Source organism: Oncorhynchus kisutch, linkage group LG2 (genome assembly GCF_002021735.2).
Source record: "Oncorhynchus kisutch isolate 150728-3 linkage group LG2, Okis_V2, whole genome shotgun sequence".
NCBI classification, from domain to species: Eukaryota; Metazoa; Chordata; class Actinopteri; order Salmoniformes; family Salmonidae; genus Oncorhynchus; species Oncorhynchus kisutch.
This window is the reverse complement of record NC_034175.2, coordinates 6927800-6986577: the sequence shown is the minus strand read 5'-3', so window position 1 is coordinate 6986577 and position 58778 is coordinate 6927800. Positions and strand designations below refer to the sequence as shown.

The 58778-nt window shown below is 45.3% G+C and overlaps 3 protein-coding genes across 5 annotated transcripts; 1 reads left to right on the top strand and 2 right to left on the bottom strand.

The window, feature by feature from the left end:
• Positions 1-5245: 5245 nt before the first annotated feature.
• LOC109878888 (zinc finger protein 658B) lies at positions 5246-29257 on the bottom strand. 3 transcript variants are annotated; one of them, XM_031786382.1, is made up of 10 exons: positions 28927-29257; positions 26385-26566; positions 20343-21936; positions 19929-20164; positions 19499-19678; positions 18880-18977; positions 16787-16881; positions 14376-14524; positions 8729-9016; positions 5246-6325 (listed from the first exon to the last, which is right to left on the bottom strand). In XM_031786382.1, the coding sequence occupies exons 2-10, from the start codon at positions 26538-26540 to the stop codon at positions 5729-5731; spliced, it is 3393 nt and encodes a 1130-aa protein (XP_031642242.1). In that variant the 5' UTR covers positions 26541-26566; positions 28927-29257; the 3' UTR covers positions 5246-5728. The 3 variants fall into 3 exon arrangements, with proteins under 3 accessions (XP_031642242.1, XP_031642245.1, XP_031642238.1); XM_031786385.1 differs by having other exon boundaries at positions 20343-21933; positions 26385-26542; XM_031786378.1 differs by having other exon boundaries at positions 26385-26542; positions 28927-29256.
• A 2399-nt stretch (positions 29258-31656) lies between these two features.
• Positions 31657-50677, bottom strand: LOC109878893 (glycogen synthase kinase-3 beta-like). Its single transcript, XM_031786372.1, has 10 exons — positions 50235-50677; positions 44710-44897; positions 41553-41636; positions 41293-41403; positions 37889-38019; positions 37390-37594; positions 35211-35306; positions 34877-35063; positions 34388-34465; positions 31657-34157 (listed from the first exon to the last, which is right to left on the bottom strand). Exons 1-10 carry the CDS (start codon positions 50407-50409, stop codon positions 34093-34095), a joined length of 1320 nt encoding a protein of 439 aa, XP_031642232.1. The 5' UTR covers positions 50410-50677; the 3' UTR covers positions 31657-34092.
• A 1123-nt stretch (positions 50678-51800) lies between these two features.
• LOC109878892 (zinc finger protein 574) lies at positions 51801-58448 on the top strand. Its single transcript, XM_020471094.2, has 8 exons — positions 51801-52059; positions 53347-53939; positions 54111-54277; positions 54424-54519; positions 54611-55404; positions 55611-55743; positions 55923-57470; positions 57599-58448. The coding sequence occupies exons 2-8, from the start codon at positions 53639-53641 to the stop codon at positions 57770-57772; spliced, it is 3213 nt and encodes a 1070-aa protein (XP_020326683.2). The 5' UTR covers positions 51801-52059; positions 53347-53638; the 3' UTR covers positions 57773-58448.
• Positions 58449-58778: the final 330 nt, after the last annotated feature.

Below are 58778 nucleotides of genomic sequence, written 5' to 3'. Positions count from 1 at the left end.
GGTGCCTCACTGTGAGTTTGTGTGTCTGTGTCTGTGTGTGTGTTCATGCATCAGTGTCTGATAAGTCCAGCCCTGAACAGTACATACTGTTTGCTGTAGTTAAGAGTGTTTTTTGCATATACACCTGACCAAAATATTTCATGCTCTCTTTCTCCCCTGCCTTTCTCTGATGTCTACTCCGAGCTGTCCTCTCTACCTCTCCCTCCCTCTTTCCCTCTATCTCTCACTCCCCCCTCCCTCCCAACATCTCTCCCTCGAACAACAATATGCATTCAACAGCTGCTCTCTCTCTGATCTCTAGCCCAAACCCCACCCCCTCGTTCACACATTTATACACACTGTTTTTACCGAACAAATACGTACAACACACATGCACACTCGTACATTCCTCGAGGGTTAGAGCGGATGGAGCACAGATACACAGTCATTCAGAGACAAATGAAACACACACACATCGTTCCACACTGCTGCAGCAGGTGAGGATTGGCCAGAGGGGTATGTGGGTGTTCCCCTGCCATGTTCCTTTCCTCCCTGCACTATGTGGTTCCCATGTTAACCATTGCCTGGACAGCATGCAACAGGGAAGGGAGAATGAATGGATGGAGAAAGGGTGAGAAATAGAGGAGGAACAGAGAGAGGGAGGGAGGCAGAGAATTGACATTCAGACGGAGCACTGCGCATCACTCGTGGAATAATAATTAGCTGCTCAGTATTCTAGTCACATATCCACCGCTATCAATGAGAGAGAGAGAGGGAGGAGAGAGGGGGGAGAGGAGAGAGGAGAGAGGGGGAGGAGAGAGAGGAGAGAGTGGGAGGAGAGAGAGGAGAGAGGGGGAGGAGAGAGAGGAGAGAGTGGGAGGAGAGAGAGGAGAGAGGGGGAGGAGAGAGAGGAGAGAGGGGGGAGAGGGAGAGGAGAGAGGGAGGAGAGAGGGGAGAGAGGAGAGAGGAGAGAGGGGGAGGAGAGAGAGGAGAGAGGGGGAGGAGAGAGAGGAGAGAGTGGGAGGAGAGAGAGGAGAGAGGGGGAGGAGAAAGTGGGAGGAGAGAGAGGAGAGAGTGGAGGAGAGAGAGGAGAGAGGGGGAGGAGAGAGAGGAGAGAGGGGGAGAGGGAGGAGAGAGGGGAGAGGGAGGAGAGAGGAGAGAGAGGAGAGAGGGGGAGGAGAGAGAGGAGAGAGGGGAGAGGGAGGAGAGAGGGGAGAGGGAGGAGAGAGGAGAGAGGGGGGAGAGAGGAGAGAGAGGAGAGAGGGGGAGGGCAGAGGGTGAGATACAGAGGGAGGGAGAAGAAACAGACACAGGGAGAAACAAGGTGAACAAAAGGGGGAGGGATGAAAGGGGAAGAGAAGAGGAGAGGATATGGAGGACGAAAAAGAGAAGCATGGTGTCACGAGCTGGAGAGGCAGATGCTCGTAACCTGCACAACACACACACACACAGTGCAGTCACGCATACAAATACACACACATACAGGGCATAGACACACTCAAGTCTGAGAAAAACACATTAAACACTATTTTTTTACTCACACAAGCTTCCTAGTCAGACAGAGGGTGAATATGAACACACATACAAACACACACACACTACACACGAGGAGACTACTTGTCAAAGTCACAGCAGGTACCGCCACCTCAGCAAAGAGAGAGACAGGGAGAATAGAGAAAGACAAATACAAGAGGAGAGGGAGAAAGATAAGGGGAGAGAAAGAGAGGGGGAGAGAGAAGGATAGGGGGAGAGAAAGAGAGGGGGAGAGAGAAAGAGGGAGAGAGAAAGAGAGAGAAAGAGAGCAGGAGAAAAGGAAGGAGAGCATGACAGATAGAAAACAGAGGTAAATGCAGAAAAGGAAGCATGTCAGATGATAAATGTGTATAACATTAGTTAAATAGGTCAATTATAATAAGATATTTCATAATAAAGGACCAGAGAAAACAGATGAATCAGGAAACACTGTGCGGTGTGTGTAGTCACCCAAAAATACTAAGGACTGCAGGCAGCATGTTGACAGAAATATGAGTTTCTACCCAGACTTAGGCATTAGGGAGTAATGAGAACTATACTGTAGTTATTACTACAGCATATGAACTCATCACCAACAGGCCAAGAGCTCATACTTTATTCATCAGTCTATACTTGACTGAATGGAATTCTAATTATAGACTATTCAACTCATTGGCAGAATCCTGTTCTAATTCAAATTCTGATCTTATAATGTGTTCTATTTCACTCTGTGATTGATTGATTAATGATATCATTCTAATGTCGTGCGTAAACTTCATTTATCTTAGTGACGTTAATTTATCATCATGACACTCATTAACGCCATTCACAGTCAGGAACTCATGAGGAAACCCAAGATAATTAAATAAAAAGGGTTTTAAAACATTCTCAGTTGTAAAATCACTACAGCAATATTCTAGATGTGATACACTGGCTCTACAGTACAGCATATGGGATAATACATAATCATGTCAATGTCTTCAATGCAATGACAGCAAAGATGGCGACAATGATGCACTTACGTCCTTAACAAAGATAACACCACGTCACCTAACTAGAGGCTACCTCATCTCTATTTACCCAGGGTGAATACTATGTTAAATATCTGTTCCCAGTGTTAAACCCCAAACCCAGGGGCTGCTCCTCTCACCCTCCACCTGTAATGTCAGCAGGTTCAGGCCCAGCGCTGAATAGGCACATTATTTCTGAGGGTCAGGTATCTCCAGTGTTTATGGATGAAACATAGCTGAGAATTCCAGGGATGTCCAGGGACAGATACTCAATAGGTGCTGTCACATTCACTCCTCACAAGGACAACAGTATCCCTTTCCTGCAATCAATGACCAAAGCACCCTCTTTGTCCTCATGGGCGGAATTCTCTTAATATGTTTCATAATTTCATAATTAATAAAGATTCCTTTTTTATAAATCACGTAAATCTGGTGTTTCTATATCAAACAGTGTTGTTATATTTCAGTATACTGTGATGTATATAAAGTGTCATATTAGCATGTAAACTCAAAATGGAATACATTTCAACTATATCTGACATGGTACAGGTGTCTTCTTTTTTTAAGCCAATACCCATGTGTGTGAGGTGTATACTTCTATTTCAAAGTAGATTTGTTTAAGACCAAGACATACTCTGTGTGACCCTGATTTAACCCACTGCAGTAGAAGGTTAAGGATGCTAATAATCTCCCCAAACCAAATGCAGTCCGTCCATTGTTTGTGATGCCCCGAGGCCAAAATGTTGTGTTTCACTTCTCAGTTATGCAATTTCTTGCACTCTGATTTTTTGGCCACCATGATGTTTTAATAAACATCTTCATTCTGCATTCAAGCCTCAGTTTTGGATGAATTCCTTTTTTTCGACAGTGTGCGGGTCTCCAGCTCTTCTACTGTGATATCTAGGTGTAATTTGATTTGACGGTCTGGTTATAATCAAACTATAAACCATTCTCTCAGAGCGCAGTACTCTCATCATTATACCTTCAACATACAGTATAGAACATATGCCAAGAACATCTACCATCTAATAAATGACTACAGACACAGCAGAGATGACCATGCTATGATACAAGGCTACTTAGTCTGCTGGAGATGCATTGATGAAGGGTAATTAATGTACATGTACGTGCATTCATCTATAGTGGAGGTTGGTGGGAAATACAGTGAGGTCCACAAGTATTTGGACAGTGATATGTTTTTTTGTTGTTGAAATGATACAATGACTAGGAGGTTAAAGTGCAGACTGGCGAGTCCCATCTCTTTAGTCAGTGATAGATGTGTGACAACAAATTCTAATGACATTAAGCCCACAATGTTTTTAGCAGTACTCCAGTTGGGCCACATACATTGAGCTCCAAATGTATTGGGACAGTGACATGTTCTGGCTCTGTACTCCATCACTTTGGATTTGAAATGATACAATGCATATGTTAAAGTCCAGACTGTCAGATTTAATTTGAGTGTATTTCATCCATATCAGGTGAACCGTTTAGAAAGAACAGCACTTTTTGTACATAGTCCCCCATTTTAAGGAAGGAAAAGCATTTGGACAAATTGTGTAGCTTGTGACTCTACTGACTTGTTGGATGCATTTGCAGTTTGTTTTGGTTGCGTTTCAGATTATTTTGTGCCCAATAGAAATTAATGGTAAATAATGTGTCATTATCAAGTCAATTTTATTGTAATTAAGAATACATGTTTCTAAACAATTCTTCATGAATGTGTATGCTACCATGATTACAGATAGTCTTGAATGAATAAGAAACAATGATTAATGAGAAAGTTACAGATGCACAAAGATCATATCCCCAAGACATACTAACCTCTCACCAATAACAGACTGCTGGTTCCTTATCTCACCTTAGTGAGGGTCTTACATTTTCACAATAAATTCTCTTCCCATGAAAGCCTGAAAACAACCAATGTTTTCATACTTGGCTCCTATGCTAAAATGAGGCAACTCTCTCTGTCACCCACACAATCAACAGCATTTCTCATTTCATGTCATGAAAACAAATCAAGACAGAGTGTTTGTGTGTGAGAACGCTCCAGTCAGCATTCGCTGGGTGTGCAACAGTCATAAACGGCGCTTTAGATTAGGATTATGAGCTGCTGCAGCACTGGAAAAGTTCTGGCACATCAAGCCTTTTTCCATTTAAACACAAATTAGATCATTAGTTTTGGTATCTAGCTATCCACTATAGCATAATGATACAGCAATATGACGTGTACTTCCTCATTCAGCTGAGATCATCATAAATCCTCTCCTTCCTTATCATACGGTATTACAATATTAACTTCATCTATTCATGTCATAGACATTATATTAACATTACTGTTAGATCTATATACGTAAACACACAGTGAAACAAATATCTTGGGTAATTACATGACTTGTATGGGGATATCTCATATTGCTGCCCTCCTGAGGGTCCCATAAAAGCCATCCTATCTGATGTGTGAGATGACAGTGGGGCCCATAAAAGCCATCCTATCTGATGTGTGAGATTACAGTGGGGCCCATAAAGGCCATCCTATCTGATGTGTGAGATGACAGTGGGGCCCATAAAAGCCATCCTATCTGATGTGTGAGATGACAGTGGGGCCCATAAAAGCCATCCTATCTGATGTGTGAGATTACAGTGGGGCCCATAAAGGCCATCCTATCTGATGTGTGAGATATTTCATGGTGAGGACCACGTGTAATCCTCCTTATAAAATGATAGAAGCGTTGGAGAAATGGTGAAAGCTGAAGCATTTTATTAAAAAGAAAACAGAGGACATTTTATGGGCGACTCAAGTCCAACCCTGATAAAACTCACTCTAAATAATATTAACGGTACACACTCTGGGAATACTTTTACAATCAACTTCTCATTGTAAACAGGATAAATGCTTTACCATACAACTGCTGTTTGCTTCACTGCACGATTTCAACATTTAAAATCAATTCTGCTCTTTCAAGCACCTCTCAAAGCTTAAGGGCCACATATTCGATCCTTCATTAAACTCTGCCAAAATCAATTCATATGTAGATGCGTAGATCATTTAAGTCGATTAAACAATATTTCGGACCATTTAACAAGAATAGTCCCGGCACTGAGGAAACAGCAAAAACTATACCTCTTGATTTAACTCAACACTAACTGAAAATCCTACCCTCTTTCAGTCTGTCTCTAATACATTCTATAACAAACTCTCTCCTTTCTTCCCTCTACAGTCCCCTCTATGAGATGGTCTCCTCTAGGATGAACTCTATGGTGTGTGGTACATCCTGTCCCTCTACCACAGTGACCGAGGGGATCTCATGTCCCTCCATGATGGCTGACAGGGAGGGGACAGAGATGGCCTGACCACCCAAGAACACCACCTGGGAGGACCCAGCCTGCCCAGAAAACATAGCCCCAGAGGAGTGCTCTGAGACGGGCACGGCCGGCACCATCACCCCCTCTGTGGTTCCATCCGTCTGGACGAGCAGAATGGTCTGCACCGCCGACTCCCCCTCGCCACCCAATCCCGTCCCTGTAGACAAGAGCACCCTCGCCCCTTCAGCCTCTACGTCGTTGGCCGTGGTTCCATCCATTCCGTCATCGTGGAGACGGATGTGTTTGTCGAGGTTGGAGCGTGAGCGGAAGGCTGAGGGGCAGCGGTGGCAGGTGTAGGGCGTCTCTCCGCTGTGGATGCGGGCGTGCTCAGTAAGACGGCCGGCCACACTGAAGGCTTTACCACACACCCAGCAGCAGAAGGGCCGCAGGCCGCTGTGGATACGCTCATGGTCCTTGAGGTGGGGCAGCTGGCGGAAACGCTTCCCACATGTAGAACACTGAGAGAGGAGGAGGAGGGGACGTGGGGGGTGGAGAGACAGAGCAGAGAAGAGGAGGAGAGAGACAGAGGGGGAAAGAGTGCAGAAAGGGGAAGAGGCGAGAGAGAGGAGAGGCAGAGAGTGAACAGAAAGAAAGAGGGAGGAGAAGTTGAAGAGGAGAGAGGTGAAAGAAGAGTGGAGGGGAGAAGGATGGGTAGGATTGGAAAACATAACGAGAGAACAAGGACAAGAGAAGAGCGAACATTAAAATTCATATCTTGAAAAGTTATGAAAACATATTTTCTGAAACACTTCTCCAAATTTGTAGACACAGCACTTCTGGCTGAAGAGGCAGAAGAATAGGAGGGGTAGAAAAACAGAGAGAGAGAGAGAGAGAGAGAGCGCGAGAGAGATCCAGGGAGGGCAGAGGACAATGGTAGGTAGAGATAAAGAACAGAAAGGAGGACACAGGGGACCGAACAGAAAAAAAAAGAAGCTGACAGAACAGAGCTGCACTACTACTGCAGGACATTCATCTTTTTCCACACAGCAGTGTTACCTGCCTGTCTGCAATACTGAATGACCACAGAGACAACGCCTACCATTAGTAGAACCAGAGGGAATCGGCAGGGACATTCTCACCAATACCTTTACAGCTTTGACTGCATTTTTTATTGAACTATAGAAGCCTGGGGCTGTTCTGCCACACATTGTGCCACAGTGAGCAGAGGCTGGTTGGTCCTGAGTTTAGGACACTGCCCAATGGAGCTGGGTCCCAGAATAGTAACACAGAGGGGAGATGGTAGGCTCTAACTCAGCCCAACTCATTAATCATAGGAAGTGTAGAGAGGGAGGGAGGACACCAGCATGCATAATACACTGGGGTGACCACAACCACAGCTTGTATTTTTTAGATGAGATGATTAGATTTGTTTATTAGTCACATGCACAGGGTCGCAGATGTCATTTGCAGGGTACAGTGACATTGTTAAGCTTCGAGCTCCAATGGTGCAGGTCAAAAAGAGAAGTGAATAAAACAATAACATATTTACAACTGTAACAATGATCCATTTCCATTGGAGGGTGGGGCAGGGTGAATGTCCATTGGGGGGTGGGGCAGGGTGAATGTCCATTGGGGGGTGGGGCAGGGTGAATGTCCATTGGAGGGTGGGGCAGGGTGAATGTCCATTGGGAGGGTGGGGCAGGGTGAATGTCCATTGGGGGGGTGGGGCAGGGTGAATGTCCATTGGGGGGGTGGGGCAGGGTGAATGTCCATTGGGGGGGTGGGGCAGGGTGAATGTCCATTGGGGGGGTGGGGCAGGGTGAATGTCCATTGGAGGGTGGGGCAGGGTGAATGTCCATTGGAGGGTGGGGCAGGGTGAATGTCCATTGGGGGGTGGGGCAGGGTGAATGTCCATTGGAGGGTGGGGCAGGGTGAATGTCCATTGGAGGGTGGGGCAGGGTGAATGTCCATTGGGGGGTGGGGCAGGGTGAATGTCCATTGGGGGGGTGGGGCAGGGTGAATGTCCATTGGGGGGGTGGGGCAGGGTGAATGTCCATTGGGGGGGTGGGGCAGGGTGAATGTCCATTGGGGGGGTGGGGCAGGGTGAATGTCCATTGGGGGGGTGGGGCAGGGTGAATGTCCATTGGGGGGGTGGGGCAGGGTGAATGTCCATTGGGGGGGTGGGGCAGGGTGAATGTCCATTGGGGGGGTGGGGCAGGGTGAATGTCCATTGGGGGGGTGGGGCAGGGTGAATGTCCATTGGGGGGTGGGGCAGGGTGAATGTCCATTGGGGGGGTGGGGCAGGGTGAATGTCCATTGGGGGGTGGGGCAGGGTGAATGTCCATTGGGGGGGTGGGGCAGGGTGAATGTCCATTGGGGGGGTGGGGCAGGGTGAATGTCCATTGGGGGGGTGGGGCAGGGTGAATGTCCATTGGGGGGGTGGGGCAGGGTGAATGTCCATTGGGGGGTGGGGCAGGGTGAATGTCCATTGGGGGGTGGGGCAGGGTGAATGTCCATTGGGGGGTGGGGCAGGGTGAATGTCCATTGGGGGGTGGGGCAGGGTGAATGTCCATTGGGGGGTGGGGCAGGGTGAATGTCCATTGGGGGGTGGGGCAGGGTGAATGTCCATTGGGGGGTGTGGCAGGGTGAATGTCCATTGGGGAGCAGCAGGGGGGAAGTGAGAAGTGAATGAAACAATAATAAAAGTAACCACAGGCAGAATCACAACCAAAGTCTTGTCCAGACGGCCTCTTCCGCTTCTGAATAAAAAAATGGACAATCTAATTGATCCCTTGTAGTAGACTGTGTTTTAAATCACTTCAGAACAAGACACACCATAACGAACGTCAGTTGTGCGCATTAGATAACCCACAACGCACACACACACACAATCAATCATCTCCACCTCCCCACCCCTTTACCTCAAAGGGCCTCTCATCGGTGTGGATCCTCATGTGGACGTTGAAGGTGGAGGTGTATGCAAAGTCCTTCCCACAGATCTGGCAGTGGAACCTCTTGGAGCCACGGCCCTTCCCCATAGTCCCCTGGCAGTGGGCCACAATATGCTCCCCGAGGGCAGAGCTGGAGGCGAAGCGCCGTCTGCAGGGGGACAGGGGGCAGCGCAGGGGGGTCTGACCCGTATGGGACAGTCGATGGAGGTCCAGACCCTCCTGGGTCATACAGCAATGACCACACATATCACACTCCACCTGGATGAGCAGAGAGGGACACATCTATAAGGTATAACTAGTGTAGAGTAAGATCCTACTATTACAGTATCTATGTTTATAAGGTATAACTAGTGTAGAGTAAGATCCTACTATTACAGTATCTATGTTTATAAGGTATAACTAGTGTAGAGTAAGATCCTACTATTACAGTATCTATGTCTATAAGGTATAACTAGTGGAGTAAGATCCTACTATTACAGTATCTATGTTTATAAGGTATAACTAGTGTAGAGTAAGATCCTACTATTACAGTATCTATGTTTATAAGGTATAACTAGTGTAGAGTAAGATCCTACTATTACAGTATCTATGTCTATATAGTGCCTTCACATATTCACCTTTGGCAGCGATTACAGCGTTGAGTCTTTCTGGGTAAGTCTCTAAGACCTTTCCACACTTGGATTGTGCAACATTGGCTCATTATTATTTTCTAAATTATTCAAACTCTGTCAAATTGGTTGTTGATCATTGCCAGACAACCATTTTCAGGTCTTGCCATAGATTTTCAAGCAGATTTAAGTCAAAACTAACTCAGCCACTCAGGAATATTCACTTCTTGGTAAGCAACTCCAGAGCAGATATGGCCTTGTGTTTTAGGTTACTGTCTTGCTGAAAGATAAATGAATATCCCAGTGTCTGGTGGAAAATAGACTAAACTACATGTTTCAAGCAGACAACCATAGTCCCTGTGCCCAAGAAAGCGAAGGTAACCTGACCAGTAGCACTCACGTCGGTAGCCATGAAGTGCTTTGAAAGGCTAGTCATGGCTCACATCAACAGCATCCCCCGGGATACCCTAGACCCACTCCAATTCGCATACCGCCCCAACAAATCCACAGATGACACAATCTCAATTACACTCCACACTGCCCTTTCCCACCTGGACAAAAGGAACACCTATGTGAGAACGCTGTTCATTGACTACAGCTAAGCTAGTGACATTTAGAATTTGTTAGCCTAGGGTCTAGGCTATTACCTTAACCATAGACAGGTTTCACTCTGAAAATATTCAAAAACATTAGTCTGATAAAGAAAGAGTGTATTTTCATCAGAATCATTAAGTCTAGGCCTCCTCACCAAACAGATGTCCTGGAACTAACTCATCCCCATGCAGTGTTCAATGTAGTATTGTTAATCAATTTAGAAAATTCCAAGGAACAGGCATAATACACTTATCCAACGTCTGTATATCAAAAAGAAGACAGATTTTGGTTTGTATCCTTGAAAAATGTACCCACATTTCAAATGATCACTGAGAATAACTGTCCCAGACAGGAGATGCAAATCACTTTGCACTATTCTGTTATTTTATTCTGTTATATTACATAATGTGATAAGGGCTTGGAAATAAGAACGTATTATCTGCTAAATTAACAAAACAAGGGTATGCCATTGCACAGCTACAATAGTAATTTACAACATCAACAATGCCTACTGTACACTGTACTTCTGATCAATTTGATGTTATTTTAATGGACCAAAAATGTGCTTTTCTTTCAAAAACAAGGCCATTTCTAAGTGACCCCACATTTTTGAACGGTAGTGTGTGTGTATATATTATATAAGGTATTCTACTATTACAGGTATTCTACCCTCTGACGAACCATCAAACAGGCAAAGTGTCAATACAGGACTAAGATGGAGTCGTACTACACCGGCTCTGACGTTCGTTGGATGTGGCAGGGACTGCAAACCATTAGACTACAAAAGGGAAGCACAACCGAGAGCTGCCCAGTGACACGAGCCTACCGGATGAGTTAAACTACTTCTATGCTTACCTCGAGGCAAATAACACTGAAACATGCATGAGAGCACCAGCTGTATCGGAAGACTGTGATCACGCTCTCCACAGCAGATGTAAGACCTTTAGACAGGTCAACATTCACATGGCCGCAGGGCCAGACGGATTACCAGGACATGTACTGCGAGCATGCGCTGACCAACTGGCAAGTGTCTTTACTGACATTTTCAACCTCTCCTTGTCCGAATCTGTAATACCAACATGTTTAAAGCAGACCACCATCGTGCCTGTGCACAAGAACACTAAGGCAACCTGCCTAAATGACTACTGACACATAGCACTCACATCTGTAGCCATGAAGTGCTTTGAAAGGCTGGTCATGGCTCACATCAACAACATCATCCCAGAAACCCTAGACCCACTCCAATTTGCATACCTCCCAAACAGATCCACAGATGATGCAGTCTCTATTACACTCCACACTGCCCTTTCCCACCTGGACAAAAGGAACACCTATGTGAGAATGCTATTCATTGACTACAGCTCAGCATTCAGCACCATAGTGCCATCAAAGCTCATCAATAAGCTAAGGCCCCTGGGACTAAACACCTCCCTCTGCAACTGAATCATGGACTTCCTGACGGGCCGCCCCCAGGTGGTAAGGGTAGGTAACAACACATCCGCCATGCTGATCCTCAACACAGGGGACCCTCAGGGGTGTGTGCTCAGCACCCTCCTGTACTCCCTGTTCACTCATGACTGCACGGCCAAGCACGACTCCAACACCATCATTCAATTTGCCGATGACAACAGTGGTAGGCCTGATCACCGACAACAATAAGATAGCCTATAGGGGAGGTCAGAACCTGGCCGTGTGGTGCCAGGACAACATCATCTCCCTCAACATGATCAAGACAAAGGAGATGATTGTGGACAACGGGAAAAAGAGGATCGAGCACGCACCCATTCTCATCGACGGGGCTGCAGTGGAGCACGTTGAGAGCTTCAAGTTCCTTCGTGTCCACATCACCAACAAACTAACATGGTCCAAGCACACCAAGACAGTAGTGAAGAGGGCACGACAAAACCTATTCCCCATCAGGAGACTGAAAAGATTTGGCATTGGTCCTGAGATCCTCAAAGGGTTCTACAGCTGCACCATCGAGAGCATTCTGACGGGTTGGAACACTGCCTGGTATGGCAACTAGTGCGAACAGCCCAGTACATCACTGGGGCCAAGCTTCCTGCCATCCAGGACCACTATATACCAGGCGGTGTCAGAGTAAGGCCCTGAAAATTGTCAAAGACTCCAGCCACCCTAGTCATAGACTGTTCTCTCTGCTACCACACGGCAAGCGGTACCGGAGAGCCAAGTCTAGGTCCAAGAGGCTACTAAACAGTATCTACCCCCAAGCCATAAGATTCCTAAAAATATAGTCAAATGGCTACCCAGACTATTCACATTACCTGCCCCCCCCACCCCCCCCCCCCCCTCCACACCACTGACACTCTGTTGTCATCTATGCAGTCACATTAATTAACTCTACCTACATGTACATACTACCTCATCTAACCGGTGCCCAAGCACATTGACTCTGTACCGGCACCCCCCCCTGTATATATTGCTATTTTTTACTGCTTCTCTTTAATTACTTGTTAATTTTATCTCTTATTCTTCTCCGTATTTTATGAAACTGCACTGTCGGGTTTTAGGGGTGTCGTAAACAAGCATTTCACCTGTTGTATTCGGCACATGTGACTAATACAATTTGATTTGTATATAAGGTATCATACTATTACAGTAATATATATATATATATATATATATATATATATATATATATATATATATATATATATATATATATATATATATATATATATATATATATATATATATATATATATATATATATATATACACACACATACAGTGGGGCAAAAAAGTATTTAGTCAGCCACCAATTGTGCAAGTTCTCCCACTTAAAGATGAGAAACCTGTAATTTTCATCATAGGTACACTTCAACTATGACAGACAAAATGAGAAAAAAAATCCAGAAAATCACATTGTAGGATTTTTAATGAATTTATTTGCAAATTATGGTGGAAAATAAGTATTTGGTCACCTACAAACAAGCAAGATGTCTGGCTCTGACAGACCTGTAACTTCTTCTTTAAGAGGCTCCTCTGTCCTCCACTCATTACCTGTATTAATGGCACCTGTTTGAACTTGTTATCAGTATAAAAGACACCTGTCCACAACCTCAAACAGTCACACTCCAAACTCCACTATGGCCAAGACCAAAGAGCTGTCAAAGGACACCAGAAACAAAATTGTAGACCTGCACCAGGCTGGGAAGACTGAATCTGCAATAGGTAAGCAGCTTGGTTTGAAGAAATCAACTGTGGGAGCAATTATTAGGAAATGGAAGACATACAAGACCACTGATAATCTCCCTCGATCTGGGGCTCCAAGCAAGAGCTCACCCTGTGGGGTCAAAATGATCACAAGAACCACAGAACCACACGAGCCCAGAACCACACGAGGGGACCTAGTGAATGACCTGCAGAGAGCTGGGACCAAAGTAACAAAGCCTACCATCAGTAACACACTACGCCGCCAGGGACTCAAATCCTGCAGTGCCAGACGTGTCCCCCTGCTTAAGCCAGTACATGTCCAGGCCCGTCTGAAGTTTACTAGAGAGCATTTGGATGATCCAGAAGAAGATTGGGAGAATGTCATATGGTCAGATAAAACCAAAATATAACTTTTTGGTAAAAACTCAACTCGTCGTGTTTGGAGGACAAAGAATGCTGAGTTGCATCCAAAGAACACCATACCTACTGTGAAGCATGGGGGTGGAAACATCATGCTTTGGGGCTGTTTTTCTGCAAAGGGACCAGGACGACTGATCCGTGTAAAGGAAAGAATGAATGGGGCCATGTTTCGTGAGATTTTGAGTGAAAACCTCCTTCCATCAGCAAGGGCATTGAAGATGAAACGTGGCTTGGTCTTTCAGCATGACAATGATCCCAAACACACCACCTGGGCAACGAAGGAGTGGCTTTGTAAGAAGCATTTCAAGGTCCTGGAGTGGCCTAGCCAGTCTCCAGATCTCAATCTCATAGAAAATCTTTGGATGGAGTTGAAAGTCCGTGTTGCCCAGCAACAGCCCCAAAACATCACTGCTCTAGAGGAGATCTGCATGGAGGAATGGGCCAAAATACCAGCAACAGTGTGTGAAAACATTGTGAAGACTTACAGAAAACGTTTAACCTCTGTCATTGCCAACAAAGGGTATATAACAAAGTATTGAGATAAACTTTTGTTATTGACCAAATACTTATTTTCCACCATAATTTGCAAATAAATTCATTAAAAATCCTACAATGTGATTTTTCTGGATTTTTTTCTTCTCATTTTGTCTGTTATAGTTGAAGTGTACCTATGATGAGAATTACAGGCCTATCTCATCTTTTTAAGTGGGAGAACTTGCACAATTGGTGGCTTACTAAATACTTTTTTGCCCCACTGTATATATATATATATATATAAATATAAGGAATAACTAGTATAGAGTAGGCGGCCAGTGTACCTGTCCCATGGAGCGTCCCCGTCCCTGTCCCCGGCCACGGCCCACAGTCTTGTCCTCCTCTGAGCTGGTACAGCGCTGCAGATGGATGTCCAACACTGACTGGTTCAAGAACTGGGAGGAACAGTGGGGGCACAACACTGGCTCCTTATCTGGGGAGATGAGGTGGGCAGATTGAGTTAATTACTTAATAAATTAGTGTTTGTCACAGTCCAAACAGTGTCCGAGATTGTACATGGGGTGGCAGGTAGCCTAGTAGTTAGAGCTTTGGGCCGGTAACAGAAAAGTTGCTCGATCGAATCCCCAAGCTGACAAGGTAAAAATCTGTCGTAGGCAGTTAACCCACTGTTCCTAGGCCGTTATTGTAAATAAGAATTCTTATCGGACTTTCCTCGTTAAATAAAAGGTTAAATAAAAATACAATAAAAACATGAAATCAGTTGAAATACACTAAACATGGAAAGGACAGGGATGTATAGATTGAGTGGGTATTTAGACAGTCACATGCCCTGGTCACAGGCCCCTCCTGTCCCTACCCACCAAAACACACACTGGGTCACAGGGTATTCTGTATTGTCATCACTCAGTATATGCTACAGTATGTGGCTTAAGGTAACTTATTTATAGACAGACACATGCACTACTGTTGGCAGTCTGGAGGCCCTCTGTCTGTTTCTGTGTAGCTAAAGGAGAAAAAGAAGATGAGAGAAGACGCTGAGCTTTGATATTTCCCCATCTTCGCCACCGGCGTCTACAGTTACCATGGCAACGCCAACCCAGCAGAATCCTCCCTCCCAGCTGGAGCGTTCACCAGTCCCCCCTGAGGAGCCCTCCGTTGAAACATTTAATAAGGAACCTCTCCATCAATAGAGCATTAACTAATAATCAATGAATCAATTCCAACCAATCACATCTCTCTCTGAGATGCGATCATTTCTGACGCCGACCGCACCGATGAGGTCAGCTGCAGCTACGTTGCCGCGACCCATTATTGGTGGGGCCGATTCGATAGACCAGAATTGGAGGATCCTCCATCTTTGAAATCCCCAGTAGATTACAGGGGTGATGGATAGAGTTGTGGATAAAACGGTAACACTAAGTCACCACGCGCAACAAGAATAGCCTATGTAGCTAACAACACTTCAAATATGTTAACACATTTACGGCAACATCAGTGAGCCCCAGTATACCAGAGTAAGATGGAAACGCAAAGAAACTACACAACATCGTCTTCCCTCTGCATTCAAGTAGCCCTTGGCAGCGGATTCTGAACGAGCCAAATAAATTACAAGAGCGATAGATAGGCTATGTTTATATTTTTTACCATCTTTGGTTTATAGCTGTGGGTATGCATCCATTCCCGGTGGTTTAGAATAGTGGGTATTTACTCCTCGTGAAAGTGCGAGCCAGGTACGAACTTCCCACTTGTACCCATTTCAGCAAACAGGTTGTACCCGCTCTATATAGACAAACCAAAGCTGAAGTTCTCAATGAATTGGTCAATTGTTCACCAAACTTCAATTGTTCACTATAAGCCCCTGTATTGAGCTTATAGTGACATCACATTACCCCGGAGTGGGAGATGTACCACGCTTCAAACACACATTGGACACTGAAGGAGGCAGTTCATAACCAAGTGGGAATTTACCACATACAACTGGGAATAATCCACTTGAACGGAGTAATTACTATTGGGAAACTGGTCTATCATCCTGAGAATCCACTTCTCCCACATGGTGACCTCTGACGTCACCTACTAAGGAAATTACCTCTATAACAGCATTTTCGGCAGCTAAATCCAACAACAAAACATTATTTATAAAAAGCAATCTATTAGTGTGGTTTTTTAACTATAATTTGTTTACAAGCGTGATAGCTCTACTTTTAGTTTATGGTTGACACAGCTTGTTGGTCATTAACCAATCCTTTTTTCTCAACGAGTTCAAATCACATGAGTGCATCCAACTGGTATTTACGACTTCACATCTGGTAAATACCCACCTTCCACATGGTTACAAACGCAACATCTGAGTGGAAACTTGAGGGCCAACATAACAATCCGTCCATTTTCCCCCTGAACAGAAACCGAATCGTGACCACAAAAATGCAATACCTACCGAACCATAAGTTTGGTGAACAATTGTACCCCTAATTATTACTAAGGCGCATGGATTACTTTTGCATACTTAACATGGAAATGAGCTCCATTATGAACAGCTTCACTAATTCACAGCCACACTATATAATCACCACTGTCCTTATAATCTAATTCATTATGATCTAAAAGGCTAAACTGATCCTAGATCAGCACTTCTACTCTGAGAAGCTTGGATACGGGCACTGGTCTCGGTCTCGTCCAGTGCTTATCAGACACACAGAGAGGAGGGCAGCTGAGAGGAGAGGGGAGGAGCTACCTTGGTGAATGAGGGAGTGCAGGTCCAGCTCCTTCCTGCGTTTGAAGGCCTCTCCACAGACAGAGCAGGGGAACGGGTGGCTGGTGTGGAGCAGTCTGATGGACAGAACACAATGAAGGGAAGAGAAAAGGGAAAGAAGTGTAAACAACAACTAATATTAATAATACACTTCTGAATAAATTACAAAAATGTTTTGTGGTTTTTCAGAGCAGAAAATGAAAAGAGAGAGGGATAAACACAAAGCTATAAAAAACGAGGGCTATAATACAGTACTGCAATGAGCAATATATTTTTCTTGGAAGCTGAGAAAGAATTAAAGCTGTGAGGAAAAGGGACAAAAGGAGCACCACCATCATCAACAATATTAGTACCAGTGAGCTGCTGCACATAACACTGCAGTGTGTCATTTGTAGATGCATGTAAGCCACACTTCAATGGCCCACTGTAATCCTCATCCAGAGGAGGAATAACACACACAACCACATGCTGGCTATCACCTTAGTGTCACAGTATTAGGATTACATCCAGACATGTGTGCTTAACCATGTTGTTAAGCCTTTTAAGGTTCAATACGGAGTCATTAGGTGTGTCATATAATACAATGGCTGCAGATAAACAGGTGGTTTCAGTGTGTGATGAGATATGAGAGCCTATGTTTATCCATTCCATAATGGCAGGATATAGCCCTGGGGAAGGAGAGGGAGGAGAACCACTGGGATGTATATAACTGGCTGGATCAGTGTTGTGTTTGATCACTAGCACAGTGTTTCCCCGCCCTGGTCCTCCAGTACCCCCAACAGTACACAGCTTCGTTGTAGCCCTTGACAAACACACCTCATTCAACTCATTGAGGGCTTGATGATTAGCTGACAAGTTGAATCAGGTGCGTTTGTCCAGGGTTACAATAACAACGTGTACTGTTGGGGGTACTGGAGGACCAGGGCTGGGAAACACTGTGGTGGTGGAAGAGTTCACCTAAACACATTTCTTCAGCAGTGGAGGTATTCAACTCTTAACTACAGTCCTGCAGTGTCATGGTTTTATTCTAGCCCAGCATTAAAACCCTCAGATTCCACTAATCAACCCTGGCTAGCAGGTGTTTTTGTGCTCGCCACTAGCCAATGCATTACAAGCAGCTGAGTTAATGTCCTTGGTAACGATAATGTTTGTCACACTGTCCTAGATGGTCAGTGTGGGCATCAGGCCAGATAAAGAAATAATGATTATGAATCACTGAAAAATACATTGTGTTCTACGTATAATTCATGACTGATGATAATGGATTTGTAAAGTACTTAACCCCATCGTTTAATATTAGATGGTAAACATAGTGTGTGCGCTGTGGACCACTTATAGCCCTATATAAACGGTGTGGTCCATCATCCCTTTGCACAGGGCTGACAATAAGAATCAATATTTTAGGCCAAGATGACCCTGAGAATTAAAGCTTCAGTCCAGGTCATTTCTCCACACCCCCCAGTGTTCGCTAATGAGAGGTTGTGTAGGGATACGGACTGTACCCTGCAGAGACACTGGGACTTCCTGCTTCGCCCCAACTACACATTGACATACAGTTCAAGGGTAACGTTCCATTCACTCTCTGATCACGCCCTCCTATTGATCCCCGGATCATTTCTCCTGCCTCACCTCCTCCCTCCCCGCATCCCCCAGCTCTAGTTCCTCAGCCGGTCTGTCTCCATCGCCTTGTCATCCTACCCCTTATCGTTATCATCTTAATTTACCGCCGCCCGCCTGTCAATCATCGCTGGCGAGGGCTCAAGGGCACGGAGGCATCTCTGTTAACAACTCGGATTAAATCCCCTCACTTTGTAGGAACAGGGTCCGGCCTGTGTTTGGGCTATGTGTAGCACATCTCCTGTTCTCAGTCCAGTCTTATGCTCTACTGTCACTGTAAATACAGTACCGTGGTGTGTTTGTTTCTCCCTGTAAAACATGGAGGGTTCAATCAAGGTAACTTACACATTGAAATGCATCACCTGTGTTCCTTGTCTAATCTAGTTCAGCAAAACAGGCCTTTGGGGTTGATTTCAACCTGTACATTTAATTGAGTCACAGCCCAGTCACGTCCGTACCTGTGCTCCTGCAGCTGTTGGTCAGTCTGGAAGCGAGCAGTGCAGTTAGGACAGGCGAACAGCTGGCTTTCTCCATCCTCCCCCTCTGGTGTCCTCTTCTGCAGGGATGTCATTGACACAGCACAACATCAGGGGAAACAACTAACAGCCTGTCTCAATGTTAACGTAGAGACAAATAGCATTCCTGAATTTCTCTGATCTTTAAGAGCCTCAGTGTGTACAGATATTTGTTCTAGCCCAGCAGCAACACATCCGATTGGGCTGGAACAAAACCTTGTTCACGCTGTGGCTCTCCAGGACTTGTCTGTGGTGTGTTCAGAGATGTTCTCATTGTAAGACATTCTAAAAAACAATCAGGTAATCCAGGGCTGTGTCCCAAATGGCTCTGCATTCCCTATATATTAAAAACTACTTTGACCAGAGCCCGATGGGGACCAGAGCCCGATGGGGACCAGAGCCCGATGGGGACCAGAGCCCGATGGGGACCAGAGCCCGATGGGGACCAGAGCCCGATGGGGACCAGAGCCCGATGGGGACCAGAGCCCAACGGGCCTTGGTCAAAAGTAGTGCACTATAGGGAATAGTGTACTATAGGGTGCAGTGACCCCCCATGTCTGACCTTCCATCGGGACCTGCGGCGGCGGGATTTGGGCTGGCTGTGGGTGAGGCCGTGCCTCTTCAGGGCGCCCGGCTGGGAGAAGCGCTTGCCACACACGGAGCAGGGGAAAGGTTTGGTGCCCATGTGGGTCAGGCTGTGGCGCAGCAGGTTGGGAGAGGACGCAAACGACTTCTGACACACCTGAATTAACCAAGAAGAAGAACGAAGATGTATTTGATTGACAGACGCCCAGTACAACATAGCTATTTCACATAGCACAAGAGCACTAAGATTTCGTCACATAGATTAAACAGAAAAATAAATATTAAGTATATAATAGGAAGCTATTCCTAACTAACTCCTGATACTTGTTGATACACAACTAGTTTCAGTCATTAACATCAATATTTCACAGCATTTTCAATAGAACACATGTCCAGTCTAGCAGTACCTTGCAGGTGAAGAGCTTCTCTCCGGTGTGGCTGAAGACGTGAGCGCGGAGGAACCCCCTGCGTGTGAAGGTCTGGCCACAGTGGGGGCAGACGTGGGGGAGAGGGGTGCGGGACCAGTCCTGCATCAGCTTGGCTGGAGGAGGGAGGTTGGTGTCCAGTTGTTCCCCCACTACAGTCTTCTCCTGCTCTTCCTTAAGGATGACTGGATTCACCTCTTTACCCTGGTCTTTGTTCTCTGCCCAATGAGGAGAGAGCATGGTCAGAAACTATTGACGGTCCGTCAAAATAACCTTAAACAATAGTGAAACTTAGCAATATTCTGTTTGGATTAGAATCAGTTATTATTCTATTTTTTACAGCAGAGTTAAGTCTTCCCACTATGTTGAACCCAGCTACCACTGGGTCGAACCTACCATTGAGATCGTTGATGCTGCGTATCCTGATAGCAGGTATTTTCGCTGGCGAGCCTGACGCAGCACTGGACGAGGCGGCAGGTGGGGACAACATCCTCTTGGGGGCGCGGGGGCTTCCCTGGGGGGGTGTGGCTGCTCCTGCCCCAGTCCCTGGTTCCCCACGGTGCTGGCGTCGGTGGTAAAGGTACTGGGTGGTGTTCATGAAGCTCTGGCCACACTGGGAACAGTGGTGGAGGGGCTCGTTCAGGCCGTGCTTGTCCCTACGGTGGGCACTGAGCTCTGGCTCTTTACTGAAGCTGGCTCCACACTGGGCACACAGGAAACTCTGGACCACCTTGGGCACCTGAACCGGAGCACAGGTAGAGACAGTGGAAGTAGAGGAGGTTTCATTCTGGTTCTGCTCCTCAGTTCCATTGTTCTGGGAATCCGCCACCCCCGCTGTCTCCTCTTTAGACTCTTCCAACATCTCTTCCACCACCTCTTGCTGCAGTGTTACTATTTTGTAATCCTGGTAATCTGCATCCTGCATCTGTCCTCCCTGGGCCTGGGTTTGTGTGACCCCCTCCTTGCCTTTCTCCTTGTGCTGCTTGCGGTGGTAGAGGAAGAGGGTGGTGTTGAGGAAGCTCTCCCCACACACGGTGCAGTGGTGCAGGGCTTCCTTGAGGCCATGCTGGGACTTGCGGTGGGTGACCAGCTCAGACACCATGCCGAAGCTGGAGCCACAGTCCACACACAGCAGGCTGGACGGGGGCTTGAGCTTCTTGGCTGCCTTTATCCTGTAGAAGTAGGACGTCGGCTCAGGGTTATCGGCTGGGAGGTCCTGGGAGGAAACGGGGTCTGGGGGGTCCTGGGAGGGAGCAGGGTCTGGGGGGTCCTGGGAGGGAGCGGGGTCAGGGTTGGACTGGCTGTCTGCTGCAGATTGGACCTCTGTAGATGAATGAGCTGCCTGAGCCTGGATCTCAGAGGCTTTAGATCCAGTGGATTCCCCTATGCTCTCCGTTTCTGGCTCTTCCTCGCCTCCTTCCTGCCCTCTGTTGGTGGCGTTTGGCAGATACATGTGATCCAGGGTGGCTGATATGTCCTCTGCACTCATCCCATCCTCCTCTTTCTCTGCTGACAGCTGAGACATCACTACATCCTGCTCCTGCTGGGTTTGTTGTGCCCTCTCCTGACTCCTTCCTCTTCCTATTCCCCCTCCTCCTTCTTGGTCATCCGTAGAGTTTGGTTCATTCGGTTCATCTGGACCCAGGTCCACCTCCACTTCCACTTCAGCCTGATTGTGCTTCCCCTCTCCCTCTGGGGCCAGTTCTGATCCAGATCCAGAGCCTGTCTCTTCTGGTCCTGGTTGGGTGGGTCCTGACTTGGTCTGCAGACACTGGCCATGTTTGCGGTGCTGCTGCCAGAGGATCAGGGAGTGGAACAGGGCGTCACAGTCTCCACACTGGTACAGGATCTTGGGCTGATCTCCTGAGGAAGGCTTATTTGGGCTAGCCATGGCCAGACCTGGTGCACCAGAGCTGGGCAGCAAAGAGGAGACACTGGCCTTGGTCTGAGGGGCAGGCGATGGAGCAATGGGCTGGGTATATATCTGCTGCTGGAGAGAGAGAAAAAGAGAATGTGAGAAAAGAAGACAAAACACAAGTAGACCAGTCTGGACAATAATGAGTGAATGAAAACATCAATATGTTTTGGTGTCAAATTGAAAGAACTCCGCCTAACAATGGAGGTTTCCATGGCAGTACTGGATAGCAATACCATCACAGGTCAGCAGGTAGCCTAGCAGTTATATGGTTGGGACAGTAACAAAGGTCGCTGGTTTGAATACCCGAGCCGACAAGGTGAAACACCTCATTTGCTCCATGGGTGCCGTACTACTATGGCTGACCCTGTAAAAGAACACATTACACTGCACCTACGTGGTGTATGTGACAATATTTGTTGTCCATAGACAATTGAAACAGGAACAGTGTTTTTGTCAGGCAGATGAGGGATGACAAGAGGAATATAGTAAGAGTATTCAGAGGACAGAGGGATCAATGAGAGCAGACAGAGCAGTCTTTAGATCAACAGAGCCAGGGAGGGAGGGGGGGGGGGGGGGGGTAAGGACTGAGGGGCAGGGCGATGATAAATACCACAGGCCTATCAGTTGAGTTCAGAGGGCCAGTCCATGGCGTTTGAGAACTGCTCGTTGATCCATTAGGATGATAAGAACCATCAAGGTCGAGGTTAATGATGTGTTCCTTCAGGAGTGTCTTCATTCAAGCAGAGGCACCACTGTGGCGCATTCTGTTATTAGTAGCCTAGACTGAGTACTACCAGCTTGTTTCTACTTTTGGTAATTTGTTGGCGTCATTGTTAGAATTGAGGAATGCAGAAACATTTAGTATCGTATGTAGAAACAGATTGCTATTATGGATATACACTGCTCAAAAAAATAAAGGGAACACTTAAACAACACAATGTAACTCCAAGTCAATCACATTTCTGTGAAATCAAACTGTCCACTTAGGAAGCAACACTGATCGACAATAAATTTCACATGCTGTTGTGCAAATGCAATAGACAACAGGTGGAAATTATAGGCATTTAGCAAGACACCCCCAATAAAGGAGTGGTTCTGCAGGTGGGGACCACAGACCACTTCTCAGTTCCTATGCTTCCTGGCTGATGTTTTGGTCACTTTTGAATGCTGGCGGTGCTTTCACTCTAGTGGTAGCATGAGACGGAGTCTACAACCCACACAAGTGGCTCAGGTACTGCAGCTTCATCCAGGATGGCACATCAATGCGAGATGTGGCAAGAAGGTTTGCTGTGTCTGTCAGCGTAGTGTCCAGGGCATGGAGGCGCTACCAGGACAGGCCAGTACATCAGGAGACGTGGAGGAGGCCATAGGAGGGCAACAACCCAGCAGCAGGACCGCTACCTCCGCCTTTGTGCAAGGAGGAGCACTGCCAGAGCCCTGCAAAATGACCTCCAGCAGGCCACAAATGTGCATGTGTCTGCTCAAATGGTCAGTAACAGACTCCACGAGGGTGGTATGAGGGCCCGGCGTCCACATGTGGGGGTTGGGCTTACAGCCCAACACCGTGCAGGACGTTTGGCATTTGCCAGAGAACACCAAGATTGGCAAATTCGCCACTGGCGCCCTGTGCTCTTCACAGATGAAAGCAGGTTCACACTGAGCACATGTGACAGAGTCTGGAGATGCCGTGGAGAACGTTCTGCTGCCTGCAACATCCTCCAGCATGACCGGTTTGGCGGTGGGTCAGTCATGGTGTGGGGTGGCATTTCTTTGGGGGGGCCGCACAGCCCTCAATGTGCTCGCCAGAGGTAGCCTGACTGCCATTAGGTACCGAGATGAGATCCTCAGACCCCTTGTGAGACCATATGCTGGTGCGGTTGGCCCTGGGTTCCTCCTAATGCAAGACAATGCTAGACCTCATGTGGCTGGAGTGTGTCAGCAGTTCCTGCAAGAGGAAGGCATTGATGCTATGGACTGGCCCGCCGGTTCCCCAGACCTGAATCCAATTGAGCACATCTGGGACATCATGTCTCGCTCCATCCACCAACGCCACGTTGCACCACAGACTGTCCAGGAGTTGGCGGATGCTTTAGTCCAGGTCTGGGAGGAGATCCCTCAGGAGACCATCCGCCACCTCATCAGAAGCATGCCCAGGCGTTGTAGGGAGGTCATACAGGCACGTGGAGGCCACACACCCTACTGAGCCTCATTTTGACTTGTTTTAAGGACATTACATCAAAGTTGGATCAGCCTGTAGTGTGGTTTTCCACTTTAATTTTGAGTGTGACTCCAAAATCACACAAAAATGATCAAATTTATCAACCCATTGAGGTCTGGATTTTGTTGTCAGCACATTCAACTATGTAAAGAAAAAAGTATTTAATAAGAATATTTCATTCATTCAGATCTAGGATGTGTTATTTTAGTGTTCCCTTTATTTTTTTGAGCAGTGTAGTTAAATCTCCATAGTCTTAGTAAATCATTTTTGGTTGCTCGTTTTGATGCCGCAAACTAACTAAATCACCATTACAAGACATTTCAGTCAGGTCTGATTTATTTAGTTTCAGAGTAAGTACTCACAACTCAGCGTTTTAGCTCAGTAAAGGAGCTGAGTTATAAAACCAGACTATGTAGCTTGAACTGCCGCTGACACCGTTCTTATCCAACGTGGCAAAAGCGATTACTGTGGACCGTCCGGAGCTCTTGAAATAGTGTCATGTATGTGTGTATTCATATGTTCTTGATGAGAGAGCATTTTCAATGTGACGCTGGTGGTTGAGTCACTGTCTCCTAGAAGGACTTGAGACAGGAAACTGTGTCTACATCCCAAATAGCATCCTATTCCTTATAGTTCTCAACTTTTGACCAGGGCCCATAGGCCTGTTTGGTCAGTGAAACTTGCTAGTGTGTATAGAGGCCTGTACCATAATGAATTGATTTAATTAACGATTCCAGAACTGGACTTCAACTCAGGAAGTACACTAAAATATTACACATGGGTCAACATGTAATTGAAGTAACTGAGGGAGCACTCCACTTTGCTGAAGTTTCTTTTTAATAACACTTAATCTGTCCCTCTTGGTAAGCAAGATGGGTAATAGGAATGTCATTAAATACATACATATTACAAAGTGGTTCTACCACGGTGTTCATTTTCCATCTTCCTTTTTAATGCTAAAAAGCAAAGCTTCTAATTTCCTACTAGGCCTCTTCCATGTAATTACAGTTCTCTGGATCTGAACAAGTCAAGTTAAAAAAGGTTTGGTATAATAGCAGCCTACATTAATTTGAAATGTAAACACCCCGTTTTATAGCAATGTCGCCTTTAATGTTACACAGAAATGATGATAATCTAGCTAATGAAGTCTGAATGGTAGTAATCAGGCAGCTGACGGCAGAGCAGGGGCCAGAATGCCATAAGGCACTTAGGTTTTATAGAATGTTTCCACAGCAGATTCGTTTGTGAGCCATCCATCAGGAGGAGGGGTGGAGCTGACTGATTCATCTTTCACGCTCCTTTTCTCTCCCCACTGGCAACTCAAGATGCAATCTGCCTGTCACTCATGACACCACGCTTTATGGTTCTGAGCTTGACGAGACCATCACCATGGGAGGCTGGGGACACGTTTCGGAGAGCGACGCTGGCAAACGTCACTCACGGTCGACGGCTCACTGTTTCAAACCTCCGAGCATACTGTAGCTGTCATTACGAGGTAGCGATACAGCGGAACAAGGACAGTGTTATTCCCTGTTACATAGTAACAGAAAAAGTATCTGTACATTGGAATATTATAACTCAATATTTGATGTAGAAAGAAATGTGATCCGTCATCTTATTTTATTTCTATGAGTGAATATTGTGTTGTCTATTTTTATCCTCTAAAAATAAATGAGGTGCTGGTCATCTAATTTCCTATTATGACTCAACAAACAAGTGAACTGAAAATTCCTGGTTATGTATGTCTTAACAGAGGATCTAATTCATTTTGTACTTGGTAGAATGCAGTGCAGTTTTGTAGGCTACAGAGCTTATCAGAGTCCAAAACATGTACGCATCTGCACAGCAGTGTTCTAGAGTGTTGGACCGTAGGCTTTCATTTTTGAATTCTCAGCGAGGCTCAAGCTATTTTTCAACCGTCACCACATACAAACTGGAGCCTCGTTGGTTGGGAATTTTGAAGGAGCGCGGTCGGGTTGTGCCTCCCCCATAGACGGACCGCCTGACTATCACGGCTCTGCGCGTGTGGACTTGGAATTATGCTTCAGCCTCACAAGGCTCTCCAATTCACATGGGAGGCCTTGAGCACAATAAAGGCGACACTATGAAATGTACACACTATTGCATTAATAAATTGTAATATAATAATATATGCCATTTAACAGATGCTTTTATCCAGAAGCATTTAGCCTAGATGTGGAAAAGATTAGAAAGGTTTAATAAAAAGTTATTGTTTATCAATGTTCTAGACCTAGCCTATTTAGTTTAAAATGTCCATGGGGTTTGAAGCTTCCACTATTACCTGAGTCTGTAGGAAGGGGATGGAGACGGGGGTGGGGGCCCCACTCCCCACGTTCTCTGTGGTGCAGGTCAGCTGGTGGGCCAGAACCTCCTCCAGTGTGTCAAACTCTTGGTAACAGGGGAAGCACATGTACACAGAGGCACTATCCATCGCCATACCTGCAACAGGGAGAGAGAGGAGATCTAGACCAAAACAGTGCATTACTGATCATATTCAATTCAGGTTGGGTGTTCTGTTTTATGTCTGCAAGCAACACGTGAACTCAATTATTAGCCTATAGCCTAACTAATGGCTATAGGCTAATGTTATTAATGTTATTAACCATTGTGATGTCTTAAGGGTAAAAAAATGACCAGTCACTGTGTTTAACAGCAGAGAAAATCCCCTAAATTATATTTTTTCAACTTGAAATTTGATGACTTTTCCTAGCGACCCCAACATCAGAAAAAATGTTGTTCATATTTCCATGAAAGCTGTACACCACCAGGGTACAAATATTGTCTTTAGGGTTATTTCTGACCCGGCAGTTATACAATCCTTTACACACCACAAAAACCACCAAGATGCAATGAGAAATTGAGATTATGTGCTACTGATTGAACTAAACATGAGTGCATGTTTCAGTGCCCAACAGGGCGCAGATCTGATTTTTTCAGATGTCCAGGAAGAATAAGAGAACAATGATTTAGAAGAGGAGGAGGTATCTGAAGAAGAAGATAGGGAAGAATACAACCCAGAGCATGATGCATCATCTTTAGATGAAGAAATCCCCCAAGCTGAAAGAGACATTTTTGTCAAAGAGCAGCAAAATAACATGGTTGGTGTCCACTGATTGTGAAGAAGGAAAACCCATATATTCAAAGTTTGTAATGAATGACAGGTTGTTTCTTTGTGCAAAATAGATAGGGTTTAAAATTCAATTAAGCTGCTTTATTTTAGGGGCTTAGTGAAGGCAGGTCATTTTTTACCCTTAGGTCAAGGGGAGTATACAGAATGTTAAGGCTACACAAGGATTAACATAACCTAAATGTAGCATATCCACCCCACCATACACACAGAGCTGATGCATCTAAATAGCATCATCTTTATTTGGAGACCGATTGAGAATGTGTTGTATTACCCCATGTATAAATGCTGGCAAATCCTCATTTAAAATGGGAACGATGTAAAAAGATTTGATTTAAATCATGTTGTAAACATTGCCCTCTACTGATGGAAATTAGCATCTTCATGTTCCTGGGATTTGGTCAGACAGATTTGAACTTTCAGACAAAATGGCAGTAGGTAATTGTAATTTTGTCCACGCTGGTGCTCCTAAAAGGTAGAGAATGTATGTAACAAAAAATCTGTAAAAACAAAAAAAGCAATGTTTGTTTTCCAAAGAGGGTCTCTATTCTCTACCTTTTAGGTTATGAGGACTTTTCGTCCTCATGCTAGCTAGCAGTAGCCACCGCAGCCAATTTGGAATAGCATTGTCATTCCAGTGGACATGCCATTCCATAATGGCTGCTGTGACTACTGCTATCTAGCATGAGCACGAAAATGACTTTTCTGGGAAAACTAGAAGAATTTCCATCTTCTCGGTGGAGCCGTGTGGATAAAGGTAAAATTTGGAGTACAGTAGCATGTCCCATCCCTGCATAGATGTACGTTTTCCGACCCATATCTCGTGCTGGCTCCAGTGTCTTAATTATATCATTATTGCGTTCTGACCCCAGTGCAGATGTGTAAGTGTAATGGTAGAGTATCTTCTAGCAATAATAATCTATTCCACAACGGTATATGATTAGGTCATGATTGTAGGCTACTTTATACAGCTTTATAGTTTCCCCAACAGAACTACAGAGAATAACATGCAACACAATACGACAAACAGCCAATACATTTTAGTGGAATTGTGTACTGACACATTGCAATACGTTCACACTAACTTGGGCCATTACAGTGCAAATTAGTGAATGGCGCCAAATTAATGCCTAAAGTGATCCAGACTCCAAATCCCAGAGGTCAGCAATTTAGCTGTTTGCTATTTTATATGGTGGCTCACTCACTGGTGGCACTGGCAAGTTTATATTTGGTTTAATTTAGCCAACTAACGTTACTATAGTTAGTTGATGCAGGTTTGTGGGAATATAAATAACGTTAGCCTATTCTGTATTGATTGACAGCCAGTTAGCTAGTTGCTAGCTAGCATTTCCGCAAACAAACAATTCAAGCAACGTTTAGCTACATTACCACGATTAATATCACATTAAAACTGCTTGAGCGTTATCAATATAAGTCAGTTGTCTGGTTAGCTAAACTAATCCACCACTGTCTGCCAGTAGTCGCTCTGAAGATATTTTATGTGCTTCGTAAAAACGACGAAGAAGGGTGGCATTCACTTCTTCTGTGGTGTAATGGCGGCTGCAGTTTCGATGTAAACGTTGGATGTCTCCCCCCGTTGAGACTCCGCGAAAACAGAAATCAGTCCCTGAAATGTTGTCCTGGCTGAAGTCACATTCCAGGAATTAAGTTAGATAATTACAAAATAACAACTCACCGAAAACTGAAGCCGTTATCTCTTGAAGAAACAAGTTGTGTTATTGTTCCAACATGTTAACAAGGCTTGAGCGGATTGGCTGTCTGCTCTCGTACGCCGTACACCAATGGAATTCGACTACACTACACAAAAGAACGCATTTAGCGAATGCCTTTGGTGCAACATGATGGCTGTCAAAAGTCCCAAACAGGGCACTTAAATTGTTGTTGTTTTTCTGTTTATCAACTCGGTTTTCAATAGTTTTTGTAGCAAATAAGATAGAACATGCAACTTTCATAAAAATAAAAAAATGTTTGTCACACACCAGAAATATGCAGTGACATGCTTACAGTCAGCCATAGTAGTACTGCGCCCCTGGAGCAAATTAGTGGGCATACCTCGCACACATCGACAGATTTTTCACCATGTGTATTCGAACCAACAACCTTATTGGCGCAACGCTCTAACCGCTAAACTACCTGCCGACCTACCGAATTAGTTGGAACCTTTTTGTTTTTATGTAAACATCTTCTTGGAAGTTGAGCTGTAATCACAACATGATCATGATGTAGCGTATGGCTTTGTGCTATGCATTCATAAAACCTCTGAAAGTCTTGAGCAAGGGCACATCAACATATTTTTCAGTCATGTTGGCTTAAGTATTCAAACCAATGACTTTTCGGTTACTGGCCCAGTGCTCTAACCAATAGGCTACCTGCCACCCTACCCAATTAGTTTGACCTTTTATTTTTTTCATGTAAATTTCAACATGATCATGATGCAGCTCATGGCTTTGTGCTATTCATTCATAAAACCTCTGAAAGTCTTGAACTAAGACCTCAATCAATCATGTTTGCATCTTTAAGCCCACAGTAACTGAATGCTTATCTATTCCTCAACAGGCTGCTGAAGCACCATGATTCTGCCCCGTCAAGCATTATATCCAGTAGTTGGTAGAACGTATGAACTGTCCCACAGCAGAGGCGTCCGGGCACACAGCCAGGGGAGGGCCAGCTAGGGGCCACTCAATCGCCATGGAAACTGCAAGCTGCTTAACATGCTGCAGAATAACATTATTCATCCTTGACGCATTGTATGACGAGTGGAAACATCCCAGACATGTTCTGCATTGAGGGATGTGGTTCATATACTGGAGAGCCCCTGCTTACCGCTACACTCCGTCTGTCCTCCTCATTCGCTCTCCTGTTTCTAGAGACACTTCTTGTCTCACTGAGCTACTGCTGTGGAGCTGATGGAGCTAAGCGGGTCAGACAAGGCTTCTTCCTGCTAATTCAGTAGTGCTATCACCTGGACCTGAGGGGCAGATTTAAACTACAATGTTCACTAGATTTCTCTAAAGCACTGGGAGGCAAAAGTTCTGGAGGATCCCATCTATATTTTCTGTTGAATATAGAAAAAACAGATGCAGCCAAAAGTTTCAGGAACACCTGGTGACAAAATGAAATCCTGCCCTCCTTGGCAGTCCAGGTTGAATCATGTTGGATGGAAAAGTTAGAACTAAGAACCCCTCTGAGACCAGTCCACAGGAAAGACAGGTTTGAAGTGTGTACTGATCTACAAGCTCTAGAATAGTTATGGAATAGTTCAAGGGTATTATATCTGTGACATATCAAGTCTCACCAGATATCAACTGGACTCTTAAAATCAGAAACAGTAAGGGTGGATACATCATATGACAACACCATCAAATGTGCAGATTAAAATATTAAGAATATTATGATCTGCCTGCCTATTAATCTGCCTATAATGCCCACCAATTCATGAGCCAATGACACCACCCTCCCTTCTGCTCTCCCATCTGTCATTTCATTAACTAGAGGCATTTCATCAAGCAAGGTATCATTTCACTGACATTTGTGTGGTTCCAATAACTATTTTAATTTCATCCTTCCAAGCCATTTGCGTGTTCAGCCACCTGGCTCATGTATACACTGGAGTGGTCTTTCATTAGTGATTTTCCTCCATGATCCTAGCTGTGCCAACATTCATGAAATACTACGGTCTCTCAAGCAATAATGCTTTGATAGGAGTAGTAAATGTCAGATACTACTACAGTTCAAATTTCGGTCAATGGGGTTTAACTCCACATGACATTTGTTGAAGCAGAAGTGACTTTGTTTCATTTGATTAAAATTCTCTTTCTAGTGGACTTATTTGACAATACTGCTTTACTCAGTTGTATCCTTTCAGATTAGTGGGCATACAGGAAAGGTGACTAGGAAAGGAAGCGACTCACAGTGGCCAGCCCTCCATGGTGACGGTCTCCTCAAGCTCAGAACCATAAAGCATGGTGTCATGAGTGACAGGCAGATTGCGTCTCGCGTTGCCAGTGGTGAGAGAGATGGATCAGTCAGCTCCACCCCTCCTCCTGATAGATGGCTCATTGGCCTTCTAACAGATGAATCAGCTGTGGAAACACTAAAACCCTAAGTGCCTTATGGCATTCTGGCCCCTGCTCTGCCGTCAGCTGACTTGTTACTACCATTCAGATATAATTAGCATAAAACAAACAAATGCCATCACTACTTATTGGTGTGTCCTTTAATTGAAGGCCTGTGTAGCGTAAAAACACCCAAGTTGATCATAAATTAGATGTCCGTCTGCTACTAGCAGCCAAAACAGTCAAGTACGCTGGTTAATAAATGCAGATTGTTTTAGTGCCATTCACACCTGACACTACATAAATTGGTGTGCATGCACACTTCCATTCTTTATAAACATGAGACCAGGGCAGTTTCATCACTTTAATCATGAGTTGAATTATTTATATCAACAAACAAAAGTCTCTCCCAGTCCGTCCCTCTCCCACATCCACTTCAAAACCGTTCCGTTCCCACCAGTGATGTGGTATGACCCTTGTGCAGGGCCATAAAGATCAGGATCACAAATTAAAACCATCTCGTGCCAGGAAAATAAAACACAAAAATAACTCAGCTCTTCATTTTAGGAAAACATAAGATTTAAAAAAAAATGTATCCACGCTCTCCCAACTCACACTTTTGTAAGATGTCAGTTCGTTCATCCATTCTTTAAAGTCAATCACTCATTTATGTAATCACAGACAGAAGTAACAGGTTAAACCCATTACACAAAACACTTGTGGGACACATCACACCACCCTCCCCACTCATCCCCTCATTCAAACCCACCCAGATACAGCAATATCACCAATAACCCTACATAGGATCAGCCATTTATACTGTCGGGACATCAGCGAGACTACCATAGACGCAGAGTCATGTGAGAATCCCTTCACAGCAAAGAAAATAAAATATAGTTCCACCTACTGGCTAGGATGTGTACTTGCAAATACAGGACCTTTATTGGAAAACACTCAAGTTCAGATCAAAGTACAGTATCTTGGAAGTTCGATTATTTTGCATGACACGGGGCATTGATGACTTCTTACAAAATAAACCCTTCAGCCGACAACAACCCCCCCCCCCCCCCCCAGAGAAACAAAAAAGAAACCCCCCAAAAATACAATAAATAAAGTGATCATAATATTTGTGGGAAAGGCAACGAGAGAGAAATGGAGGGAGAGAATAAAAACGAGAAACATTTTGTTCTGTTATCCCCCCGAGCCAGGGACTGAAATGAAGTTGTATTTACAGACAGACTGAGGAGAAGGAGCCTGGTCGCTGCTACACCAGCTCTCCTCTGCTAGAGAAAATAAAATGAAATTACAACAATATAATAACAAAAAAAAGTACTTGATATTTACAGTGAGAGAAAGAGAGGGAAGGAGAGGCAGAGGAAGGAGAGGCAGAGGAAGGAGGAGAGGAACAGAAGGCTCCAGAAGTGGTTAGGGCATTTACATTTTTTGGGTGCAGGTATTTTTGATCAAACCATCGTTGTTGTGCGGTGATGAGTGGGGAGGGAGAACAGGTGTGGTTGCTCTAACGCATGGTGAACATGCAAGTCTGTGTTGGTGGGCCAGATGAAAACAAGGTTTTACTGATGATACATCACTGATGCTGTTAGAATCTAGACTTACAAAAACAAGAGTGCTAGAGTGGGTTGATTTGGAGATGGAAGATGGCCAGGGAAAGTCAAACACACAAAAAACCTCATTCACACACACACACACACACACACACACAAGCACTTAAGACCTCCCCTACATGCAGTGTAATTGTGCATCTAGACTGAATTGAGGAAAAATTAGAGATAAGGAGGAGTGAAAGTGCCAAGTACTTTCAAAGCTGATGTGACAGAGCTTTGGTTCAAGTACGGCTATATGGCCATTGGTGTACAGGTGTGACTGGAGGAGCCCTACCCCTTCCTATACACAGGTTGCATATCTCCACTGCACAAGAGATGCAGCGGGCCCCTACAGCTCCGCTCTACTCCCCTTTAGAGATGTGCAAAGGTTACTTCTCACCTACACATGTCTCCAGCTAAACTGACTGGGACAAGAGCTTATAGAAACTGAATATGTACATTCCATTCTTTTAAAAAAGGTCCCTCTTATTCAAATAAAAGACATTAAGACTTTCACCTCAATGTTTCTTCTCAGAAACAGTTTAATAAAACAGCTTGCGGTTCCCGCCTTTGAATTTTTAAACCACCTGTGTGATAAAAGCTTCTAAAAATCACCTCATCCAATTTAAAATGCCAGTTGAATTTGCTGCTGTTTGGTATCCAATTTAATAAAACAAAATAACACAGTTCTTCAATTTTCAGAACTAATTAACACTTTGGACTCGGTTTAGGAGTAATGTCTTGGTAGATCTGCCCACGTGACCATTTGGTTTTTAACCTCTACAACGGAAGATTGTCCTAAACTGTCTGAACTGAAACAGGCCTCGGTTTCGACGCATCCCATTCACTGCCATACATCATTAAAACAAAAATGGACTTTCAAATAAATAAAACAGTTTTTATAAGGGATAAAATTTGATTAGCAGAGATTATAATACAGAATAGTTTCCGTCGGATTCACCTATCTTCTACAACCCAACAGTCACTGGACTACTGCCACCAACAGATATATTTTTACACCTATAATGGGAATATTCAATGGATAATAGATGATTCTGTAGTATTTTTGTTGTATGTGTGCGTGTATAGTTTTTGAAGTTTGGAGCCAAAAGGGGGTGGAAGAGTAGGAAGAGAGGGATGGGGTTGAGAGGAAAAGGGGAAAGACAGGGTGAATGGGGGGGTTCAGGTGCTGTTGATGGATCCAGGTACTGAGCTGGGCTGGGCGGTACTGTCCGACACACTGCCATCTGGTGGTGAGAGACAGGACATCAGATACACACCACACTAAACACTTCAGTTCACCATCAGGTCAATGCTTTTAATATGTTGGGTTTAACATCCAAACACAGCAATATTCAATTAAAAAGGTTGATTTGAAGCTATATCCCCTATCCTAGTCCTGTAAATATGTAGTCATCTAATAAGCATGTATTGAACATGTAATAAGCATGTGTCGGGTTGGCTGTGCTGTACATACCATGTGAGGCAGGTGATGTCTGTGCGCGAGCATGAGGAGGAATGAGTGTGGAGTTCAACTGGGGCTGGATAGATAGCTCTGAGAAAGACAAAGAAAGACAAAGAGAGGAGGTTCATACTACACACACAGGATACTCAACATACACGCTTCAGACTTACTCTGGAAAACTGAAGGGATGACAGAAGCTTGGGGCAAAAGGGAGGAGGGCATGGCTACTGACCGAGAGAGGGCCAAACAGAGGAGGGCATGGCTACTGACCGAGGGAGGGCCAAACAGAGGAGGGCATGGCTACTGACCGAGGGAGGGCCAAACAGAGGAGGGCATGGCTACTGACCGAGGGAGGGCCAAACAGAGGAGGGCTAGGCTACTGACCGAGGGAGAACCAAACAGAGGAGGACATGGTTACTGACCGAGGGAGGGCCAAACAGAGGAGGGCATGGCTACTGACCGAGGGAGGACCAAACAGAGGGGGGAGGGGTGTGGACTCACCGACGGGGCTGAAGTTGAAGAGGAGGGGCAGTTCTCGTCCGCTGGGCAGATGGGCAGTAGGCTGGCGCAGCTCTTCGAAGAAGGCGTGGGCGCAGGCCTCCAGGGGGGACAGCCTAGTCACAGGGGTGTACTCTAACAGACGGGAACACAGGGAGATGGCCTCTGGGGGGGTACGTGGCTTAAACACCTGACGGATGAAGGGAAAAAAAGGGCATCTTTGACTCATCTAGGCTGTCATATTTGTTCCATTTCAAAATGTTCTTTCTCTAATATGGATCTCAATGGAAGACAATGGTGTTAAGGCTATTTAAATGGAACTGAGGGCAGAGAATACCTTTGTCCAGGGGTGTGCTTTGATCTGGGGGAATTTGAACTCTGTGTAGTTGGGGTTCATCTCTCGGATCTGCTCTCTCGTCGGAGTCCCCAAAACCTGGAAGAGTGAAAGATGCATGAAGTTTCTCCAAGAATGATCACTCCTGCCGCCCCCGACATAGACCTGCGCCCCCGACATAGACCTGCGCTCCCGCCGCCGCCAACATAGACCTGCGCCCCCGACATAGACCTGTGCCCCCGACATAGACCTGCGCTCCCGCCGCCGCCAACATAGACCTGCGCCCTCGACATAGACCTGCACCCCCGACATAGACCTGCGCTCCCGCCATCGCCAACATAGACCTGCGCCCCGACATAGACCTGCGCCCCCGCCAACATAGACCTGCGCCCTCGACATAGACCTGCACCCCCGACATAGACCTGCGCTCCCGCCATCGCCAACATAGACCTGCGCTCCCGCCATCGCCAACATAGACCTGCGCTCCCGCCAACATAGACCTGCGCTCCTGCCGCCACCAACATAGACCTATAGTTGAAGTCGGAAGTTTACATAGACTTAGGTTGGAGTCATTAAAACTCGTTTTTCAACCACACCACAAATTTCTTGCTAACAAACTATAGTTTTGGCAAATCTGTTAGGACATCTACTTTGTACATGACACAAGTCATTTTTCCAACAATTGTTTGCAGATTATTTCACTGTATCACAATTCCAGTGGGTCAGAAGTTGACATACACTATGTTGACTGTGCCTTTAAACAGCTTGGAAAATTACAGAAAATGCTGTCATGGCTTTAGAAGCTTCTGATGGGCTAATTGACATCATTTGAGTCAATTGGAGGTGTACTTGTGGATGTAGTTCAAGGCCTACCTTCAAACTCAGTGCCTCTTTGCTTGAAAATCAAAAGAAATCAGCAAGACATCAGGAAAAAAAATTGTAGACCTCGACAAGTCTGTTACATCTTTGGGAGCAATTTCCAAGAGCCTGAAGGTACCACGTTCATCTGTACAAACAATAGTACTCAAGTGTAAACACCATGGGACCACGCAGCCGTCATACCGCTCAGGAAGGAGACACCTTCCTGTCTCTTAGAGATGAACGTACTTTAGCTCGAAAGATGCTGGAGGAAACAGGTACAAAAGTATCTATATGCACAGTAAAACGAGTCCTATATTGACAGCAAGGAAGAAGCCACTGCTCCAAAACCACCATAAAAAAGCCAGACTACGGTTTGCAACTGCACATGGGGACAAAGACCATACTTTTTGGAGAAATGTCCTCTGGTCTGATGAAACAAAAATAGAACTGTTTGGCCATAATGACCATCATTATGTTTGGAGGAAAAAGGGGAGGCTTGCAAGCTGAAGAACACCATCCCAACTGTGAAGCACGGGTGTGGCAGCATCATGATGTGGGGGTGCTTTGCTGCAGGAGGGACTGGTGCACTTCACAAAATAGATAGCATCATGAGTCAGGGAAATTATGTGGATATATTGAAACAACATCTCAAAACATCAGTCAGGAAGTTAAAGCTTGGTCGCAAATGGGTCTTCCAAATGGACAATGACCCCAAGCATACTTCCAAAGTTGTGGCAAAATGGCTTAAGGACAACAAAGGTATTGGAGTGGCCATCACAAAGCCCTGACCTCAATCCTATAGAAAATGCGTGGGGAGAACTGAAAAGGCATGTGCGATCAAGGAGGCCTACAAACCTGACTCAGTTACACCAGCTCTGTCACGAGGAATGGGCCAAAATTCTACCAACTTATTGTGGGAAGCTTGTGGAAGGCTACCCAAAACATTTGACCCAAGTTAAATTATTTATAAGGCATTGCTACCAAATACTAATTGAGTGTATGTAAACATCTGACCCACTGGGAATGTGATGAAAGAAATAAAAGCTGAAATAAATCACTCTACTATTATTCTGACATTTCACATTCTTAATATAATGCGGTGATCCTAACTGACCTAAGACAAGGCATTTTTACTAGGATTAAATGTAAGGAATTGTGAAAAACTGAGTTTAAATGCATTTGGCTAAGGTGTATGTAAACTTCTGACTTAAACTGTACGCTCCTACCGGCGCCACCAACATAGACCTACACTCCCTCTTCTTTCCATCTCCCACCCCTACAGTTTGGTGTCCTCTCAGCTCCCAGGCCCCCTCTTCTCTACCTTGATGATCTCTACCAGTTGGTCCACTCCACTGTCCCCGGGGAAGATGGGCTGTCCCAGGAGCAGTTCGGCCAGCACGCAGCCCGCTGACCAGATGTCAATGTTGGATGTGTAGTCCGTGGCGCCAAAGATGAGCTCAGGGGCACGGTAGTACCGCGAGCAGATATAGGACACGTTGGGCTCCCCGCGAACAAGCTGCTTAGCACTGGAGACAAGAGGGGGAGAGAGGTGGTCAGTCAGAGAAAAATATATCGAGACAGAGTAAGACAGAGATCGATTTAGACAGACTGAACAGTAAGGCGGCATTTACACAGGCAGCCCAATGCGGATTTTTTTTTTTTTTTTTACCAATCAGGTCAGCCCTGAAATCTCTCTAATGACCAATTAGTGGAAAAAAGATCAGAAGAATTGAGATGCATTTACACAGGCAGCCTCAGGAACACAGTCAGAGCCATTCAGAGATGGCCAGAGGTGCTCACTGATAGACAGGCAGACTAACCTGCCGAAGTCACAGAGTTTGAGGATGGCCGTCTCGGGGTCCACCAGCAGGTTCTGGGGTTTGATGTCTCTGTGACACACGCCCTGGGAATGGATATAGGCCAGACTGCGGAACAGCTGGTACATGTACACCTGGGGGGAGAACACAGGACACATGATGTTAACAAACACACACACACACAGTTAGCAGCCAGTAGCACTGATCATAATATCCTCCATTACTACTAGTCATGCCAAGTGTCCAGACAGCTACAGTTGGTCACCATCTTCACTGCACTCAGAACAGTCAAACATTCTGGACGTATGCAACTTACTCAAACACATTACTAGAACTTGTGGGTTCTCTGCTTTAGACATGCCAGTAAAAAGTTCCCATTGCAAAGCTTAGAGCTAGCATGGCAGAAGATGTGACTATGTGTGTAAGGGTTTCTGGCTGTCTGAGTGTGTGTTGGGGTCTCTCTATTGGGTCGTTAGCTGTGTTATTGGGCACACAGGGTGCAAGGGGTAGACAGACAGGTGTTGAGAGGGGGAAGAGGTTGCCTGGCTATGGCAGGAGGGCAGATTTAGAGGGAAACAAGAGCTTAATTGCACACCACGGAGAGAGCAGGGGGGTGCAGAGGAGTGAGAGATGGAAAAACCTTTGTATTTTTGTATGCAATATTTACTGTTCAATTCTAATAGTTTGTTGATATTGTTGTGTCTTCTCACTTCTGTTTGCCACAGCAAGTTAAATAAACAGTAATGTAAACATGTTTCCCATGCTAATAAAGCCCCATTGAATTTAATTGGAGAGAAAGGGGCTGAAGAGTAGTGAGGGAAGAAGGGAACAAGGAGAGAGGAAGGAAGGGAAGAGATGCAGATAAAGAGAGAGTAGGGAGGGATGAGAGGAGCACAGGGAGAGGTGGAGAGGAGTGTAGAGATGCTGAGTGAGGGCAGTGTGTGTGTGTGTGTGTGTGTATGATCAGTATGCATCTCCACACCACAGGAGAGAGCAGCAGGGTGGGCTGAGGCAAATGGGCCATGAGACACAGATAGTCCTCTCTGCTGCCACGGGGCATAGCGCGCACACACACACAAAGCTAACAGACAACATAAGTGCCCTTTTTAACAGACAACCAAGCTTACTGCAAACAGAGAAAGTTGGTTTCTCTTTCGCTCTAATTTTTTCAATTCTGAAACACTGAAGTAGGTATTGTCCCCAAGAAATCTGATGTAGGAAAAGCAGAGAATGGAGGAGTTGGAAAAGAGAGGTGACAGAGAGAAAGACTACCGGAGGTCAGTAAAAAGTCAGAGCAGAGAGAGAAAATACAGTTGAAGTACGAAGTTTACATACACCGTAGCCAAATACATTTAAACTCAGTTTCACAACTCCTGACATTTAATCCTAGTAAAATTCCCCGTATTAGGTCAGTTAGGATCACCACTTTATTTTAAGAAAGTGAAATGTCAGAATAATAGTAGAGAGAATGGTTTCTTTCAGCTTTTATTTCTTTCATCACATTCCCAGTAGGTCAGAAATTTACATACACTCAATTAGTATTTGGTAGCATTGCCTTATAAATGATTTAACTTGGGTCAAACGTTTTGGGTAGCCTTCCAGAAGCTTCCCACAATAAGCTGGGAGAATTTTGAGAATTTTAAGCTGGGAGACCCACTGAAATTGTGATACAGTGAATTAGAAGTGAAATAATCTGTCTGTAAACAATTGTTGGGAAAAAATACCTGTGTCATGCACAAAGTAGAGGTCCTAACCGACTTGCCAAAACTATCGTCAACAAGAAATTTGTGGAGTGGTTGAAAATCGAGTTTTAGTGACTGTGTGATGTAAACCTCCGACTTCAACATCAATGTGTTTTCTTCTCATCAGATCCTTGGGGGAAAGAGTCCTCTAGTCAAATACAGTACCATTTAGGGTACCCAGACTTTTACATCGTCATTCCGTCCTGCTCTCATGACCCTCCCAAGACGGGATTTACAGTATTACCGGATTAGTACTCAAGGGGGAGCCACAAAACGCAAAAAAAGCCTGATGGGCATCCATTACCAGAAGGCTAACAAAATTAGTACAAGTAATGGCAAATTTCCATGAATGCTGCTAGCTAAATGTGCCAACAAGCACAAACGAAAATAAAGTAATTGCAAAGACAGGCAATCCAGCTCAAAGTTATACATACGTAGGAGCTACCGAATATAATTTTTGGTGAATTTGGACATTTACAAGCAAATGTGAATGAAATACATTGTACAAACAAAGTTGACACATGTTTGTCTGAAGGAAGAACAGTACTGGCTCTGGACCAGTATGTGAACACGTTGCGTCTGTGTGCTCGGGCAACGGGCCTGTCTGCTCTGCTCAGAGAAGATGATAGCAAGTTAAACTTTGGTGTCGCTTTCATGAAAAATGAAGAATTCTGCATTCAGGAGAAAAGTTATCTTGCTGCGCTTTGTACACTCAGATCTAAAATAATTCTTTCTGTAATTTCTGCTCGGCATCAGACAAATTTTGTGCTTTAGTTGCACTTGTCCACTGGGATGAGAACTCACTAAGGACATTCTATCAGCAGACAGCGCTCTGATGTGTAGCTACTTTTCCTCAGTGTAACCAGCCTACTTCTCTCTGGTAAAACGCAAGATTAACTTCTAAAAAACATTAGGAAATGTAGCCAGCTACATTGTTTCTATGATAAACATTAGAAATATGATGGCCATGCATTTTTCTTTTTTTGCAAAAGAATACCTTGCATTTTCATTGTAAGCTCATTTACTATGCAAATAGCTTTGCACTTCTGTTGTCATCTGATGAAAATGAAGCAAATTTCTGCTGAATGCGTTGAACTAATGTATTTTCTGGGAAGGAAAACTATAGTTGCATGTCCCTGATCACTCTATTGAGGCAAAAAGAAATTAACACTTGACTTAATATACAGCTGGACCCACTTCCTTCCGCTTTCTTCCGTTCTATTTACAAACACGGGACTGGCTTTCTGGGGAACTACGTTAAGCTTCATAACGTAAATACTGTAACAGGTGAAATGAAGAACACAATACACTTCATCTCCTAATGTATTGCACAAGTTGACTGCAGGTATTTACTTAAAGTAGCTACAAATATGAACATTTATAGAAAAACGTCCATTTCCAAATACCCCGGGACAGCGCCCAAGCCTAGTACCATTTCATTTAAATAATAGAGAGCTCTGCCTCTAACAGCATGGAGCTTAAAGAGGAACGATGGAGGGGTGATAGGGCAAGCGAGAGATGAGGAGAAGACAGACAGACTGAGTGAGAAAGAGGGAGAGTGAGAAAAAGAGAGCGAAAAAAAAACTATGACAGAGAGAACGAGGATAAAAGGGAGGGAAAGTAATAACAGAAACATGGGAAGAGAAGAAGTAGTGAGTGCATTACCTTGACGTATATAATGGGGATGGTGGTCTTGGCCTTGTTGAAGTGCCGGGCCACCCTGTACACTGTCTCTGGAACAAAGTCCAGCACTAGGTTCAGATACACCTCATCTTTCTGTAAGGGAAGAACAATAGAAGGGCAATGTTGTTGAATCCATTTTGTAATGTAATCAATTTTTTCACAAGTCTGGATTTTTCTTTTTGCGGCATAAACGTGAAAATGTCATGTTGTTCCCAATACCTGGTAGTGTGACTTGTACATACCTTCTCCCCACTGGAGTAGAAAAAGTAACGTAGCCTGACTATGTTGCAGTGGTCCAATTTCCTCATGATCTGTAGTTCTCGGTTCTGGAGTATAGAAAGAGCAGTGGGTGTAATTTAGGTCTCAAGATTTCATCAGTTGAGCAGTAGTAACATTGAGGTATGGGGAGAGAACATACAGAAATACACCTGATAGTGTGTGAGTGATGGGGGGGGGGGGGGGGGGGGTGCCTGTAGACTGGTGGAAGTGAGTTGCACTGTGTGTGTGTAGACCAGTGTTTCAGTTGAGTCACTAAACTGAGTCGTGTGCTTGAGCCCGAGTCGAGTCACAAGTCTGAGGCTAAGTTGAGTTTGAGTCACCAATGGTGAAGTCCGTGCTCGAGCCCTGATCCAAGTGCTCAAGTCTGAGACACTGGGTTGGAGTTTAACAAAAAAGGAACACATTAATAAAGAAGAAGAAGAAAAAAATGTTTGAAAGCAAAGGAATGAGTCCGGGGTTCTTTAGACATATTTGGTATTTTGGTTACAAAAGTTTTTTTGCTCGCTTGTATTGGCGGCTTGCTAGCTCGATGCTTGTATGTCGCGCCTCTTGATTTGGCTCGGATTTGGTAGACGAAATCTGCCCAGCAACAACTAGTGGCAGTCTGGTGGGAAGATTTTCATATGAGCATTGAAGTAATGCAAAGATTTTCCTCCAGTTGCAGAAAGGTCATAATTGCCTACAATATGCAATAGCCCACGAGTCCTTCATACACAGGATCAAACATTTTATTTTAATAGAAGGTTCAATGATGTCTTGAAGGGATGAATGGTCTCTGGACAGAATTGGCTATTGCTCCTGTAAGATTATTATTTCCAATAATTCTAACAGGCTCTCTGCTTTTTATAAATCGCCCACTGAAAAGTCGTTTTTTTTATTCCAGAGTGAAACCCAAAGGAAGACTAGGGAAAGTGGGAGGGTAGAGCGAGATGACAAATTCAAAGACAGCCTACTTTTTAATACTCAAGGGGAGAGAGAGACAATAGCTAGACTTGTTTTCCTTTTAAACTACTATTGTTTTCAATTTCATAAAGCAGTTTGTGTTTCTTAACCAGGCAAAGCTAAATAGTAGGCTGGTGACTGGTGGTTACAGGGAAATGAGTCGCTAACGCAATGTGCAGCCTACATACCCCCTTGATTTATTGTTGTGTTACAGTCTGAATTCAAAATGGATTAACTATTTTTTTCCTCACCCATCTACACACAATACCCTATAATGACAAAATGAAAACAATATAAAAATATTTTGCCACATGTACTGACAATGAAATACAGAAATCTCTCGTTTACATAAGTAATCACACCCCTGAGTCAATACTCTGTAGAAGCACCTTTGGCAGCGATTCCAGCTGTGAGTCTTTCTGGGTAAGTCACTAAGAGCTTTCCACACCTGGACTGTGCAACATTTGGCCCTTCTTAAAAAAAAATGTTTTTCCAAGCTCTGTCAAATTGGTTGTTGATTATTGCTAGACAGCAATTTTCAAGTCTTGCCATAGATTTTCAAGTAGATTTAAGTCAAACCTGTAACTCGGTCACTCAAGAACATTTACTGTCTTCTTGGTATGCAAACTCCAGTGTAGATTTGGCCTTGTGTTTTAGGTTACGGTCCTGCTAAAAGGTGAATTCATCTCCCAGTGTCTGGAGGAAAGCAGACTGAACCAAGTTTCTCTAGGATTTTTCCGGTGCTTAACTCCAGTCTTTTTTATCCTGAAAAACTCCCCTGGCCTTAACAATTGCAAGCATACATATTTCATGATGCAGGCACCACTATGCTTGAAAATATGGAGTGGTACTCAGTAATGTGTTGTAGTACTGCATTCAAGACAAAAAAGCTAATTGCAGTATTACTTTAGTGCCTTGTTGCAAACAGGATGCATGTTTTGGAATATTTTCATTCTGTACAGGCTTCCTTCTTTTCACTCTGTCAATTAGGTTAATATTAACCTAACTACAATGCTGTTGATCCATCCTCGGTTTTATCCTATCACAACCAACTCTGCAACTGTTTTAAAGTCACCATTGGCCTCATGGTGAAATCCCTGAGAGGTTTCCTTCCTCTACGGCAATGGAGTCAGGAAGGACGCCTGTATATTTGTAGTGACCAGGTTTTAGTACTTGTTTATTAATTCGACCATTAAAAAAAATAAAATACATAAAACAGTGTATTGACACACCATCCAAAGTGTAACTTCACAATGCTCAAAGAGATGTTCAATGTCCACTTATATATATATAAAAAGTGGACATTGAACATCCCTTTGAGCATTGTGAAGTTACACTTTGGATGGTGTGTCAATACACTGTTTTATGTATTTTTTTTTTTTTAATGGTCGAATTAATAAACAAGTACTAAAACCTGGTCACTACAAATATACAGGCGTCCTTCCTGACTCCATTGCCGTAGAGGAAGGAAACCTCTCAGGGATTTCACCATTACCCATCTACCTTTAGGTGCCCTTCTTTCCGAGTCCTTGTGGTTGAATCTGTGTTTGAAATTCACTGCTCGACTGAGTGACCATACAGATAATTGTAAGTGTGGGGTACAAAGACGAGCTAGTCATTCAAAAATCATGTTAAACACTTATTGCACACAAATTGAGTCCATGCAACTTATGTGACTTGTTAAGCACATTTTTACTTCTAGGCTTGTCATTACAAAGGGGATGAATATTTATTGACTCGAGGCATTTCAGCTCAACATTTTCCATTCATTTGTAAAAACTGTGAAAAACGTAATTCCACTTTGACATCACGGGGTATTGTGACAAAAACACCTCAATTTAATTTTCAATTCAGGGGGTGTGAATACTTTCTGAAGGCACTTTGATCGGAGGCAGTACGTGAGCGGAGCCTGGCTTCCTGTCTGCCCGCTGCGCCGCAGCAGGTGTGCCAGTGTGGCACGTCCTTCCCACTGCTAACTAGAGAACAGAACCCTCAGTTCTCTGTGCACCCAGTGCTGCTAATGTTCTGCTTATCATAATAACCTTTCCAGTCCAAGTGAAAATACACGGGATGGTGAGTCCGAGTCACCAATGGTCGAGTACTTCAGCTCGAGTACTACAACACTGGCGTAGAGTGCCAGTGGAAGTGGGTTGTGCTGTGTGTCTGTAGACTCTGTACCTTAAACCTCTTATCCTGCAGAACCTTCTTGATGGCCACCATCTCCTGGCTGTCAATGAGACGGGCCTGGTACACCACGCCGAAGGAACCATTCCCGATCACCTTGATGTCTGTGTAGGACACCTCCTGTGGGCGGTCTGGACCCTGGCCTGGTGTGGCCACCACAGTCGTCACCTTGCCACTGTCTCCTGGGGGAGAGGTACAGAGGTCAAAACACATTAAGGTTTAAGGACCATTTGGGAAGGGGGCTAAAGGACTCCAAGTATTTTAGATGTTATCCAGATGCAGGGACACACACACAAAACACACACAAGGGACCATGAATCTGGATTAGAGGCAGGAAACGTAGTGACGGTCACCTCATCCTTTCTCCAATCCTGAGGGGAAACACTAAACAAATTTTCAGCACCCCCCCCCCCCCCCCCCCCTCTCTAAATGTCCGTAACCTCGGAAGCCTCTCCCCACAGACACATACTACTAGCTGGTAATGAGCTGTAGTAGCTACAGTGAACCACCTCCATCCTACCTCGCCTTCCCGGCTCCCCAGGGGGAGGCTGCACGCCTGGCTGTCACAGCTCTGAACTCCGCTAACCTCTTCACCCCCTCACTACACTGGCCAGTACGGTTTAAATATGAGGAACCTGACAATATTGAGAAATGCATTCTTGCATTCCTCTGTTTCTTGAGGTAATGGGCGATTTAACACGGTGGATTGGGTGAAAGTGAGGGCTCTCCAACATAGCTTTGACAGAATGTCATAATGTCAGATCTATAATTACTGTCTTCAAGGAAGGGAGGGTGCGTTTCTAAAGTGTTTGAACGGGGCCGGGATGATACCAGTATTGCGATACTCAAAGTATCACAATACTGGTATCATCACAGCCCTACTGTCTATCTGATGTGCGACCTTGTGGAAAGGAAGATTCTCTGAGCTCATACAGTGAGTGACAGATCTACTTCGGGTCAGACGTACAGCTCAGCTTGTTGGCTGTGTCTGTGAATGGTTGAGGGTAAACTGACTGACACAGCAGCACCAGAGAAGCACAGATAGTGAAGGGAGGAGGAACACTACAGTAGAAGTAGGGCCTGGAGCCAACGAGCTTGTCAGAGCCTGTGATAGCATTGAATGGACAGTACAGTAGCACGCCCAGTGAGTGTGTGCACCGGTTCCTCCATTCGCCTGCCTCAACATGACCATGCTTTCTCTAATAACTCTATCTCCCAGTTCTATTCTAAAGTCTGACATGGCCTCTTGAACAAAGCTGTGTAAGTGGGTGACTAGCTTAAGATTGTTGAGAAGACAAATTTGGATCTTCCCTCTGCTGAAGATAAAAATGTATTTAATTTAGATCTTCCTCTGCTGAACACACTGGAGACACCACACATAGCTTTTCACATACTAGTATACGAAGGGTCATCATAGCTAGAGGTAGATTTCACACTGGGTAGGCATTAGATTCATTGATTAATCCAAAACAGATCCTTGCATGACTCACTAAACTATTCTTCCTTCTGAAGTCTCATTCGACAAGAGAACATTGTCTGATCTGTAATCATGTGGCTCACAGCGTTTGCATCTGTGTAGCCCTCTTCTTAAGGAGTGGAGTCAGTGGGGAGAGTTTTAAATATGAAACAGCAGTGGCATGATAGTCACTTTAATAATGAATGCAAAGATGAGCAGTCAGACAGATCAGCTGTCAGGGAAGTGCTTTGGTTCCTAAAGAGGAAGTTAACACACAGGTCTGATGAGTATGATTGAATAAAAGAGTAAGAGGGAGAGAAATGATTTCCAGAACACTCAGACTTTAGTCTCAAGTAACTCATAACTTATTTCTAAATATAAAGCGAGTGAACACGGTCACAAAAAGGATTAGCGATTACACAGCCATGCATTACAACTAGAGGTCGACCAATTATGATTTTTCAACGCCGATACCGATTATTGCAGGACCAAAAAAGCCGATACCGATTAATCGGACGAGTATTTTTTCATTTTTATGACGATTACATCAATACTGAATGAACACTTATTTTAACTTAATATAATACATCAATAAATCCAATTTAGCCTCAAATAAATAATGAAAAATGTTCAATTTGGTTGAAATAACGCAAAAACAAAGTGTTGGAGAAGAAAGTAAAAGTGCAATATGTGCCATGGAAGAAAGCTAACGTTTAAGTTCCTTGCTCAGAACATGAGAACAAATGAAAGCTGGTGGTTCCTTTTAACATGAGCCTTAAATATTCCCAGGTAAGAAGTTTTAGGTTGTAGTTATAGGAATTATAGGACTATTTCCCTCTATACTATTTGTATTTCATTAACCTTTGACAATTGGATGTTATGATAGACACTTTAGTATTGCCAGTGTAACAGTATAGCTTCCGTCCCTCTCCTCGCTCCTCCCTGGGCTCGAACCAGCAACACAACGACAACACCACCATGCAGAGTAAGGGAAACAACCACAGGCTCAGAGCGAGTGACGTTTGAAACGCGCGCTAACTAGCCAGCCATTTCACTTCGGTTACACCAGCCTCATCTCGGGAGTTGATAGGCTTGAAGTCATAAATAGCGCAATGCTTGACGCACAACGAAGAGCTGCTGGCAAAACGCACGAAAGTGCTGTTTGAATTCATGTTTACACGCCTGCTTCTGCCTACCACCGCTCAGTCAGATACTTGTATGCTCAGTCAGATTATATGCAACACAGGACACGCTAGATAATATCTAGTAATATCATCAACCATGTGTAGTTAACTAGTGATGATGATTGATTGTTTTTTATAAGATATGTTTAATGCTAGCTAGCAACTTACCTTGGCATTCGCGTAACAGGCAGTCTCCTTGTGGAGTGCAACGAGAGAGAGGCAGGCCGTTATTGCGTTGGACTAGTTAACTCTAAGATTGGATCCCCCGAGCTGACAGGGTGAAAATCTGTTGTTCTGCCCCTGAACGAGGCAGTTAACCCACCGTTCCTAGGCCGCCATTGAAAATAAGAATGTGTTCTTGAAATCGGCCCTAATTAATCGACCATTCCGATTAATCGGTCGACCTCTAATTACAACCGAACATTTATTCATGCCAGAGCTACAGTATCCCTTTGAGAGAGGTAGCTAGTCGGCCAGTATTGCTATGCAGTGGCTGGTTTGGCACTAGAGAATATTAATCAGATTAGTGGCACTGCCACTTACCCTCTAAAACAGTGTTCCTCAACGCCAGCCCTGGTGGCCCACAACTGCAGTTTTGTTCCAGACCTGGGCCAGTTTCCCAAAAGCATTTTAAGGCTAAATTAGTCTTAGAAGCATAGGATCATATGGTTCTAATAATGAACTTAGCCTTAAGATGCTTTTGGGAAACCGGGCCCAGTACTAATATAGACACGCCTGATGCAACTAATTCACTGACCATCACGCCCTTCATTAGTTGAATCAGGTGTAGGTGTGTTAGTGCTGAAACAAATATGTGCAGTCATGTGGGTCCTCAGGATAGGAGCTGAGAACAATAGAGCAGTAGGAAGCTGAGAAACGTCAGTAACGCTAAGTGCAGCCCCAGGATACTAAGATAATCCTAGTGGCAATTATTGCCTATGACTTGTCTGACACCTTTTTGTCAGACATTTACAACCAGTGATCTTGGCTTTGCACTTCACTTAGACAAGTCAGTGTTACTTCCAGAAACCGAACAGTAGCGCAGCACCTTTGTTGGGGTTTCTGGTAGGTCCAGATACCTCCAGACCAGGAACAATGCTTATCAGTGGGCACACCCTTCTAGGAATGCAGTACTGTGGTCAGGAGAGACCAAATCAGACTACATTCAAAACAGAGGATTACGGTTAGAACGCCTGAACAGAGACTGAGCCACTGAAGAAGTGCTGATTAGGTTAGGTGTTCATGTATACCCTACTGGACTGAGAAGACATTTGACCAGCACCGTCATTTATCTGTCGCTCACCTGTTTCCAGTCTTCATCTCCCACCTCTAGCTTTCTTTCCAATGATTCACTCACCCTCCCTGCCTTCTTTCCCTGCCTCCCTCAATCTCTACAGTCAAATCCCTTCACACTGAAGCTTCAACATTTTCCCATAGGGTTCCATTGGAGAGCCGAGCACATTCACAGTGCAGTCTGAAGTGCCATGGTTGACCCAGGCCGGGTCTTCAACATGGCAGGGCTATCAGAATAGCAGTCAGTGATCAGAATGGAAATTGGCATGCAACGTTTCTGGTTTTCAACTGAAGAAATGTCAGCGGAAAATACATCTGAATTGATAAAAGTGTTAGGTTTAATAAAGACCCACTAAAGTCTTACCAAAATATGGGTACACTTTCAACCACCTCCTGACATATGGCAGAGTAGACTATGTCTGTTTGACATGGACATTGTGGTGCAATGTTCCAGATTTGGTTTTCCCTAAGTCTGACTGTGTCAACACCTCCCTGTAGGTATTCTGCCAACACCGCATATCCAAACTACTATTGGGCATACAGTCAATTTCTGTCATTGCACTGGCTGTAAAAATTGGTGAGAATGAGACCTGTTGGAAGAATCTTCAATGTACGGAAATCTCAATGGAAATCTATCTATCAATATATGGACACGTGTGAAATTATGCAAATATAAGGAAAATCAATCATAGATCTTTAACAATAACGAGATGAGACCAACACATATTGTATTTGGAAATACGTGGTTATGATGATAGTATTATTCCAATAACAAGATAGATACGTAACAGTTCCTTACCACCCACATTATTGCTCAATCTAAAACGGTTGACCAAAGAACCGCAAAACAAAACTGGACTTGTAACGTTATAAAAATGACATTGACAGACCTTTGACACAGCGCACTCCAGCAATCTGGCTGGCTAATATATTCCTGCCATGGACAAGCTAACCAAACTGGCAAACTAGCACGTAAATTGTTCTTGAACAAGTTAAGCTAATTGTTCAGGGTCACAGTAAGCCATGTTGTATAAGTACCCAATATATTACGTTATGTGAACTGAATTAACGGTAACCTCGTCTCCTCTAAATAGCATATGTAGTAGCAAGCTAACTAAGCAACCAGCTACATAACTTCCAATGCTAATAGCTAAGATTACAGGCTAACTAGCTAAATGAGGACGACGGTCAACCTCGTTTGATTTCACCTAGGTAGGTAACGTTACCGCTGATGCCCGTTTTTTTTTCAATCTGGCTTCCAACGACAAATATCACGGAAATCTGGTTCCAATCTATTTTCATCAATTTCTCCCCAGTTTTTAACATCGTATAAACGTTTCGCCTCAAATGCTATGCTAGTTAACGTTAGTCAGATCTGCCACAATCAAAGCCCGGCTTGATCCCACTGTCCCTATTACAAAAACATACATAGCCTAGCCAGCTAGTTAGCTAGCTACCTAGGTTAGCTTTGCGAAATAATAACATCGACAGTTTGATCAATTTGTTTAGTTAGATACTTGCTGTAAATTGTCAGTACACACATATATCCCGATCCCTCCGTTTTGTGTTCAATTAGCTATACTCACGGGCTAGTTTCACATTTCCGAAGCCAGTCGAACTGCTCCCTGTGGCCTGTGAAGCCCCAGACTTTCCTGCAGAACTCCCTCCGGTAACAGACGATCCGGCGGCGGCTGAAGCGGCTCCGGGAGCCCCTGGAGGCTCAGCAAACGAGCTGGTCCTGGGCCGCCCGCTGCCGCTCATATCTATGTGCGCTATAGCCGGGGCAGGGGAAAAGGTTGTTACGATTTAGAGCCAAGCAGGCACAGGGTTGACCTATCTTTTCCAATGTAGTCGTTACAAATTTAACTGCATTGGTAGCATATCGTTTTAGCTAGCTTGTACGTCTCCCCCTTTCTTCTTCGCTTGGCACAGTGGTTGGACTTGACGCACAGCAACGCACTGGCTGATAGCATTGCTTCATGGGTAACGAAGTTTTGAGGGTAGATTCTACTGTGGCGTATTCATTACGCCAATTCTGTTACAAAACGTTTCTTTAACGTAAATAACGGAACGACACAGGGCGGGGCCTACCTGAATTTGGCCAATAGAAACTCTCTCTTCGTTGCAAAATGCAACAGTTTGCAACTGTTTGGACTAATGATTACACCCCAGAAAGTGCATTTACGGAGCATAGCGGTTACAAACGGTTAAAGTAAACAAATTACGAATTTATATATGAATATATATATATATATAATATGAATATATATATTCAATTTATAATAGAAAATGCACACCAAAGACAGCGATTCATAGTGTTCTTCTTGTGCTTGTCTTGACAATTGTAATGCTCCCCAATTAATGGCGAGTGAAGAAATTATGACTGGTCTAAAATCTAACATGTCATTTGCATAAAGTTTTTATATAAATATATATATTTAACTTGGCATTGAGGAGTTGAAAAAGTATAGATTCCCAACCTTTTTCGGTTACTGTACCATCAACTGAATAGTACCCCTGGTTGGGAACCACTGATGTCGAGATACCCAAAGGGCTCAACAACAGCATTACATACATCTCAAGCAACATTTTGGAAAAGTCAGCAATGTAGATTGAAGATCTGACCCCTCAGACATACCCACACAAAGGTAGATAGCAGACCAAGTTGATCATCTTGGCATGAAAAGAGATTTGAAAATAAAAAAATATAGCAGGTCCACATGATGTTATCACCAGAAGAATTGAGAGTGGATTCTTCTCACTGCCTGGCAGGCAAGCACCTTTAGCCACTCGTCTTAATTCAGACAGCTAAGGAGTTGGAGAAGAGGTGTGTCAGCCTGTGGCAATTCAAGAACAATTTATAGAAGTCATTTTATTGTTGTTTCAGATTGCAGGGTTAGCAAACACATATTATCATTATGGTGATATTAATATAGCATAACAATGATCCATTATTCAAAGTTTCCATTATTTTAAGTTTAAACAAATAGGATCAGATGAGTGCAGTTTAATTTGGGTTTAAAACAGGTCTAAAGTAGATACAAAAACAAATTGCAAACCACACGGACATGGCGACAGTAAACTCCCACTACCGCAAATATACAGTACGTTTGGTGAAAATGCCCTAAAGACCGCTTGATGACTGACAGGGAATGTATCCAATCATTGCCTTCCAAAGTCACAAGGCCAGAGCGAAAGGCAGCGGAGTGTGCCGACAACAGGGGAACGATCCGCGGACAAACGATGTTTTTCGTGCACCGAAATGTTTCTCTGCCAGAAGGTTCACGATTTCAAAGCGTACTGTTCAATCAGTGCATTATTCACTTAAAGACGGAACGGAGAGTGCATTGTTGCTTTTGCGGAGCTTTGTGACTACCTCACGAGGGATTGTCCAACGACAGTAGATGAGAGGTAAGATTTTTTTAACGGGAGGGGAAGGAAGGGCCTGTCGTGTCTACCGGAGACCTGCGGGGAAAAGTGGATAGCGCCGCCTGACGACCGCCTTGAGCCGGGGAGCCACAGTCAGGAGACAGCGGTGCCTCCGAAGAGGTCTCGGATATCCGAGAGAGCGCCGCCAACAGCTCGCCACATGAATGATAACACACAGGAAGCAATGTCGCAAGCTATCATGCTACACATTATCAGTTATGCAGCACTGTGGCTTCTATAAACTAAATGTCATGAATTATATGACATATTTGAGTAGAACAAATGCATGTAGTAATGCACATCCCGTCTACCACCATTTGGCGTCTACATGCAGTTAGCTTCTGCTGCTTATTGCACCTTCTAATTAGCGTGTAGCTATCAGCTCTATTTTCTATGACGATTTTCTGGAACCATGCAATAGCTACAGGGCAATTCCATGATAATGGAATTATGCTGAGACTCAGATTTTTCACTTTAAAATGTATGCTAAACAAAAAACGTTTACTGGAACAATAGTGTAGATGCGAATTTTGTTAACAGAATTGCGGTAAATCACTTTTGGTTATTGAACTACAGATAGTGAAGTAACAGAATTACTGTAATGGAATTACATCGTGGGGCCCTGATCTGTACTACACAGAGGTGCATAATTTATGGTTATGAATGTCATTTTCTTTATTGTGATTCATCCTGAATAGGTACACAAAGGTAGAAATATGCAATATCATCCTTTGCATATATGGGTATCATTCTACACACTGGCTATTATTCGAATGAGCTCCAACCCCAAACAAGACCAAATTTGGTTGGTCCGATCCGGACCAAATCTGAACCAATAATAGATGTCTATGTTTCACAAGTTTGGACATTACAGTAGAACACAATAGAGTACAGTACATTACTGTAAATATAGACTCTTAACTTTCATTTGACACCCATTTTAAAATATTTTTTGTTATTCATTTTAATTGTATTTATTTAGCCCTTAGTTGACAGAGAACACATTCTCATTTACAGCAATGACCCGGGGAATAGTTACAGGGGCGATGAGTGAGCCAATTGGAAGCCGGGGATGATTAGGTGGCCATGATTGTATGAGGGCCAGATTGAGATATGCTCCTATCAATTTCACATGTTGGTGCTCATGGCTCCTTTTACATGGAAATGACCTACATCATTGTAAACTAAAATAATGTCTATGGGCCAGTTGGGGATTGGGACAGGTGTTACCAAATAGCTGACAGACTACTGTATTTTGCTTTTTTTCAGGCTCCCTCCCTGTTGTCCTGACATCACAGAACATCATAGTGAGAGACCTGAGGAAAGAGGCTAGCTACTTTACAAATCATTGTTACTGGTTCAAGCCCTAAAACTCACAACACACTGTTTGCTCACAAACAGACTTCAAAGTCTTAAATTCAACCATCGAGGCACACTTGTATCAGGATCGTAACACAGAGATATAACTCAGGACAGGATACTTTTTCTCATTCATTGAATTGTGCTGACTAACACACACACACACACGACACGGTCCTACAAAAACCGCCTTGTAGTAGTCATGGATGACCAGCAGGAGGACCCAGAGGGCATGTACGACGTGCAGCACCAGTACATGTGCAGCGAGTGCCACCAGCTCTTCAACACCCTAGAAGAAGTGCTGATGCACCAGCAGATCCACACAGGGCAGGAGGGAGAAGAGGGGGAGGCTGGGGAGGCCATGGCCATCCAGGGCATCTCAGAGTACGGGGACAGCCAGTACCAGTGCCTGGAGTGTGGTGCCCTCCTCAGGAACCCAGATGAACTGCTACTGCACCAGGAGCTGCACATGAGAGAGGCAGGGTTGGAGACAGAGGACCAAGGTGAGAGGGAGGGGATGGTGGAGGACAGGAAAGGGTGGATATGTGTCTTGAAGAGGGGGGGGGGGGGTGAAAGGTGGTGGTTTGTTTCAAGGATGAAAGGCAGAGGTTGTTTGAATGTAGAGAGGCTAGATAGTGAGACTCACCTGCTGAACATTGTGTTGTGTTCCCCAGAACTGTGTGAGGTGTTGGAGACAGACGAGGCAGGGACAGAGGGCCAGGTGTCGGGGCCTGTCCAGTACCAGTGTCTAGACTGCCTGGCCCTGTTTGACTCTCCAGAGGTGTGGCTGGCCCACAGACAGACCCACAGCAAGAGCAGCACGCACAGTGCCACAGAGACTGTGAGTATTAAATACCAACACATTTAATCAGAAAACCCTTCATCAAAGGGCTTACAGGCTGACGTTCTTTAGCGCAAAAGCAGACAGGCAGAATTAGGTGTTTCCTTTCTTGGCTCAAACTTCCTCCCCCCTCCTCTCTCTCCCAGGAGTATGTGTTGCAGCCCGATGGTACTGTGACACCCTTGGTCAGTGTTCAGAACTTTGTCTTAAGTGAACAACAAGCTGGGGAGATCTTAGCACAGGTACTGTACACACTTCATGTCAAAAATCTTTTTAAAACCAGTAACCAGTTATTCTCACTCAAACATGATCATGTCTGTGCCCCCCTCTCAGGTCCTGGCCCAACAACAACAACAGCAGCATCAGTCTACCCCCCAGCCCTCGACCCCCTCCCGGGCCACCTTCCTACCCCCCGTCTCCCCCCTTCCCGGCTCGGCCACCATGCGTCTCCAGATCTGCAGTGCCCAGGCCCTGGCCGATGGCTCCAGTACCCCCGGCCTACGGCGCGCCAAGCTGCTGCCCCCTCTGCTCACTCCTCTAGGGGTGGGCTCGGTAGGAAAGCTGGGGGTCCCGGAGAACGGCCTCCAGAGACTGGAGGTGGTGCTGTCTGCTGTCCGGGAGGAGAAAGAGCAGCAGGGGGAGGTGGTGATCTTCCACCCCTATGAGTGCTCTGAGTGTGCCCTCCTCTTCCAGACCCCAGAGGACTTCCTGCAACACCAGGGGGAGCACTTCCTGGCCCAGGAGAAGGAGAGCGGTGAGGATGGGGTGATGATGGGATACGAGGAAGACAGAGGGAGGGAGGAGGAGAGAGAGGAGGAGAATGGGGGGAGGATGGCAGAGGAGAGGGGGAAGGGAACGGGGAGACGCGCCCTGGCTAAAAGATCTAGAAACACACCCCTATGCCTGCACTGCAGCCAATGCCAGCGTACCTTCACGTCAGCCAATCGGCTGGCGGCACACAGGCGCGTGCACGAGCATGGCACATACGAGTGCCGGGAGTGCGACAAGGTGTTTAAGAAGGCGATGTCACTGCAGACACACATGCGCTCTCACTCCGGGGAGGCTCGGTATCTGTGTGTGGACTGTGGTCACGGCTTCAACACAGAGATGACCCTCATCATACACAGGTAGGTGCCTGACCAGACATCATGTTCTCATCATGAACCATCTCAATCAGTCCCATCTCAAACCATCTCAATGTTTTCCTGTCTATTGCTTTTTGAATGCTATTCTATTGAAGGCTCTGAGACAAATCTTCTCTTCTCTTTTTATATCTGCCCATCCCTACCTCTGCCTCCTCACCCCTCACATCATCCCTCGCTCCGTCCTGTAGGAAGTCTCACACAGCAGAGCCGCTCCACAGGTGTGAACACTGTGCCAAGACCTTCACCAATATGACCAAGTTCCTGTACCACCGTAGAACACACACCAAAACAGCCACCACTACACCTACCCCTGTCGTCCTGGTAACCACGTTTTCTTTTTAAAAATGGTAATATTGTTCTTATAGTTCCAAATTCTAACTTGAGAAATGTTTTGTGCAAATCATCAATGAGAAATGTGTGCAAATGTTTTGTTCCTCGAGTTAAATTCAGTCCCATACCGGTCAATGTATGAGCATGTGTTTTGACGATGTCCTGTGCAGGTCCCAGCGGCCCCCAGGAGGATGTCCCTGTCAGCCCTGTCCATCCTTCAGAGAGCCCGGGCCCTGAGGGAGAGGGGTGAGGGCAGCCCCATGGAGGGGGACGAGGAGAACCTGATGGCCCCCCTTACTGAGGCTGAGATGGAGATAGGCGAGTCGGGGGAGGACACTGCCTCCAGCTCTCTGAGCAGGGCAGAGGGAGGAAAGGAGAACAGGGTGGATGTGGAGGGGACACCAGGGGGCAGTGGAGAGTCCCAACCGGGAGAACATGCTGCTGATCCTGATTCCTCTACTGACCCTAACCCCTCTGGTCCAGCTGGCCCCCGGGGAGTGTTCCCCTGCCCCTCCTGCCCTCAGGCTTTCCCCTCTCTGCTCCGCCTGGTCAAACACCGCCATACGGCCCACGTCTCTGAGCGACACTTCAAGTGCTCCGTGTGCACCAAGACCTTCAAGAAGCAGATGCACCTACGCAACCACCTGCGCACACACACCGGCGAGCGGCCCTTCCAGTGCTCAGACTGCGGCAAGACCTTCTCGTCCCTGGCCAACCTGTCTCGCCACAACCTCACCCACTCTGGCGTGCGCCCCTACCGCTGCGACATCTGCCACCGGACATTCACCCAGTCATCCAACCTCCGGCAGCACCGCCTGCTCCATGCCAACCTCCCTCCCTGTCCCTGCCCGGACTGCCCCGCCACCTTCGTACGGCCGGCCAAGCTAGCCGCCCACCGCTACACTGTTCACCCCGGGGCCCCGGCCCCGTTCTCCTGCCCCCAATGCCAGGCTGGCTTCCTGCACAGGAGGAAGAGAGACCGCCACTGTCAGGAGGTCCACCCCACTGAGGCCCAGGAAGACAGAGAGGGAGGGTTAGAGAGCCAGCCCCAAGTGTGCCCTGACGGGGAGCCCCTCTCAGAGCCCTCCACCTCAGAAGACACCGGGACCACCAGCATCATGAGAGGGGGCCTGGACTGCACTGTGTGTGGGAAGAAGCTCAACTCTGCAGCCAACTGGCGTCTGCATCAGCTGAGCCACGGCCTGGTTCCTGGTCGGTCCTGTGGTGGTGCAGTAGCCAGGGGTAAATCCCACCAGTGCCTAACCTGCGGTAAGCTGTTTGTCTCCTCCTCTGGCGTGACCTTGCATCAGCGCATCCACACAGGAGAGCGCCCCTTCCCCTGCAACCTGTGTGGCAAGCGCTTCCGGCAGAACACGCACCTGCGAGAGCACCTGCGCACGCACACAGGGGAGCGGCCGTTCCGCTGCGAAATATGTGACAAGGGCTTTGTCCAGAGCATGCACCTGGCGGAGCACCGGCGTACGCACACGGGGGAGCGCCCCCACGCCTGTCTGGTGTGTGGCAAGGCCTTCAAGTCCTTCTCCAACCTGCGGAACCACAGGAAGACCCATGCACGGCAGCAGAGGCAGGAAGAGGTGGCTGCAGCACAGGTTGCCATGGAGACCAGCGCCGCCGTGGCACTAGTGGAGGCATCCCAGGTGGAACTGGCCAATGGGCAGCCTCAGCTGATCCACATACAGACGTCGACCCTACAGCAGGTGAGGGGAGGGGCTGGCGGGGTCTGTGTGCGGCTTCTGAGGGTGTGTTAGTCTGTAAAATTTAGAAAATATGTTGTTCAAATGTTTTTCTCTAACATCCTTCATACAATGCTTCCTTTCCTATCCAGACCCAGGGTACTCCCACCATCATGTGTAATGAGTTTGGGGAGACCATCGCCATCATAGAGACCAGTGAGGGAGGAACCCTACCCCTGGCTGAGGCTATAGAGATCTACCACACAGCCCTGGAGAACAGTCTGGGGATGGACTCCATCTCTGTAGACAGTCTACAGCTCATCTAACAGTCTGGGGATGGACTTCGTCTCTGTAGACAGTCTACAGCTCATCTAAAGGCCAGACAGAGACAACTCAGAACCATGACCGGATCATCAGATAACCCTCACAGAACCCTCACACGACGATCTAGATATTCTGAGGGTCAAAGAGACACGACTCAGAACTGTCATAGAACCATCAAACAAGCCTCAAAGATGTATCTACAGCTACTAACTATCAGAGAACCATGACAGAACTACCTGTGTGGGCTGTGGGACTGTACTGTCTCTTGACTGGCAGAGAACATGTTTTACTGACATCCTATTGGGGTGAATGTATGGGGAGCAGTAGAAGATTAAACTGATCTAGTGAAGTACAGCAGTGTAGGAACACTGGTCTGGTTGTCATTGTTGAGTATAAAAACGATTGTCTACAATTGCAGCAGGCAGGACAACAGGTGTTCATTCACTCCTCCAGACCAAATGTGTTACGATCTCATTTGGTCTGGAGGAGTGGTGGTGTTGGAGAGGTAGTTGTGACAGAGGGCCATTTCTTGTGTTTGTCATGTTCTTGACTGCCCGTGGATGTTCATTCAGTGCATGTCTGTGATATGTGATTTTTACTTTGAAAACAATGACTGTTCCTCTTTTTGCTGTGAACAGATAAATGTATGATTAAATGATATTTGATAATATGCTATGACTTGTTTTGTGACTGTGTGTTACTGTGTCTTGATACTGGACCCCATTCTCTCTCCTTTTGAAGAAAGGATCAAGCCCAGGGAAAATTAACAGAAGGGCAAGCACTCACACTTTATATTGTTTTATGTGCAGTATTCTCCTTAAGAAATATGTCCTTGCAATTCTCCCTAATGACTAAACTGTTTTTGTGTGTGTGTGTGTGTGTGTGTGTGTGTGTGTATATATGTATATATACTATAGTTCAAAAGTTTGGGGTCACTTAGAAACGCCCTTGTTTTTAAAAGAAAAGCAAACATTTTTGTCCATTTAAAATAACAAAATTGATCAGAAA

Excerpts from the sequence above, each read along its gene's own strand:
- LOC109878888 (XM_031786382.1), bottom strand. The coding sequence starts at position 26,540 with ATGGCGATGGATAGTGCCTCTGTGTACATGTGCTTCCCCTGTTACCAA. Across the intron at positions 19,679-19,928 it reads AGAAGCTCTTCACCTGCAAG|GTGTGTCAGAAGTCGTTTGC; the intron begins GTACTGCTAGAC and ends TGGTTAATTCAG. Across the intron at positions 6,326-8,728 it reads CCGATGAGAGGCCCTTTGAG|TGTTCTACATGTGGGAAGCG; the intron begins GTAAAGGGGTGG and ends CTCCTCTCTCAG.
- LOC109878893 (XM_031786372.1), bottom strand. The coding sequence starts at position 50,409 with ATGAGCGGCAGCGGGCGGCCCAGGACCAGCTCGTTTGCTGAGCCTCCA. Across the intron at positions 44,898-50,234 it reads CGGAAATGTGAAACTAGCCC|GAGACAGTGGCAAGGTGACG; the intron begins GTGAGTATAGCT and ends CCTCTCCCCCAG. Across the intron at positions 35,064-35,210 it reads AAGCACACCCCTGGACAAAG|GTGTTTAAGCCACGTACCCC; the intron begins GTATTCTCTGCC and ends TTCATCCGTCAG.
- LOC109878892 (XM_020471094.2), top strand. The coding sequence starts at position 53,639 with ATGGATGACCAGCAGGAGGACCCAGAGGGCATGTACGACGTGCAGCAC. Across the intron at positions 53,940-54,110 it reads GTTGGAGACAGAGGACCAAG|AACTGTGTGAGGTGTTGGAG; the intron begins GTGAGAGGGAGG and ends TGTGTTCCCCAG. Across the intron at positions 54,278-54,423 it reads CGCACAGTGCCACAGAGACT|GAGTATGTGTTGCAGCCCGA; the intron begins GTGAGTATTAAA and ends TCTCTCTCCCAG.